Source organism: Coregonus clupeaformis, chromosome 13 (assembly GCF_020615455.1).
Source record: "Coregonus clupeaformis isolate EN_2021a chromosome 13, ASM2061545v1, whole genome shotgun sequence".
Classification (NCBI taxonomy): Eukaryota; Metazoa; Chordata; class Actinopteri; order Salmoniformes; family Salmonidae; genus Coregonus; species Coregonus clupeaformis.
The window spans coordinates 43,537,308-43,608,280 of record NC_059204.1 but is presented as its reverse complement, the minus strand read 5'-3'; the positions used below and the strand labels follow the sequence as shown (position 1 = coordinate 43,608,280).

Here is a 70,973-nt window from a genome sequence, read left to right as displayed (position 1 = left end):
AGACAGACACATCAACCACTCCTACCAACTACTATACCTGATGCCTAGGGCCAGGCGTTTTCCCCCAGTCACATGATCAGGAAAGGCTCCTGCATACTAAACGTTCCTTTGGGAGCTGGGTGAGTATTGAATAACATGTGAGCTGCTGACCTGTGTGGCCTGGCCCTGTTGCTGCAGCTGCTGTAACTGTTGCGCCGTGACAAAGCTGACTGGCTTATTCCCAGCTATCAGCTTGGTTCCTGCAGGCATGTTGGTGAGGATGATGTTCCTGCCCAGACTGCAGAGACCAGAGAGAGACACACCAGTCAGTCTAAACCAGGCTTCTTATTGCCATGGGGAAGACTGATACATATATTGTTACAGACAATTTAGGCTGAACTGAACATGAGGACTCACTTCGTACTGATGTTTCCTTTCATTATGGGTGTGGTCATTACACTCTTGCTTTTCAGTGGTTGGCTGAGGACAGACAGAGGCACTGTGATCCGAGCTGGTAACTTCCCCTGGGGAAATAAAGAGGGACAGAATCATTGGATGACCATTTCAAAGGTGGGGTGGTGGGGGCTATAGAGAATGTGGCTATAAAGAATGTCTTGAAAATAAAATATATCCCTTTATGTTAAGCCTCCCAACAAAGGCAGACTTATTACTACAGTGCTGTTATTACACAACCATCCTGAATCCCACAGTAAATATAAGAGGGGAGCTAATAATCATGTTGATAAAGCTGTGGGGCTTACTGGTTGTGTGGACACCACTGTGGCTGTGACAGGGACCTGGCAGACAGTAGCTGTGGCTGTTCCCAGAGTCAGACAGCCTGAGGCCACTCCACTGGTGGCTATGGTGACAGTCGCGGCCCCAGTGGAGACTGGTTTGCTGCCAGTGGTGGTTGTCATGGTGATGGTTTGACCCTGTTTCTGTGGGATGACCCCGAGGCCGGGCATGATCCGTATGGTGGTGCCACACTTCGAGTCAGACGAGGAGACGGTGGAGAAGGTTCTGGTCTTCTGCTCGGCCATAGTGACTGCCAGGGTGGGCATCAGACAGATAGTGTCCCCTGCAGCCTTCAACAGGGTGGTGGTGCCAGTGGAGGCCTTGCTGGTCAGAACTTCACCCGAGGAGGAGGTTGGGCTGGAGGAGTGGTGGGGTGGGGTCACACGAAGAGTAGCAGATATGCTCTTGGTAGTGGCAGTGCCTAACATGTCGGGGGTGAGTTTGACGGTGGTGACGGGGCACTTGGTGAGGGTGGCCATCATGTCAGGTGTGATCCGAAGCACCGTCTGTCCTTTAGAGTCTGTGGTGATGGAGGAAGGGGGCAGGCGGAGCACATCTTTGCCTTGGATGCGGAGATTCGTATCGGTTATTGGAATTCCTGCTCCACCTTGAGCCTTCATGCCCATCTGGCCTGTGATGGCCACCTTTAGAGACAGAAATTATGTGAGCATGAAACACAGACAATACTCTCAACAAATGAAAAAAGAAGGCTCTTTCATGAACACATTATAGTGAAACTATAAAGATCAAAATGTTCTCTCTGAAAGCTTATTTACATTTATAAACTTTGTGGTTCGAGCCCTGAATGCTGATTGGCTGACAGCCGTGGTATATCAGGGGTATGACAAAACATTTATTTTTTACTGCTCTAATTACGTTGGTAACCAGTTTATAATAGTAATAAGGCACAGTGGATTATAGTCATTGTTGTTAATTACCATGTTTTCTGCACTAAACTATGTAGAATATTAGCCTGTTTGAAACTACAGCTATGTACTACATCGCACAGTTCATGCTTGATCTGATTTATTTCTACAGAAACTGCTCATCGAGATCACAGGAAAATAACAAACAAAATGGAACTCAAATAATTTAACAGACGTCGGTCAGTTGTTAAAAAACTAAAAATAACCAATGTTTTGGTTAATCGCTCAAAACTACTGATTAATACAGTTAAATATTCTGCAAATTCCAGGTAAATATTTTAAAGCTCTTCTCAAAATCGATTTAACACTGAATAGACTCAGTTCTCCCGATAGTCAGCATAGGATTGTTTTGTTGGTAACAGAATGGTCAGTGACTCACCTGTGTGGCGCCCATGGTGACTGGCACTCTGATCTGATGAGGGGTCTGGTGCACCAGCGTGTCCTGCTGTCCTATTGCTGTCTGGGCTGAGACCACTCTTACCTGAGGCAGAGAGCCTGACTGGTGGCCCACTACCCTGGCTGAGTAATGGGAGGTAGCTGGCTGAGAGACCTGTGGGCCAGACTGGCTGCTGGACAACAGGGTCCCCAGCTGGGGCATGTGGGGAGGAGACACTAAGAGAACACTAAGGGTGAAGAGAGCAGGGTATTAGTACTTCCATAACATCAAGAAGATACAAATACTGTATGTGTTCGATAATTGAGCCTGATAAGACTTCATCTATGGAAGCTGTGTTAAACTGACCCAGGACTGGTCTTGACTGAATCTGGCATCCCAGCTTTAGTGGGGGTTGTGGCTACAGGGGCGAGGGGTGATTTGGGGGTTCCAGGGGTGGTGGGAGTTGGGGACATGGGACCTCCCATATCACCTGCTTCCAGGCCTCCAGAGGTCTTACCACTGCCCTCCTTACTGCCAGACTTCTATAACACAGGATGGATAGTCACCATCAACACACATACACTGAGTGTAAAAAAACATTAGAAACACCTTCCTAATACTGAGTTGGGGCATGGACTCTCGAAAGTGTTCCACGGGGATGCTGGTCCATGTTGACCAATGCTTCCCACAGTTGTGTCAAGTTGGCTGGATGTCCTTTGGGTGGTGGACCATTCTTGATACACACGGGAAACTGTTGAGCGTGAAAAACCCAGCAGTGTTGCAGTTCTTGACACAAACCGGAGCGCCTGGCACCTACTACCATACCCCATTCAAAGGCACTTAAATAGTTTGTCTTGCCCATTCACCCTCAATGGCACATACACAATCCATGTCTCAATTGTCTCAAGGCTTAAAAACCCTTCTTTAACCGGTCTCCTCCCTTTCATCTACACAGATTGAAGTGGATTTAACAGGTGACATCAATAAGGAATCATAGCTTTCACCTGGTCAGTCTACGTCATGGTTCCTAATGTTTTGTCCACTCAGTGTACGTTAGACAACAACGGAGCTCATTACATAGAAACAGTTTGATTAGGATTCTAGTGACAAGTGGTTCAGCAAGACTTTCCACATTCAAAGATTCTAAGTCTCCAGAGAGGGTATGTCAGTGTTTACAGTATAGAGGTTATGAAACGTCTATTTGTCAGCAGTACAGTAGTCACAGCAGAGTAGAGGCAGTGGGACTCACAGGCTTGGATGCAGGTTTAGGTTTCTGCTGCAGTGTCTTTCTGGCCTTGGCAGCAGCAGCTTGAGCCTGGTGAATTTTCTCTGGATGGGGAAAGAATAATGAGTTGTAGTTAAAGTGTGTTGTAACACTTCTGCCCAAATGCGCAAAATGTCTGGTGGACCAGCGCGTCAAATTTGGCCTTCGTTAGCCAATACAGAGAGCCGGGAGAAACTCCCAGCGCATAGGCATTGGCTTAATCTACCAACCAATCATCTCCCACAACACCAACAGCACAGAGCCACACCTCGCAGTCATGTGATTGGCTAAAATTAAATGATGACAAAATACTTTACTCAGTAGGACACTCCCACTAAGGCCAACTTTGAGTGGTTGATATCCCAGGCGTATATGCGCTGTGCACAATAGCCTGGGGACAAGGTTAGATTATTTGTAACAATTCCTATCCTATTCTTATCATTTTCCATTGGCAGAATGTGCTGCTCACCAAACTCCTCCTGACCGCGGTCGCGGTGCAGGTAGATCCACAGCTTGTGGCCGATGTCATACTTTACACAGGGGTCCTTCTCATAGTGCAGCCTGTCCAGAGCCCCACTCACAACCGTGTTCACCTGCAGGAAACAGCACATCAGGTGCCTTGCTCAGTCACAGCCAAACATACATCGCCAGAAAATCCTTTGACGCACATCTACAGTACCAGTCAAAAGTTTGGACACACCTACTCATTCAAGGGTTTTTCTTAATTTTTACTATTTTCTACATTGCAGAATAATACTGAAGACATCAACATTATGACATAACACATATGGAATCATGTAGTAACCAAAAAAGTATTAAACAAATCAAAACATATTTTATATTTGTGATTCTTCTTAAATATCTTCTTAACTGCAATTTTTTCATTAAATATAGACTTAAGAAGAAAGAAGCAAAGTTGCTATTCCTCAAAAAGGTTCTTGGAAATGTTATTGCGCTATTTCTTATGTTTCTCCTTAAGAAAAGAGTTAAGAAGAAATTAGATTCTTGAAAATAAAGTTATTGGAAATGTTCTTCATTTCAAGATTGCAAAACCCTTGTCTTAAACTCAGAGCAGAGAGAGAAAAAGCTCATGAAAGCAATTGAACATGTTTAATTCACTCACAAATTTCATCTGAAAGTTTCAGTATTGATTATTTTAAACCCAAGAACATGTTTTAGAACCGGAATCTCAGTAAGAAATATGCTAAAATGATTGCCATTGCTAGCTACTTAGCTAGCAACAAACATCTTAAGAAGATTTGTAAGAAGATATGAGAAGTTAGTAAGAAAATCATCAAATCTTAAGATATTGTTGAGGAATTGCACTTATGAACTTCTTATTTTTTTTCTTAAGAAGCTTCTTTACATTTTTGCTTAAGAAGTGTTTTGTGAATCTGGGCCCAGGAATGCATTTCAATTAACAGGTGTGCCTTCTTAAAAGTTAATTTGTGGAATTTCTTTCCTTCTTAATGCGTTTGAGACAATCAGTTGTGTTGTGACAAGGTAGGGGGGTATACAGAAGATAGCACTATTTGGTAAAAGACCAAGTCCATATTATGGCAAGAACAGCTCAATAAAGCAAAGAGAAATGACAGTCCATCATTACTTTAAGACATGAAAGTCAGTGAATACAGAACATTTCAAGAACTTTGAAAGTTTCTTCAAGTGCAGTTGCAAAAAACATCAAGCGCTATGATGAAACTGGCTCTCATGAGGACCGCCACAGGAATGGAAGACCCAGAGTTACCTCTGCTGCAGAGGATAAGTTCATTAGAGTTACCAGTCTCAGAAATTGCAGCCCACATAAATGCTTCACAGAGTTCAAGTAACAGACACATCTCAACATTAACTGTTCAGAGGACACTGTGTGAATCAGGCCTTCTCGAATTGCTGCAAAGAAACCACTACTAAAGGACACCAATAAGAAGAAGATACTTGCTTGGGCCAAGAAACACGAGCAAAGGACATTAGACCGAAATTTATCCTTTGGTCTGGAGTCCAAATTGGAGACTTTTGGTTCCAACCGCTGTGTCTTTGTGAGACACAGTGTGTGTGAACGGATGATCTCCGCATGTGTATTTCCCACCATAAAGCATGGAGGAGGTGTTATGGTGCTTTGCTGGTGACACTGTCTGTGATTTATTTAGAATTCAAGGCACACTTAACTAGCATGGCTACCACAGCATTCTGCAGCGATACGCCATCCCATCTGGTTTGAGCTTAGTGGGACTATCATTTGTTTTTCAACAGGACAATGACCCAAACACACCTCCAGGCTGTGTAAGGGCTATTTTACCAAGAAGGAGAGCGATGGAGTGCTGCACAATCCCCCGACCTCAACCAAATTGAGAGGGTTTGGGATGAGTCGGACCGCAGAGTGAAGGAAAAGCAGCCAACAAGTGCTCAGCATATGTGGGAACTCCTTCAAGACTGTTGGAAAAGCATTCCAGGTGAAGCTGGTTGAGTGTGCAAAGCTGTCATCAAGGCAAAGGGTGGCTATTTGAAGAATTTCAAATATAAAATATATTTTGATTTGTTTAACACTTTTTTGGTTACTACATGATTCCATATGTGTTATTTCATAGTTTTGATGTCTTCACTATTATTCTACAATGTAGAAAATAGTAAAAATAAAGAAAAACCATTGAATGAGTAGGTGTTCTAAAACTTCTCACCAGTAGTGTATGTCAAAACATTGTGTATACGAGTGACAACAATAATCCAGTAACAGTGAGTATCTAACCTGAGCACTGGTGACATCTGGTGCCAGGAATTGAGAGTCCTTGAGCAGCTCACAGATCTCAGCCCTGGTCCCCTCTCCGTTGGGCAGCCGGGCTGCTGCGTCCCGCACTGAGGGAGAGGAGGAGGAGCAGACCAGTCATATACCGCACATCTAACCGAAAGCTACTGCAACAACATCCCACACTGATGACAGGGTCAGTCTTACCCAGGGAGAGGATGGTGACATAGGCTGGGCGGTCTGAGCGCAGAAGAGTGTGCTCTCTGGCCTTGTTAAGAGACATCTCCTTGTCAAAGACCCCCTTAACAGGCCCCACCACAGACTCAAAGCCATGCATTCTGAAGGTGAAGGCTTTGTGTGGCTGGTCATACCTATGCTGCTCCTGATGATCAAAACAAGAACATGGACACATAATGATTGCAGAGAATATGTGTGGTCTTTATAAATAATACTCAATACAGAAGAGATCCTAGACTAAAAGGTAGAGACGTGACACTGACCTGCACTTGAAAAACATGCCTCTGGTCTCCAGTGCTGGCCCGCACCACATAGTTTGTCCAACTGCTTAGTTACAGAGAGAACAGCAAACAGTATTACAATAAAATCCCTGTATGGCAATGAACACATACACTACCTAACCTCATTCTGAGTAAGGTCATCTGTGACACGAGTAACATGGAAACTTACACTCTAGGGGTGGGAGAAGTCATCTCTGTTGGTTCTTCACATTCTGTCTGTAGAGGACATCGTTATTTTATTCAAGTGTATTACAGGGAACAGAAAACGACCAGAGAGGAGAGGAGTGAGAGGTGAAAATGTGTAATTGTAATACCTTGACCACAACCAAGTCCTTGGAGTCGACCCACAGCTGACACAGAGCACTCAAATCCTTCTCTCCATCCGGACTGGGACCTTCGAGACGTGAGATTGAGAAATCTTTAAATCTCAAACTTCTGAAATATTTTCATTTGCAATGTGCCAGAATTTGGACAAATCAACTGACTGACCAAAAAAAAAAGAGATCTTACTAATCCATTTCCATTGCTGTGAGCTTTCCCTGAACGCCACATAGGGGGTGAAGCCACTGGGAATAACCATCATATGAACTGAATGAAGGAGTGGAAGATAGTGAGCGAAGAACAGAGAGTGAGATAAGAAAGATGAGGATGATATGACATATTACTGCTTTAATGATCCAGAGAAGAGGGAGTCTGCCGTGCTCACCTTTACTCTCCCCAGCCAGGAAGTGCAGTGCCGGCAGCACCATCTCTGACCAGCAGGAGGCCGAGGAGAACCAGGGGTTCAGGGAACTAGCTGGAGATGTCTGCCACCGTTGGACCTTCTCCTCCAACTAACAACAGGACATACATGAATCATTATACAGTGGGGAAAACAAGTATTTAGTCAGCCACCAATTGTGCAAGTTCTCCCACTTAAAAAGATGAGAGAGGCCTGTAATTTTCATCATAGGTACACGTCAACTATGACAGACAAATTGAGATTTTTTTTCTCCAGAAAATCACATTGTAGGATTTTTTATGAATTGATTTGCAAATTATGGTGGAAAATAAGTATTTGGTCACCTACAAACAAGCAAGATTTTTGGCTCTCACAGACCTGTAACTTCTTCATTAAGAGGCTCCTCTGTCCTCCACTCGTTACCTGTATTAATGGCACCTGTTTGAACTTGTTATCAGAATAAAAAGACACCTGTCCACAACCTCAAACAGTCACACTCCAAACTCCAATATGGCCAAGACCAAAGAGCTGTCAAAGGACACCAGAAACAAAATTGTAGACCTGCACCAGGCTGGGAAGACTGAATCTGCAATAGGTAAGCAGCTTGGTTTGAAGAAATCAACTGTGGGAGCAATTATTAGGAAATGGAAGACATACAAGACCACTGATAATCTCCCTCGATCTGGGGCTCCACGCAAGATCTCAACCCGTGGGGTCAAAATGATCACAAGAACGGTGAGCAAAAATCCCAGAACCACACGGGGGGACCTAGTGAATGACCTGCAGAGAGCTGGGACCAAAGTAACAAAGCCTACCATCAGTAACACACTACGCCGCCAGGGACTCAAATCCTGCAGTGCCAGACGTGTCCCCCTGCTTAAGCCAGTACATGTCCAGGCCCGTCTGAAGTTTGCTAGAGTACATTTGGATGATCCAGAAGAGGATTGGGAGAATGTCATATGGTCAGATGAAACCAAAATAGAACTTTTTGGTAAAAACTCAACTCGTTGTGTTCGGAGGACAAAGAATGCCGAGTTGCATCCAAAGAACACCATACCTACTGTGAAGCATGGGGGTGGAAACATCATGCTTTGGGGCTGTTTTTCTGCAAAGGGACCAGGACGACTGATCAGTGTAAAGGAAAGAATGAATGGGGCCATGTATCGTGAGATTTTGAGTGAAAACCTCCTTCCATCAGCAAGGGCATTACATTTACATTTTTACATTTTAGTCATTTAGCAGACGCTCTTATCCAGAGCGACTTACAGTTAGTGAATACATATTTTTTTTATACTGGCCCCCCGTGGGAATCAAACCCACAACCCTGGCGTTGCAAATGCCATGCTCTATCAACTGAGCTACATCCCTGCCGGCCATTCCCTCCCCTACCCTGGACGACACTGGGCCAATTGTGCGCCGCCCATGAGTCTCCTGGTCGCGGCCGGCTGCGACAGAGCCTGGATTCGAACCAGGATCTCTAGTGGCACAGTTAGCACTGCGATGCAGTGCCTTAGACCACTGCGCCACTCAGGAGATGCATTGAAGATGAAACGTGGCTGGGTCTTTCAGCATGACAATGATCCCAAACACACCGCCCGGGCAACGAAGGAGTGGCTTCGTAAGAAGCATTTCAAGGTCCTGGAGTGGCCTAGCCAGTCTCCAGATCTCAACCCCATAGAAAATCTTTGGAGGGAGTTGAAAGTCCGTGTTGCCCAGCGACAGCCCCAAAACATCACTGCTCTAGAGGAGATCTGCATGGAGGAATGGGCCAAAATACCAGCAACAGTGTGTGAAAACCTTGTGAAGACTTACAGAAAACGTTTGACCTGTGTCATTGCCAACAAAGGGTATATAATAAAGTATTGAGAAACTTTTGTTATTGACCAAATACTTATTTTCCACCATAATTTGCAAATAAATTCATAAAAAATCCTACAATGTGATTTTCTGGATTTTTTTTCTCATTTTGTCTGTCATAGTTGACGTGTACCTATGATGAAAATTACAGGCCTCTCTCATCTTTTTAAGTGGGAGAACTTGCACAATTGGTGGCTGACTAAATACTTTTTTTCCCCCACTGTATCATTTTCAAGTCTTACAACAGTTCCAATTCAAAGTTCCAGTTCAGCTCATCACCTACCACCCAGTGGTTCTCAAACTGGCGGTCCCCTGGGGGTCGCGAGAAGGTTTTGGGGGTGGGGGGGTCGCGAATGTAATACTGACCCATTTAATCTGGTTAATAACATAGGCCTACAGTATTGCACCAAATTCTTGTCTCAAAAACATCTAATCTGTGCTTCAGAACCAAAAAGTTGCGCGTCTTGACTGTTGACCAATGACCAGTCGTCAGCATTGGTGGGCGCGCATATCTAGATTAGTGACCAGAAAGTACTTGCTTCATTTTCTCCCGATTTTGCCTGGCAAAAACTATTTCTCAATATAGCAGTACTTATGGGATGAAGATGTAACATATTCTGGCGAATGTATTAAGACATTTGTGAGGAAGTAAAAGACTACATTTCAGACTTTTCATCTGATCCTGCAACCTCTGCTGCATACAAGTAGGCTGTATCCTAGCTGTTTGCTCTGGACTCCAGAGAAATGGCATGATATCCCTAGTTGATTTTGGCTGCTAACATGAATGACTTTCAGCTAAAAATGCAGGTATAAAATGTAGTTTATTTCTGTATCTTGCATTATCAAAATGCATCACTGTTTATAGCTGTAATGACAGGATACATTTGCGCAGCGATTGTGCTTGTGCGCGGGCGGGGTCACGAGGTTTGAACCACTCCTTTTTGGGGGTCGAGTGTCAAAAGTTTCAGAACCAAAGACATACACAATCCTGCCACCATGTCCCTAAACTTTTGCGTGGCAATGTACTTGTGTAGGTAGGCATGAGTGAATACCATGGCTGCGCTGGCGAGCCCCTCTAGTCTCAGGATATTCTCCAGCAGGTTGAAGAAGCTCACAGCAATCTCCTCCACCATGACAGGCCTGTTCTGCACCTCCTCCATCGGCCTGTAGGTGGCGATAGAAGACGACAGCAGGTCTATGCAGATTGAAAAGTATGGAGCGCAGTGTTCAATTGAATTCATGATAGTATCTAAATGTCTGTCGCACAGGAATATCAGTAAAGCTGTAATTTTGCTTCATTCATTAAATGTATAACCACAGATGTTCTAACATAACAATAGCATGTCATATTTCATTAGAAACTCTTGTCAGGTAAAAAATGTCATCTTTGTGGGATGAGTACATAGACTCACTCTTCCTTGACACTGGGCAGTGGAGTGACTGATGTGTCAGAGCACCTGTGATGTTAAGGGATGGAGCTGGTGCTTCTGAAGGCATCAGAGCCTCGCAGGGATCCTCAGACTCCACTTTAATTGTCCTCATCTTCTTCTTTCTCCCCTCCTCCCTCATCTTCCTCTTGGGCAGAGCCAGGTCAAACAGTGCTAGATAATAGAAGGTATAAGTTAAGATTGTTTCTACATTAGTTGTGAATACATTATTCAGAGGATCTTATAGAATCTAGCTATGTATGATTCATTTCGCTTTATGATTATGACGGTGGTGTTTTGGTCATGTACTCACCCATCATGGCGCCTTTACGACCTATGTTCACTCTAGACATCATGTCGCCCAGGTGGATGTCTGAGGTCATCAAATCTGGATGATCCTGTGCAAATAAGAATGACTAGGATTAGGATGCAAGGGAATGTTGATGAAGATGATATTAGGTAGACAGTGTCCCTCATATCTATTCATAAATTGATTTTATGATTCAAATGGATGGCAGATTTCTGTGATGTTTTTGTTTATGGAGAAGCATAGAAGAAAGTAACCGGTTGCCGTCTCCCCTTCTCTCTATGTCTCCGTAGCATGGCTCTCATGTCCTTCTCTCCCAGCTCTGGCTTATCTGTGTGAGCAGACGTCACAAATCTTCAGTCAGTGTATCTGCAGCAGTGGCGGCTCCTGAAAAAATTCTCAGGGGGGGCAATTTTTCTGATGATTTAGGTGACCTACACACATTTTCAAAAAGATATGTCCAGCAACAACATGAAGACAGGGGCAGCATATAAGTCAATGCCAGAAGCATTTATTGACTGATCTCAAAAGTGTTGGCTTACAAAAGCAACATAAGTTATCACAGTAAAAATAATCAAGGGTGTTCTTTCACATTCCTCAACACTGCATAAACAATATGCATTTCCATAAACAAATGAAATATCAGCTGAAAATACAGCATCTTGGTATTTGTTCAGATTGCAGGATCAACAAGAGCTTTTACCACATTTTTTGCCTCATGGTTGAATTGGAAATATGTGCACCTGAGCATAATTCACAACAAGCAAGCAGGAGCTTTTGATAGAGGCTACTGAAAACATTGATGCAAGTTATTGGTAATAATAAATTTTTATAGACTTCCATATTCTGCCCTCTTGTATATATTTGTGAAAATGAACAGTGATAGACATTTTGCCTGAAAACAGAATTTGAAAATAATTTCTAGAAAAGGTAAACACAGCTATCTGTATGGCTTTGTAAAAATGAACAACCATATTCTGGCCAATTGTATAGATTTGTAAATATGAACAACCATATTCTGGCCAATTGTATAGATTTGTAAAAATGAACATGAACAGATTATTATTATTTTTTTAAAATGAAAAATAACTATTTTAAACAACATCAACTGTGAACTGATTTGGGCGTGTGTGTGTTAAAGAGACAGACAGGGAGGGACAAAGAGAGAGAGAGGCTACATTACTTGTACTGAAACTGTTCTCTTCTCTCTTTCAATGCAGCAAAGCGGTCAATGACTTTCTCATTGAAATCAGGCATGCTGAGGACTAGTTCCCTCTCCATGGAAAGCATGGCCAGTGCATTCAGACGTTCCTGGCCCATTGAATTTCGCAGGAATGTCTTAACTCGTGTCAAAGTTGAGAAACATCTCTCAGCTTCAGCTGTTGTCATTGGAGTAGTTATGAGGATGTTCAACAGAGTCACAGTCTCAGAGAACGTCTCCTGGAGGTTGTAGCTCATGAGAACCTGGTACAGTGCCAGTGCACCACAGTTTGACTTTCTCGTTATCGGCAAAAATACCGTTCAGTCTCTCCAAAAGCACACTGGCGATTGAGACTGAGGTTGATTCCGAGATGGGAAGGAACTCAAAAAAGCGCTCCTGCACTTTGTGGTTGTTATCTATGTACCTCAGCACAAGCACCAGCTGTGTCTGTGTAGAAACGTCCGTGGTCTCGTCAGCTTGGATAGCTACGAAGTTCGCCGACTTCACCTCCTCCACAATATGTTCCCTCATGACCGCTAGCATACACTCCAGTAGCTCGTTTTGAATGGTCTTTGATGTGAACTTCTTTCAAAGAGACAATCGAGTTGCACTGAACGTTAGCCATCTTGATAGTAGTACGTGAATTGATTGACGCTGCTACCCGCTCTTTTCTTAGTTACGTTCATGGTTATGTTACGTATGACGAAAGCGCGTAAGTGCAAGCCCTCAGAAACCCATAGAGATTGTATTGAAAGCTCTGATATTTGAAAAACATTTTTTTACATGAGAGTCTATGAGAGACTTCTGGGGCGATTTTCAACCTGACTGAAATCGCCCCCAAAAGAGGGGGGCATTTGAAGCACGACTTTAGCCTGATTGGACATTTAGTGGCAGATCAGACGTCTAGATTAGAACACTGATAACTACTGTTGCCGTGATATAATTGATTAGAAAAAAATCCCTTCCTTTTCCCGTTTGGCAGTGCGTCGCCCATATCGCCCTAATGAACACACCGCCCCTGATCTGCAGAGTCTATACATGCACTACAGTAGCTGTATAGACAGACTGTAACTGACCTGTGGTCTTCATGTCCTGGGTGGAGAGACTGGGCAGAACCCTGACAAAGACAGTAGGTGTGGGAGAGGAAGGAGACTGAGGTGTTGGCAGCGAAGTGGCTGTACCTGCAAACACAAAGGACAACATTTGATTGGTTCAGATTTGGATTGACCCAAAGCAAACATTGAAAGACATGGCACTTATTCAATGCTGCTAAATGCAATTCAATTTCAACAATCTAGGCTGATGAAAGAAGACTCACCATCATCGTCAGATGAGGCATATCGGTCTCCACAGTCCGTTTTAACTTCCCTTAGTATCCGGCACACTCTTCCTCTCACCCTCTGTTCCTGCATCTCACCAGGCATCTGGGTGGGGTACTTTCTCTTCACCGCGATGTTAGGGCCACTGTGGACTGCCAACTCCAGTAGTTCCTAAACATAATAATATGAACATACTGAGGAAGGCCATTCACCTTGTGCTTGAGAGTGAAGCTTGAAGATGTCTGCCATACCTTTCTAGAGACCAGGATCTGTTTGAGGAGTTTGTGGTAGTACTGCTGAAAGGAGTAGAGCTGACGTTTTTTCTGGGACTTGGCACACAGATGTCTGTACTTGACCACTTCTGGATTAAAATGGCCATCTGGGGAGAGCACAGCGTCATACATTGTCCAGAAACGTACTCAAAATCAAGCAGTTTGAGAGAGATGGGGATTTTTTTTAACCTCTGAACAGTTTCTGTGCAAGGTGCAAGGGGTTTCCGAAGCAGAAGTTCTGGTTGTTGAAGAGGTCGCTGATGGTGCGGTCCTGCTCACTAGTGTTGTCGTCGGGAAAGTGTGGTAACAGTTGACGGAGATGCTGCCTCTGTTCATCTGTCAGTACTTTAGACCATGTGCCTTCACTCAGCACAGAGAAGAAGATTTCAGGCTGTTTGCAAAACAACAACATATACACAGAATTGTTAATTCAACAATCACTATACAGTAAACATAATGGATACACAGCATATGATCAGGGACAATTCTACGGTAACAGAATGATGCAGAGACTGATTATTCACTTTAAAAGTATGCCAAACAAAAACCATTGATTGCAAAGTTAAACAAACCATACAACTCTATGCACAAGGAATCATTTGAATAGAACATTTCACAAAAACACATTTCCTCGAAGAACAGTGCAGATGTAAAGTTTGGAAACAGAATGACGGTAGAATCTCCCTCAGTAAGAAAAAGAAGATCTACTCTGAATTAAGATTCAAAGATGTCTGCAGAAAGAATGGGGTGTCAGCTATGATTATGACACCTTGAGTTTGGAAAAAATCTATTTAGGTTATTTTGAACTACAGTAAGTGAAGTGGATCAACACCCAGCAACAGAATGATGGTAACAGGATTACATCATGGGTCCCTGATCTGTACTCTACAGAAATGCCTAATTATGAATGTCATTCTCTTCATGAAAGGTACACAAAGGTAGAACATTTTAATATGCTCCTTTGTATGTTTGGATATTATTTAACACACTGGCTATTATTCTAATGAGCTTCACCACCAAAAAATACAAAATTTGGTTGGTCCGGACCAAATCTGTACCAAGGATAGACATATATATATACACACAAAGGTATGTGGACACCCCTTCAAATTAGTGGATTTGGCTATTTCAGCCACACATGCTGACAGGTGTATAAAATCGAGCACACAGCCATGCAGTCTCCATAGACAAACATTGGCAGTAGAATGGCCTTACTGAAGAGCTCATTGACTTTCAACATGGCACCGTCATAGGATGCCACCTTTCCAACAAGTCAGTTCGTCAAATTTCTGCCCAGCTAGAGCTGCCCCGGTCAACTGTAAGTGTTGTTATTGTGAGGTGTAAATGTCTAGGAGCAACAAGCCTCAGCCGCGAAGTGGTAGGTCACACAAACTCACAGAACGGGACCGCGGAGTGCTGAAATGCATAAAAATCGTCTGACCTCGGTTGCAACACTAACTACCGAGTTCCAAACTGCCTCTGGAAGCTACGTCAGTACAAGAACTGTTCGTCGGGAGCTTCATGAAATGGGTTTCCATGGCCGAGCAGCCACACACAAGCCTAAGTTCACCATGCGCAATGCCAAGCATCGGCTGGAGTGGTGTAAAGCTCAATGCCATTGGACTCTGGAGCAGTGGAAACGCCTTCCCTGGAGTGATAAATCACGCTTCACCATCTGGCAGTCCAACGCACAAATCTGGGTTTGGCGGATACCAGGAGAATGATACCTGCCCCAATGCATAGTGCCAACTGTAAAGTTTGGTGGAGGAGGAATAATGGTCTGGGGCTGTTTTTCATTGTTCGGGCTAGGCCCCTTAGTTCCAGTGAAGGGAAATCTTAATGCTACAGCACACAATGACATTCTAGATGATTCAGTGTTGGGGAAGGCCCTTTCCTGTTTCAGCAAGACAATGCCCCCATGCACAAAGCGAGTTAAGTGGTTAAGTGTGCCTTGAATTCTAAATAAATCACTGACAGTTTCACTAGCAAAGCACCCCCACACCATCACACCTCCTCCTCCATGCTACACGGTGGGAACCACACATGCAGAGATCATCCGTTCACCTACAATGCGTATCACAAAGACACGGCGGTTGGAACCAAAAATCTCAAATTTGGACTCATCAGACCAAAGGTCAGATTTACACCGGTCTAATGTCCATTGCTTGTGTTTCTTGGCCCAAGCAAGTCTCTTCTTCTTATTGGTGTCCTTTAGTAGTGGTTTCTTTGCAGCAATTTTGCAGCAAAGTTCTAGGCCCTCTCCTATTCTCGCTATACACCAAGTTACTTGGCTCTGTCATATCCTCACATGGCCTCTCCTATCATTGCTACGCAGACGACCTACAACTAATATTCTCCTTTCCCCTTCTGATAACCAGGTGGCGAATCACATCTCTGCATGTCTGGCAGACATATCAGTGTGGATGACGGATCACCACCTCAAGCAGAACCTCGGCAAGACGGAGCTGCTCTTCCTCCCGGGGAAGGACTGCCCGTTCCATGATCTCGCCATCACGGTTGACAACTCCGTTGTGTCCTCCTCCCAGAGTGCAAAGAGCCTTGGCGTGACCCTGGACAACACCCTGTCGTTATCTGCTAACATCAAGGCGGTGACCCGATCCTGTAGGTTCATGCTCTACAACATTCGGAGAGTATGACCCTGCCTTACACAGGAAGCGGCACAAGTCCAAATCCGGGCACTTGTCATCTCCCGTCTGGATTACTGCAACTCGCTGTTGGCTGGGCTCCCTGCCTGTGCCATTAAACCCCTACACCTCATCCAGAATGCCGCAGCCCGTCTGGTGTTCAACCTTCCCAAGTTCTCTCACGTCACCCCGCTCCTCCGCACACTCCACTGGCTTCCAGTTGAAGCTCGCATCTGCTACAAGACTATGGTGCTTGCCTACGGAGCTGTGAGGGGAACGGCACCTCCGTACCTTCAGGCTCTGATCAGTCCCTACACCCAAATGAGGGCATTGCGTTCATCCACCTCTGGCCTGCTGGCCCCCCTACCTCTGCGGAAGCACAGTTCCCGCTCAGCCCAGTCAAAACTGTTCGCTGCTCTGGCACCCCAATGGTGGAACAAGCTCCCTCACGACGCCAGGACAGCGGAGTTATTCACCAGCTTCCGGAGACACTTGAAACCCCACCTCTTTAAGGAATACCTGGGATAGGATAAAGTAATCCTTCTACCCCCCCTTAGCCTACCCCAAAGAAGAAAAAAAATCATATTGTAAAGTGGTTATCCCACTGGCTATAAGGCGAATGCACCAATTTGTAAGTCGCTCTGGATAAGAGCGTCTGCTAAATGACGTAAATGTAAATGTAAATTTGACCATGAAGGCCTAATTCACACAGTCTCCTCTGAACAGTTGATGTTGAGATGTGGCTGTTATTTGAACTCTGTGAAGCATTTATTTGGGCTGCAATTTCTGAGGCAGGTAACTCTAATGAACTTATCCTCTGCAGCAGAGGTAACTCTGGGTCTTCCATTCCTGTGGCGGTCCTCATGAGAGCCAGTTTCATCATAGCGCTTGATGGTTTTTGCGATTGCACTTGAAGAAACTTTCAAAGTTATTGAAATGTTCTGGATTGACTGACCTTCCTGTCTTAAAGTAATGATGGACTGTAATTTCTCTTAGCTTATTTGAGCTGCTCTTGCCATAATATGGACTTGGTCTTTTACCAAATAAGGCTATCTTCTGTATACCACCCCTACCTTGTCACAACACAACTGATTGGCTCAAATGCATAAAGAAGGAAATACATTTCACAAATTCACTTTTAACAAGGCACACCTGTTAATAGAAATGCATTCCAGGTGACTACCTCATGAAGCTGGTTGAGAGAATGCCAAGAGTGTGCAAAGCTGTCATCAAGGCAAAGGGTGGCTACTTTGAAGAATCTCAAATATAAAATAATATTTTGATTTGTTTAACACTTTTTGGGTTACTACATGATTCCATATGTGTTATTTCATAGTATTGATGTCTTCACTACTATTCTACAATGTAGAAAATAGTAAAAATAAAGAAAATCCCTGGAATGAGTAGGTGTGCACAAACTTTTGACTGGTACTGTGTACCAGTCAAAAGTTAGGACACACCTACTCATTCAAGGGTTTTTCTTTATTTTTACTATTTTCTACATTGTAGAATAAGTGTCTTCACTGACATTTTCAACCTATCCCTGACCCGGTCTGTAATACCAACTTGTTTCAAGCAGACCACCATAGTCCCAGTGCCCCATCCACATCGATGGGGTTGTAGTGGAGCGGGTCGAGAGCTTCGTTCCTCGGTGTCCACATCACATGGTCCACACACCCACACAGTTGTGAAGAGGGCACAACAGCGTCTCTTCCCCCTCAGGAGGCTGAAAATATTTGGCATGGGTCCTCAGATCCTCAAAAAGTTATACAGCTTCACCCACCACTGAGACTGGCACACATCTTGACTGGCTGCATCACCACTTGGCACGGCAACTGCAAGGCACCTGACTGCAAGGCGAAACAGAGGGTGGTGAGTACGGCCCAGTACATCACTGGGACCGAGCTCCCTGCCATCCAGGACTTCTATACCAGGCAGTGTCAGAGGAAGGCCCCAAAACATCTGGTATTGCGATACTGGTATCGTGACAACCCTACTACATATACAGTGGCTTGCAAAAGTATTCACCCCCCTTGGCATTTTTCCTATTTTGTTGCCTTACAACTTGGAATTAAAATTGATTTTTGGGGGGTTTGCATCATTACATTTACACAACATGCCTACCATATTTCTTGTGTGAAACAAACAAGAAAATAAAAAAATAAAAAAAACTTCAGCGTGCATAACTATTCACCCCCCCAAAGTCAATACTTTGTAGAGCCACCTTTTGCAGCAATTACAGCTGCAAGTCTCTTGGGGTATGTCTCTATAAGCTAGCCACTGGGATTTTTGCCCATTCTTCAAGGCAAAACTGCTCCAGCTCCTTTAAGTTGGATGGGTTCCACTGGTGTACAGCAATCTTTAAGTCATACCACAGATTCTCAATTGGATTAAGGTCTAGGCTTTGACTAGGCCATTCCAAGACATTTAAATATTTCCTCTTAAACCACACAAGTGTTGCTTTAGCAGTATGCTTAGGGTCATTGTCCTGCTGGAAGGTGAACCTCCGTCCAGGCCCCAAATCTCTGGAAGACTGAAACAGGTTTCCCTCAAGAATTTCCCTGTATTTAGTGCCATCCATCATTCCTTCAATTCTGACCAGTTTCCCAGTCCCTGCCAATGAAAAACATTCCCACAGCATGATGCTGCCACCACCATGCTTCACTGTGGGGATGGTGTTCTCAGGGTGATGAGAGGTGTTGGGTTTGCGCCAGACATAGTGTTTTCCTTGATGGCCAAAAAGCTCCGTTTTAGTCTCATCTAACCAGAGTACCTTCTTCCATATGTTTGGGGAGTCTCCCACATGCCTTTTGGCAAACACCAAACGTGTTTGCTGATATTTTTCTTTAAGCAATGGCTTTTCTGGCCACTCTTCCGTAAAGCCCAGCTCTGTGGAGTGTACGGCTTAAAGTGGTCCTATGGACAGATACTCCAATCTCCGTTGTGGAGCTTTGCAGCTCCTTCAGGGTCATCTTTGGTCTCTTTGTTGCCTCTCTGATTAATGCCCTCCTTGCCTGGTCTGTGAGTTTTGGTGGGCGGCCCTCTCTTGGCAGGGTTGTTGTGGTGCCATATTCTTTCCATTTTTTTATAATGGATTTAATGGTGCTCCGTGGGATGTTCAAAGTTTCTGATTTTTTTTTATAACCCAACCCTGATCTGTACTTCTCCACAACTTTGTCCCTGACCTGTTTGGAGAGCTCCTTGGTCTTCATGGTGCCGCTTGCTTGGTGGTGCCCCTTGCTTAGTGGTGTTGCAGACACTGGGGCCTTTCAGAACAGGTGTATATATATCATGTGACACTTAGATTGCACACAGGTGGACTTTATTTAACTAATTATGTGACTTCTGAAGGTAATTGGTTGCACAAAATCTTATTTAGGGGCTTCATAGCAAAGGTGGTGAACACATATGCACGCACCACTTTTCCGTTATTAATATTTTCAAATTTTTTGAAACAAGTTATCTTTTTCATTTCACCTCACCAATTTGGAGTATTTTGTGTATGTCCATTACATTAAATCCAAATAAAAATCAATTTAAATTACAGGTTGTAATGCAACAAACTAGGAAAAACGCCAAGGGGGATGAATACTTTTGCAAGGCACTGTATGTACATACAGTTGCTACCTCAATGTCCTCTTACCCCAGCACATCGACTCGGTACTGGTACTCCCTGTATATAGCCATGTTATTTTTTACTCGTTATTGTTATTTGTTATTCACTGTGTATTTATTACTCATGCCTCTATTTAAAAAATGTTTTATCTTTAAGTCAGCATTGTTGGAAAAGGACCCGCAAGTAAGCATTTCACTGTTAGTCTACACCTGTTGTTTACGAAACCTGTGACAAATAAAATTTGATTTGGTTAGCTAGCGCTAGTCGGCTGTACCTGCGCCAAAACTCTGGTATTGTTCATCCTATAGCTTGTTCTCCATCTTGTTTTTAAATAGTGAGCCAACATGTTTTCTGCACTTTTATTTCCATGACTGATCTAAACTAATTTTCTCATGCTCTCGTTTCTCTGCAGCAGACATATAGTGAGCAATGTGTTTGGAACATCAAATCGCAATATCGAATCGCAATACATATAGAGTTGTGAGAATCGCACTATATATCGTATCAGCACCTAGCTAAGTATTGTGATTATATCATATTGTGAGGTCCCTGGCAATTCCCAGCCCTACTTTTAAGACTTTTTCTGCTAGATGTTTGCCAAGACCCCTTTTCCAGATTTTTGACAAGAAATTTAAACCTTTGCTTATTTCAAATTTTTAAGACGGAAAATGGTTGAAAATGTAAATATGCTTTAATTTCTAAAAAAATATATATAGACTTAGCTTTCATTTGACACCAAATTGTATGTGATCATAAGAACACAGTGCTCATGGTGCTTTTTACATGGAAATGCTAGCTACTCACATCTTCTAGTAGGTCTTCTGGAAGGCTCACTCGACAGTCTCCCAACATGCACTCTTCAGTGATGCGCCCATCATTGGCCTTTTCTGAGTCCAGGGGGTCTGTCAGCATGTGATCAAGGACATCCATTCGGATCTTCCTATACATATGAAAAATTAAGAATGAATTGCATTGGTATCTAGCATTGGCATAGACAGTTAGTTAGCTAGCTAGGATAAGGTCAACTTAACTAGAACAGTTTTAGTATACGTTAGCTACATTTCTACAGAAAACATAATCTACCTTGCTAGCTAGCTGGCTAACTAGATATTATATTCTCATGTCATCGATGAAAAACAAGTCAATGCAAGCTAGCTAAATTATGAACGCTAACGTTAGCTAGCTAAAGCAAGATAACAGACACGAGCAAAATTACGATTTAATTGAGTATTCTGCACACTTTGGATAGCTATGATAATCTAGCTAGCTGGCTAGCATTATGTGCTTAAATAATATATAATTAGCTAGTTATACTAATAAAGTCAGAATTAACAAATTCACCTGAAAATAGAGCACACTGATATCGGCTAAGTAGTTGAAAAGTTGCTATTTAGCTAAAATGATAAAGTTGACCGTGATGAGATTCGAACTCGCAACCTTTGGGTTGCTAGACGTTCACGTTATACTTTCGATGTTGCCTTAAGTAACCATACCAAACGTAACATATCATACTCATTTGAGTGTCCCGGTGTCACGATCGTCGTAGTAATGAGTAGACCAAGGCGCAGCGTGAGAAACAAACATGACTTTAATTAGTTAAAGTTTCTAAATACAAAACAAAACACGACTCGTGAAGTCCACGGTGACAATGACCGAACACGGAACAAAAACCCACAAACCCAAAGTGAAACACAGACAGTTAAATATGGCTCCCAATCAGAGACAACCAGCAAACAGCTGACACTCGTTGCCTCTGATTGGGAGTCACTCAGTCAAACATAGAAAATGACGAACTAGAACACCCAACATAGAAACAGAACACATAGAATGAACACACCCTGGCTCAACATAATGAGTCCCAGAGCCAGGGTGTGACAGTACCCCCTAAAGGCGCGGACTGCGACCGCGCCTCAACTAAACAAAACAGGGGAGGGCTGGGCGGGCATACCTCCTCGGCGGCGGTTCTGGCTCCGGCCTTGACCACCACCCTCCAATACACCCCCCATAGTGCCCCTGGTCCAGTCTGTCGACTTGCACCCCTGGCTTGGTGCGTGGAGGAGGAACGGGCCTTACCAGGCTGACTTCTCGCACCCCTGGCTTAGTGCGAGTGGCAGGAACAGGCCGGGCTGGGCTGTCGACGCACACCGTAGGCTTGGTGCGGGTGGCAGGAACAGGCCGGGCTGGGCTGTCGACGCACACCGTAGGCTTGGTGCGTGGAGCAGGGACAGGCCGGACCGGGCTGGCGACGCACACCGTAGGCTTGGTGCGTGGAGCAGGGACAGGCCGGGCTGGGCTGTCGACGCACACCGTAGGCTTGGTGCGTGGAGCAGGGACAGGCCGGGCTGGGCTGTCGACGCACCCCGTAGGCTTGGTGCGTGGAGCAGGGACAGGCCGGACCGGGCTGGCGACGCACACCGTAGGCTTGGTGCGTGGAGCAGGGACAGGCCGGCCTGGGCTGGCGACGCACACCGTAGGCTTGGTGCGTGGAGCAGGGACAGGCCGAACCGGGCTGTGGAGACGGATAGGAGGCCTGGAGTGAATAGCGGCCACCACCCGTCCTGGCTGAATGCCTACCCTCACACACTCTGTGTGAGGCATCCGCACAGGACGTACAGGGCGGTGTACCCCTGGCCTGGTGGCCTTCTGGATCCGCCCCCTTTTCTCCTCCGTCAGCCCCGTCGTCCATGCCGTGTGCCCCCCCCTAAAAATTTTCTGGGGTTGCCTCACGACCGTCCGACGACGACCCTGATCACGCCGTAGCTCCTCTCTACGGCGCGCCTCCACCGTCTCACTCCATGGCCGGCGATCCATCCCGGCCAGGATTTCCTCCCAGGTCCAGGACCCCTGCCCGTCCAAGATCTGCTCCCACGTCCAGGCTGCCTGCTCCTGGACACGCTGCTTGGTCTTGGTATGGTGGGTTTTTCTGTCACGATCGTCGTAGTAATGAGTAGACCAAGGCGCAGCGTGAGAAACAAACATGACTTTAATTAGTTAAAGTTTCTCAAAACAAAACACGACTCGTGAAGTCCACGGTGACAATGACCGAACACGGAACAAAAACCCACAAACCCAAAGTGAAACACAGACAGTTAAATATGGCTCCCAATCAGAGACAACCAGCAAACAGCTGACACTCGTTGCCTCTGATTGGGAGTCACTCAGTCAAACATAGAAAATGACGAACTAGAACACCCAACATAGAAACAGAACACATAGAATGAACACACCCTGGCTCAACATAATGAGTCCCAGAGCCAGGGTGTGACACCCGGATTTACATTTACTATGTCAGTCTATGAGACCAGGCTGGTACACAAGCTGTCAGGGTTAGTGAGGTACAGCAGTCTGAAGTGCAATTAAAAAATAAACAGGCAATGAAAACATTTCCTTAAAAACCCCACCTTACATTGATAAAATACAATACACAAAGACAAAAGAGATTATAATAATTCACAAAACTTAATAGAACTACATTGTGTTAGCTCTGTATTTGGAAAAACAAACTATTCTTACTAGGGCTGTCAATCGATCAAAAAAAACAAACGTATTGAGTTAATTGTAGGATTTGCTGTGTGTGCTTTGTCTGAATTTGCTCAAAGTGAGCTGGAATTTATGATTTTTCATACAAAAAACAGAAGAATATTGACGTTGACTTTGTCTAAAGTAACATTTAGCAAAATTGAGAAAGCACACTTTCTTTAAAGATGGAATCCACGGTAGGAGGAAACAACACCACTCTTTGCCCCACTGCCATTGTTATTGTTTTGTTGACGGAGCAGAGGTAGGGAGCATTAAATAGTACCCACAAAACACCAGCCTCAATGTCAACAGTGAAGAGGCGACTACGGGATGCTGACCTTTTAGTCAGAGTTGCAAAAAAAAGCCATATCTCAGACTGGCCAATAAAAATAAAATATTAAGATGGGCAGTCTGAGATATGGCTTTTTCTTTGCAACTCTGCCTAGGTCAGCATCCCGGAGTCGCCTCTTCACTGTTGACGTTGAGACTGGTGTTTTGCTGGTACTATTTAATGAAGATGCCAGTTGAGGACCTGTGAGGCATCTGTTTCTCAAACTAGACACTAATGTATTTGTCCTCTTGCTCAGTTGTGCACCGGGGCCTCCCACTCCTCTTTCTATTCTGGTTAGAGCCAGTTTGCGCTGTTCTGTGAAGGGAGTAGTACACCGCGTTGTACGAGATCTTCAGTTTCTTGGCAATTTCTCGCATTGAATAGCGTTTATTTCTCAGAACAAGAATAGACTGACGAGTTTCAGAAGAAAGTTATTTGTTTCTGACCATTTTGCGCCTGTAATCGAACCCACAATTGCTGATGCTCCAGATACTCAACTAGTCTCAAGAAGGCCAGTTTTATTGCTTCTTTAATCAGCACAACAGTTTTCAGCTGTGCTAACATAATTGCAAAAGGGTTTTCTAATGATCAATTAGCCTTTTAAAATGATAAACTTGGATTAGCAAACACAATTTGCCATTGGAACACAAGACTGATTGTTGCTGATAATGGGCCTCTGTACGCCTATGTAGATATTCCATTAATAATCAGACGTTTCCAGCTACAATAGCCATTTACAACATTAACAATGTCTACACTGCATTTCTGATCAATTTTATGTTCTTTTAATGGACACATGTTATTTTTTTTTTCTCGAAAAATATGACATTTCTAAGTGACCCCAAACTTTTGAACGGTAGTGTATTTTGAATTATTTTAATGAAATAAACAAAAACAGTGATTTATTAGGCATACTGTGATTATTAAAAAAATACATTTAAAAGACTGCATGGGGGCTTTAAAAATAAACTGATTCTCACTCTATAAAGTCAACAGCAGCAGGAGGAGGCTCCACAAAATCAGCTAACTTCCTGCATTTCAACACATTTTCAGTTTTATAATGCTATTCTACAAATTTGTCATGAGGCTAAGAGAAAATGTTGCAGTTTCAAAGCTAATTTCCTGCAATTCTACACTTCTGCGTGGCCATTTGGTAATCTGGCCTTGCAGACACGCTTGGTCAGAGGTGGGTAATTGGAAGGAACATTTGGAGAAGTGAAGGTGCCTTTAAGTCCTTATAGTTTACTGCCACAATCTATGCAGAAAGAGAAACTGATAACGAGTATCACGACCATTGGGGACACAAAATTATATTTATTCCATAGTATATCCACAGTAGCCAGCTACACCTTGGCTCTAGGGGAAGCTCAGAGTAAGTGGCTCTGAAGCCAGGGAAGTTCTTCTCCTCGTTGGTTACCAGCATCAGTAGCATGACGTTTCCAGAGGAAATGAACGACAGAGGCTCATTGCGAGTATCATATCCACATTTCCTGCACAGAGATCAAAACATGATTTAACTGAGGAACTCATGAGTCATGAGCCAGGCATCTGAAGTAAATATCAGTGGGAAAATGTTGACTGTGTTTCTTGTCTCCACTACTCACTCGGCCATTGGCACCAGGGAGTCATACACATTGATGAAGTCGTTCTGACAGTCATCCTCCAAGTTGAAGGTGTCAAACTCCAGTTTAACCTTGTAGCTTCGATCAGCATGTCGCCTCCATTCCAAGTATGTGTTTGGAGGGTACGGAGAATCAGGAAAGCCAAGTGACTGACTGTAAGGTGCCTGTGCGACGCTTACGGGTGTGATAGGAATAGGTTTGGGGGGCTGAGAGACTGACGAAGAGACAGACAGACAGACAGAGTAGACAAGGTCAGTTAGCTGCACATAGCCAGAAAGATAATAGTTGAAATATAAACAGCAAATGTTGTTTCTCACCATTCATGGCCTTTGTCATACATGCATTCAGAGCTGTGAAATGTAGGCACATATGAGACAGAAGTATGGAGCAAAGCAAAAATCTGGTCTGATCTTTAACATACCTCTTTTTCCTTCTTGCAATAGATCATTTGAAGGAAATGACTACAAAAGCTCATAATAACATATGCCTTAATAGACAGGTATGCATATACTGTAGGAGTATAGGGAACATGTCACATCCCAAGGCAGAGTGATGTTAACCCTATACTGTACCTCCAGACATCACGTTGTTAATGAGCAGGGAGCTGGTCGGCCAGCGGCCCATGCCCTAACCTTCCCTACTGACTTCGCTCCATCGGATCCATGGAGCCAAGAGTTTCACTGCAGACTCCCGACCAATCGGTACTTGTCCTCACTTCATCCGTTGCCTTCACTACAGTGGACAGACACATAGTGCATTGTGATTTAGATTGATAAGTTAGAGATTAAGCAGCAAGAAACATAACAATCGTGGGTTGAATTTAAACAAATGTACTGTCTGCTACCCATTGTTGTAATGTCTTTATAATGTCATCAACTTCAAATAAGCAACAATAGCTATTTCTGAGAATTTCTAAGTCATCTTGGGAGTGGTTAAGTGGGGAACAAACACCTGAAGGCTTGTACTGTGGAGCCGACAAAATATTTATCCAGATCTTTCATTTTAGAGTAGATCACCTTCAGCTGAAAAGCAGCAAGATAAAACTGGTAATTGTAGCTGGCAGGACCTGAAATGAACATTACTGCTCAAAATAATGGAGAAGGTGATACAGTGAGTAGAAACACCAGAAAACAGTAGACACACACTCTAATTCTTTATCCAAAAGCCATTTAGCAACATGTGGTTTTAGTGTAGAGAACTCATAGCGATAAAGATCCACACCCTGTCTTACCTACTGTGACACCTACATGGCCAATTGTTTGAACTCTTTGCTGTTGGGGTTGTCGTAGGAATCTATTAATCTTTGGTTAGTGATACTCATAGAGCCAAAATACATCTTTGTCAATCTCACCTCTGCTCTATGCACTTTAAAATAAGAGAGCGACAGGATTTGGGACCAGAATAAGTGCATATGTATACTAATGGCTGGGTAGGGGTGGGGTGAGACTCAGATAAGAGACAGTGGATAATACTCATAGTGAAAAAGACAAACCGGTATTCTGTTGTGAGTGCAATGACTGCTGCAAATCTCACAAAGCCAATCCCACAAGGCCAATTCCACGAGGCCAATCCCACTAGGTCAATCCCACGAGGCCAATTCCACGAGGCCAATCCCACGAGGCCAATCCCACGAGGCCAATTCCACAAGGTCAATCCCACGAGGCCAATCCCACGAGGTCAATTCCACGAGGCCAATCCCACAAGGTCAATCCCACGAGGCCAATCCCACGAGGCCAATCCCACGAGGCCAATCCCACAAAAAGCTTTTTACTCCCTCTCTTTTTCTCAGTAGCGGTGCGTGGGTAAAATCCCTGGGGAAGCCAAGCCAGGAAGAAATTGCTGTATTACAACCTATGTGTTGTGATAATTGTGTTGTTTGCTCTTTAACCTGTTAGTTCATATGCCTTGCCACCGTGATATATAGGCCTAAGGCCGAGACAATAATAAATACCAGTGGCAGAATACATTTAATCACACCTTTGTTTCATCACAAAACCAGAGAGCAACATCTGTCCTGTGAAGTCCACAAAGCATATTGCATGTAACAAACAGTACATGACCTACAGCATGGAAAAAGCAAGTTAATGTTTCCGACATTTTCGGACAACTAAACAACTATTGATTTAGAACCACTTAGTTACTGCAAGTCGCAAAGAAAACAGGAGCTGCCTCCACTATTCCAGCACCATTTCAACTTTAACATTTCAACATCATCAAATCACCTATGCTTAGTCAAATACAGTGACAACTAAAATAACCCCCCAAAAATGTGTCCATCAACATAAGCTAAATATGATGTGGCTGTCCATGGCACAAATTGTGTGTGTGTGTGTGTGTGTGTGTGTGCGTGCAAGTAGAAAGAAAAAACATGTTGACTCACTCTACTAGTAGAGAAACGGCAATGCCATCCTCCTCCATTTCATGTTGCCGAAACATTCTATGACTCTGTCATACAGTACACGCTTTTAGTTTTTGTTGTCCTAGGCTACCTGGCTAAAATGCTTTCTCACTAGCCTATCTTCCTTTCATGGGCAACGATGAGCCAGCTAGTTAACATTAGCCTAATACATCTAGCTACATATTTAACTTCCATCCTCTCAGGCAAGGGGCACAATGTATGAATTTATGGTTTCCCTTGTTGGTCAGGGATACCTTAAAGAAAAGGTAGGGGCGTGGACCAGAAAACCCGTCATTATCTGGTGTGACCACCATTTGCCTCATGCAGCGCGACACAACTCCTTCGCATACAGTTGATCAGGCTATTGATTGTGGCCTGTGGAATGTTGTCCCAATCCTCTGCAATGGCTGTGTGAAGTTGCAGGATATTGGCTGGAACTGGAACACGTTGTCGTACACATAGATCCAGAGCATCCCAAACATGCTCAATGGGTGACATGTCTTGTGAGTATGCAGGCCATAGAAGACCTGGGACATTTTCAGCATCCAGGAATTGTGTACAGATCCTTGCGACATGGGTCTGTGCATTATCATGCTGAAACATGAGGTGATGGCGGCAGATGAATGGCACGACAATGGGCATCAGGATCTCGTCACAGTATCTCTGTGCATTCAAATTGTCATCCATAAAATGCAATTGTGTTCATTGTCCGTAGCTTATTCCTGCCCATACCATAACCCCACCGCCACCATGGGGCACTCTGTTCCCAACGTTGATATTAGCAAACCACTCGCCCACACGACGGCATACACGTGGTCTGCGGTTGTGAGGCCGGTTGGACGTACTGCCAAATTCTCTAAAACGACGTTGGCAACAGCTTTGGTGGACGTTCCTGCAGTCAGCATGACAATTGCACGTTCCCTCAAAACTTGAGACATCTGTGGCATTGTGTTGTGTGACAAAACTGCACATTTTAGATTGGCCTTTTATTGTCCCCAGCACAAGGTGCACCTGTGTAATGATCATGCTGTTTAATCAGCTTCTTGATATGCCACACCTGTCAGGTGGATGTATTATCTTGTTAAAGGAGAAATGCTCAGTAACAGGGATGTAAACTAATTTGTGCACAACATTTTAGAGAAATACGTTTTTTTGTGCATATGGAACATTTCTGGGATCTTTTATTTCAGCTCATAAAACATGGGATCAACACTTTACATGTTGCGTTTATATTTTTGTTCAGTGTATATGACTACAAGTTGGTATGCTCATGAGGCCACATACAGTGAGGGAAAAAAGTATTTGATCCCCTGATGATTTTGTACGTTTGCCCACTGACAAAGAAATGATCAGTCTATAATGTTAATGGTAGGTCTATTTGAACAGTGAGATACACAATAACAACAAAAAAATCCAGAAAAACGCATGTCAAAAATGTTATAAATTGATTTTCATTTTAATGAGGGAAATAAGTATTTGACCCCCTCTCAATCAGAACGATTTCTGGCTCCCAGGTGTCTTTTATACAGGTAACGAGCTGAGATTAGGAGCACACTCTTAAAGGGAGTGCTCCTAATCTCAGCTTGTTACCTGTATAAAAGACACCTGTCCACAGAAGCAATCAATCAATCAGATTCCAAACACTCCACCATGGCCAAGACCAAAGAGCTCTCCAAGGATGTCAGGGACAAGATTGTAGACCTACACAAGGCTGGAATGGGCTACAAGACCATCGCCAAGCAGCATGGTGAGAAGGTGACAGCAGTTGGTGCGATTATTCGTAAATGAAAGAAACAAAAAAGAACTGTCAATCTCCCTCGGTCTGGGGCTCCATGCAAGATCTCACCTCGTGGAGTTGCAATGATCATGAGAACGGTGAGGAATCAGCCCAGAACTACACGGGAGGATCTTGTCAATGATCTCAAGGCAGCTGGGACCATAGTCACCAAGAAAACAATTGGTAACACATTACGCCGTGAAGGACTGAAATCCTACAGCGCCCGCAAGGTCCCCCTGCTCAAGAAAGCACATATACAGGCCCGTCTGAAGTTTGCCAATGAACATCTGAATGATTCAGAGGAGAACTGGGTGAAAGTGTTGTGGCCAGATGAGACCAAAATCGAGCTCTTTGGCATCAACTCAACTCGCCGTGTTTGGAGGAGGAGGAATGCTGCCTATGACCCCAAGAACACCATCCCCACCTTCAAACATGGAGGTGGAAACATTATGCTTTGGGGGTGTTTTTCTGCTAAGGGGACAGGACAACTTCACCGCATCAAAGGGTTGATGGACGGGGCCATGTACCGTCAAATCTTGGGTGAGAACATCCTTCCCTCAGCCAGGGCATTGAAAATGGGTCGTGGATGGGTATTCCAGCATGACAATGACCCAAAACACACGGCCAAGGCAACAAAGGAGTGACTCAAGAAGAAGCACATTAAGGTCCTGGAGTAGCCTAGCCAGTCTCCAGACCTTAATCCCATTGAAAATCTGTGGAGGGTGCTGAAGGTTCGAGTTGCCAAACGTCAGGCTCGAAACCTTAATGACTTGGAGAAGATCTGAAAAGAGGAGTGAGACAAAATCCCTCCTGAGATGTGTGCAAACCTGGTGGCCAACTACAAGAAACGTCTGACCTCTGTGATTGCCAACAAGGGTTTTGCCACCAAGTACTAAGTCATGTTTTGCAGAGGGGTCAAATACTTATTTCCCTCATTAAAATGCAAATCAATTTATAACATTTTTGACATGCATTTTTCTGGATTTTTGTTGTCGTTATTCTGTCTCTCACTGTTCAAATAAACCTACCATTAAAATGATAGACTGATCAGGTCTTTGTCAGTGGGAAAACGTACAAAATCAGCAGGGGATCAAATACTTTTTTCCCTCACTGTATGGTATATTTGTCTCTCACTGGAGGGCCGGTAGTCTGTCTGACCAAGCAGCACTAGAGGGCGTAGAATAGGCTACATGTGAATGTGAGTGTACGTGCTTACCATTGTTGTGCAGTTAACAATAGCTCCTGCATCATCAGAGTGATGTGTTTTGTGCAGTTTGACAGCATCAGCAGTATCACAAAAACTACTGCCATATTTAGACCTGGGCAGAGTGGTGTACTGAAAGACGGCTGGATGAGTGGTTGGTTTGTATCTAATTAAATAGATTATTGAGTCACCTTAAACTGTGTGAACTTGGAGGCCTCATTCTTTTGAGGGGGTCGTTTATGGTGAGAGTTTTGCTCATTCTACTTCTGACTCACTTTGCTGGACTATGCTGCAGCTGTCCAGTCATAGAGGTTAATGTAAGTACAAGTAAATTGCATCAGGTACTAAACAAAAGCCCACATTTCTCACACATTTTGAGAAAAAGTATTTGGTAATAAAGAGTGCAGAGATAATTCTTCATCTAGGCTGGACAATGCTGGACTCTATCATAGGATATATTCCACAATGTTGTTCTGCACATGTAGTCAGAAACATTTCAAAAACAGCCCCACATTTCCAAGAACCTGCACCTGATGTGTTCTGTAAGGATATAGTACCCATTTTAACCCCAAAAGACACCTCTCTTTAAATAATACTCTGCAATTGTGATTTGGGCAGTGCCCATCGACTCCTCCCCCTGGGGTGAAATACTGTATAAATGCAGCATCAGCCCTGGCAATTGCATTTGCCTGAGAACTTAGTGGTGCCAAAACATGAAGGGATTGGGCCTGGTTGTCCTTGTACTTCTCCTGATGCTCTCAGCTGTTGAGGGTAAGCAGTGGATACAGTACCTTGGCTTTGTTATGCAATGGTGCAGGTCTGCATCATACCTGTAAAATGGGATTATATTAATGGACTTGCTGATGTGTATTGGGGAGAAATGAAACGGAATTCCTAACAGTTGATATACTTTTGGAGTTGTTATTTTAACATTAAAGACATTATTGCAAATGTCTGATTATACAGATCATACAGTAAATGTATGATCTTCAATGTTAGTGTTTTAGCCTGACATTGGTTATACTGTTAACATTGATTGAGCAACATTAAAGCTAATAGAATAACAGTTCCTAAATTGGTCAGATGAACATTTGATGTGAAAGTGTTCTAGTCATTAGAAAATGAAGAAAATTGTATAGTTGAAATGTTCTTCTACTAATTATTCCGTGATGGTTTTACTATTCTAACAGCTGATGATGCAGAGATGCAATATTGGACGTGTGGTTATAGAGGACTCTGCAGACGGTTCTGTTATGCCCAAGAATATATTGTTGGACACCATGGTTGTCCTCGCAGATACAGGTACATGAATGATCTATTTGAAATGTATAGTACACATGTAACTGTGGTGAGGTTGTATATCATGTCTGAGAGACCTTGATGGAGTCTGATCAGCTTTGTCAGACATCCACAATAACAGTAGTATGTTGGATTGTTGCTGTTCTGATCTAACACTTTTGTGTTATTTCTTGATCCTTCAAATTCTGTTGAGTTCTGTCAGCTAAGAATGATCCGAGAGGCCTTTTTGCATAAGCCCTCACTGTGTTTGTTCATTATTTGCAGGTGCTGTGCTGTGCGGTTTTAGCAGTGACTGACAGTCTGATACCTGCAGCAGTACATCACAGGCTGAGGACTGGTCTGCCTCTTTGACATGGATTGGATTGAAAGGGGTACACTGCTCTTGCATAGAAATAGATTATCATGGTGGCACCTATGGAACTAATCTTGGAGACTCCTTTGGATAAAGCCTACTTTGATCAAATTGCAAGCCTCTTGGTAAACGACAATAACAATGTTTTGGGAAATTTCAGATGATGTCGAGATCAATTTACAGTATTTCATGTGTATCTGAAAGTATGTAGTTGTGACTACTGTGACTGCTTTCATTACAGTACATGGAACATGATACATGGTAATGCAACTAAAATAGAGTTAATTTGAAAAGCAGTACTCAAAGTATTAAAATAATCTCTAAAATACTGTAGGATCAATCTTATAGTCCACAGTGAAATTATTTATGTTGCTATTATTAATGCATTTTCAAACAGTTGATATGCGCTTTGGAAATGAGTGGTTGACTGACAATAAATAAATAATAATACTTTCTTTGTTGTTTAGTTTTTTCTTCAAAATATCAGGTATTTTAATTATATCATGTTAGATGATAGATTCCACTCTGTCGACCAGAAATGATGATAATTCAATAATAAAGGGTTGTATCAGGTGCTTTTATTTTATATCCTTTGACTGATGCAATGCTGTTAGTCAATAACATTGTCATGTTGCTTTGGAAGGAAAGATATAAGATATATAGACTGATGCATGTACTCTGAACAGTGGTTGAATCAATGTACAAAATAAATAAGTGTGCTTTATTTTTTAGTAACTTTCTACAAATAACAGCATGCAAAGTACTGGCATGCTTTGTACAGTGAGGGGACAATGACAGTCAAGTGACTGACCCAAATAGCAGCAGCCCGCCAGCCAGCCAGCCAGCAGCTGTGGTGGAATGGTGCTTTTGTGAATGAAGTGTAATAGTTCATGCTCATGTTGATGTCATCTCACCAGTCGTTCTATGTATGGATATGTTTGTTTGACATATTCTATGGCATAACTCTGTCATAGGCCATTATACTATGTTATAGGACTATAGCTCAGCATTCAACACCATAGTACCCTCCAAGCTCATCATTAAGATCAAGGCCCTGGGGCTGAACCCCGCCATGTGCAACTGGGTCCTGGACTTCCTGACTGCCGCCCCCACAACACTGGGGCCCCACAAGGGTGCGTGCTCAGCCCACTCCTGTACTCCCTGTTCACCCATGACTGCGTGGCCAAGCACGCCTCCAATTCAATCATGAAGTTTGCAGACGACACAACAGCAGTAGGCCTACATGGAGGAGGTGAGGGCTCTGGGAGTGTGGTGCCAGGAAAATAACCACTCACTCAACGTCAACAAAACAAAGGAGATGATCGTGGACTTCAGGAAACAGCAGAGGGTGCACCCCCCTATCCACATCGACGGGACCGCAGTGGAGAAGGTGGAAATCTTCAAGTTCCTTGGAGTACACATCAATGACAAACTGAAATGGTCCACCCACACAGACAGTGTGGTGAAGAAGGCACAACAGAGCCTCTTCAACCTCAGGAGGCTGAAGAAATTTGGCTTGGCAACTAAAACCCTCACAAACTTTTACAGATGCACAATTGAGAGCATCCTGTCGGGCTGTATCACCGCCTGGTACGGCAACTGCACTGCCCGCAACCGCAGGGCTCTCCAGAGGGTGGTGCGTCTGCCCAACGCATTACTGGGGGCAAACTACCCGCCCTCCAGGACAGCTACAGCACCCGATGTCACAGGAAGGCCAAAAAGATCATCAACGACAACAACCACCCGAGCCACTGCCTGTTCACCCCGCTATCATCCAGAAGGTGAGGTCAGTACAGGTGCATTGAAGCTGGGACAGAGAGACTGAAAAACAGCTTCTATCTCAAGGCCATCAGACTGTTAAATAGCCATCACTAGCACATTAGAGTCTGCTGCCTATAGACATAGACTAGAAATCACTGGCCACTTTAAGAAATGGAACACTAGTCACTTTAATAATGTTTACATTTCTTGCATTACTCATCTATACTATTCTACTGTATCTTTATTTTTTGTCTTCGGAGGACAAATATATTATTGTGTTTTTTTTTACAGCTTTTCTGCTACATATACATTGTACATACATATTTTGCATACACATTTTACATACATGGTACTTTTATATAAAGCAGTCACATAACAATAATACATTACCAAACATAAACTCTTTAATCCCACCCCTCAGCCACTCTCAGCCCATCCCACCTATCACCATAGACCACCCTCGTTTGGTTTCCATGTGCCATATATTTTTCAATTCTACATACATTTTGAACCTATCTAATCGTAAAGTATCCACAGATTGTGAGCTAAAGATGAAAACCTTTCCTACGAGTATTATTATATTATTTATTGACTGACTATGGCTTTCCAAATCTCCCAACTTAATTGTAAGTGAATGTTGTGATATTTTAACCAGTCCTGAACCTGTGACCAGAAACAAGCTACATAGGGGCAATACCACAATAAATCATCTAGTGATTTTGTCTCTTGGCAGCAAAATCTACAGAGCTGAGATTGTTGTATGCCCCATATACAATGGGGAAAACAAGTATTTGATACACTGCCGATTTTGCAGGTTTTCCTACTTACAAAGCATGTAGAGGTCTGTAATTTTTATCATAGGTACACTTCAACTGTGAGAGTCGGAGTCTAAAACAAAAATCCAGAAAATCACATTGTATTAATTTGCATTTTATTGCATGACATAAGTATTTGATACATCAGAAAAGCAGAACTTAATATTTGGTACAGAAACCTTTATTTGCAATTACAGAGATCATACATTTCCTGTAGGTCTTGACCAGGTTTGCACACACTGCAGCAGGGATTTTGGCCCACTCCTCCATACAGACCTCCAGATCCTTCAGGTTTCGGGGCTGTCGCTGGGCAATACGGACTTTCAGCTCCCTCCAAAGATTTTCTATTGGGTTCAGGTCTGGAGACTGGCTAGGCCACTCCAGGACCTTGTGATGCTTCTTACGGAGCCACTCCTTAGTTTCCCTGGCTGTGTGTTTTGGGTCGTTGTCATGCTGGAAGACCCAGCCACGACCCATCTTCAATGCTCTTACTGAGGGAAGGAGGTTGTTGGCCAAGATCTCGCGATACATGGCCCCATCCATCCTCCCCTCAATACGGTGCAGTTGTCCTGTACCCTTTGCAGAAAAGCATCCCCAAAGAATGATGTTTCCACCTCCATGCTTCACGGTTGGGATGGTGTTCTTGGGGTTGTACTCATCCTTCTTCTTCCTCCAAACACGGCGAGTGGAGTTTAGACCAAAAAGCTCTATTTTTGTCTCATCAGACCACATGACCTTCTCCCATTCCTCCTCTGGATCATCCAGATGGTCATTGGCAAACTTTAGACGGTCCTGGACATGCGCTGGCTTGAGCAGGGGGACCTTGCGTGCGCTGCAGGATTTTAATCCATGACGGCGTAGTGTGTTACTAATGGTTTTCTTTGAGACTGTGGTCCCAGCTCTCTTCAGGTCATTGACCAGGTCCTGCCGTGTAGTTCTGGGCTGATCCCTCACCTTCCTCATGATCATTGATGCCCCACAAGGTGAGATCTTTCATGGAGCCCCAGACCGAGGCTGATTGACCGTCATCTTGAACTTCTTCCATTTTCTAATAATTGCGCCAACAGTTGTTGCCTTCTCACCAAGCTGCTTGCCTATTGTCCTGTAGCCCATCCCAGCCTTGTGCAGGTCTACAATTGTATCCCTGATGTCCTTACACAGCTCTCTGGTCTTGGCCATTGTGGAGAGGTTGGAGTCTGTTTGATTGAGTGTGTGGACAGGTGTCTTTTATACAGGTAATGAGTTCAAACAGGTGCAGTTAATACAGATAATGAGTGGAGAACAGGAGGGCTTCTTAAAGAAAAACTAACAGGTCTGTGAGAGCCGGAATTCTTACTGGTTGGTAGGTGATCAAATACTTATGTCATGCAATAAAATGCAAATTAATTACTTAAAAATCATACAATGTGATTTTCTGGATTTTTATTGGGTATATGGTGTGAAATTGTTAGATATTGGCCCAGCTGTAGCTCAGTTGGTAGAGCATGGTGCTTGCAACGCAAGGGTTGTGGGTTCGTTTCCCACGGGGGGCCAGTATGAAAAATGTATGCACTCACTAATTGTAAGTCGCTCTGGATAAGAGCATCTGCTAAATGACAAAAATGTAAATATTACTTGTTAGATATTACTGCACTGTCGGAGCTAGAAGCACAAGCATTTCGCTACACCCGCAATAACATCTGCTAAACATGTGTATGTGACCAATAAAATTTGATTTGACTTATGACAATTTATTACAATGCCAAAGCATTGCCCTTTTAGTGGGATGGCTAATATCAGACACTGCAGATGTACAGTAGCCTCTAGACTTGTTTACCTGCTGCCATCTTGGACCATGTCATCCTTCGGTATAGTATAAATATATTGAGACCAATTCACAAATAGTAATAACATCCCCAAATTGCATAAAACTTCCCACAAAAATATAATTGATGCATAAGAGAAAAAATAAATAAAACAAACTTCATAAAATGCATTGGCTACTCAGTGCTTTAACTAGTAACAACCTGTTATGGACTAGTAGGACTCAGTCAATGTCTGAAGATATGGCTTGTGACTGGCCTGGTGCAGTAGAGGTTAAAGGCATGGATGTTATCTGTAAACATGTGCCACTGCATTGTGCACTGCTTTGTCTTCTTCGTCTATCTGTGTATCTCTGCTATTCAGTCAGCACAGCGTGACACTACCACAATGGAGTAACCCCCACAAATCTGTTTACATGAGGCTTTCTGTCTTCACAGTTATATCACGGCAAACCACACAGGCCTCACACCAGCTGGTTTAGCCCAGCAATTTAGGGGGAGTGAACAGGGTGGGTTTCTGATGTTATTTACTAGTACTTTATGTTGATAAACTAAAACTTTTTATTTTGAAAAGAGACTTTAACAAATAGCCTACTCTATTTGAAACCAAGAATAATTGTGCAGAGTTGAACGTTGTTTAACAGAATCATGAAGGCTCTTTCTGGAACAGCACTGTGTAACTTTGGATATTTTTCTCTTTAGTACAGTACTGTTTGATGTGTGTTAAAATAATTAACATTAAAGAGTAAGATTAAATGATGGGCAGCCAATTAAATGGATGCTTTGCTTTGAAAGTGAGTCTAAAATACGTATCTTATTCATTTCATGTTGTGAACAGGTTGGCAGAACAAACCTACCTCCATTTCATGACTGTTCATGGCCTTATCGCTGCAGATAGCTAATCTGTATGCTTCTGCTCTAAACCAAGTGTAACGTTTCACCATTACACATCAGACAGTCAACTTCTTGACTTGTCATCAAGTGGGACAAGCGCCTAATCAACCCATACTCTTGACTATGGTTTACAGTGACAGTCTGCAAGATTTCCAGTAATTTCTACTAATGAACAATCCAACCTGTTAAACCATTCTTATGTTTTTGTCGTCATATGAAATATTATAGACAAATAATGTATGATGTTTAAAAAAAGGTACTTTTCTCTAATACAATTGTATTACTTGAGCACTACAGAGATATTATAGAAATCAAGTGCTATTTGCATGTGAAAATGTAATGGGATGGATGTATTTGGTTCATTGTTTATGTTTTGGTTGGTGGAGATGGCCAACTCTTTGATCGTATGCACATTACTGAGTGGCTCTGACTCTGGTAGACTGTTACCTACACTCCGATCCACTAGGTGGCAACACGGCTGCTTATCTGCTACTAACCAAATACTGGCAGAGGTACAGAAGTTGTTTAGCAGTGGCCGAGATGGGTGAAACCTCCTCGGATGAGAATGAATTTGATGACTGGTTTATTGAGTCTTTGAAAATGTAAGTACGAATTATTTTGTGAAATAATGAAAGTGAGTTGAGACTTCTATGATATCTTTTAGTTGCTTAAATCATGCTTCACGTGTCTCGGTGGGAAAACAATAGGGCTACATTCACAGCACTGGAGGTTGGTGGCACCTTAATTGGTTAGAACGGGCTCGTGGTAATGACTCGAGCGACAATAGTGGAATGGTATCAAACACATGGTTTCCAGGCGTTTGACGCCATTACATTTGCGCCGTTCCGGCCATTATTATAACCCGTTTCCCCCCCAGCAGCCTCCTGTGATTCACAGGCGCAATGTTTTAGGACGTTGCAGATAACAGTATATACTTGCTGATTTCTTATTAATTGTGCTGCACCTGCTCTAAACCGAGTTCACCTTACAGACGTACTTCTCTTTCAGATACAATAATATTCATGAGTATCAACTTGAACATCCTACAAGAGTAATTGAATGGACATCAGAAAAAAGTAGGCCTATTCATAATTCTACAAGGCTACAGTACGTTTTGATTATAACCAACCAACCACATTGATTGTGTTTAATTGCCTTTTTGTCTTTACTCCACAGCTATATGTGTTGCAGGTTACAGTTCAGATAAAAATGAAATTTTAGAGCTGCTTTTGCCACTGAAACTTTTCGCTGATGATAATCAGGTAATGGATTGAAATGATTAAAGCATGAAACAAAACGTTTCAAGATATCAATTATGGATTGGAATGTCACTGACTACCAATGTGTCTATTCAATGTGTGCAGGGTCTTTGTGCAGAGCGAGATTTCAAAGTGGTCCATGGAGGTTTCTCAGACGGCTCCGTTCATTGCCTCAAACACATTCCAGGAACAAGGTATATCATAGTAACAATTCATTATGTAACTTCCTTTTGTTGTCATGAGCTTTCATCTTCTTAAATGGCTACTTTCAAACTCGTGTTTCTTGTTAAGGTGTGTTGTTACCAATGATGGCTTCAGCTCCAATGTCCAGGTGTGGGACTTAGGAGGAGACGATTGTGGTGAGTAGACCTACTGTTTCCTTGGCTCCTTTTCTGTGTATTACAGTATAATAAGACTGCAGTTCCTATCTACTCTCCACTATACTGTACGTTCAAATGATGATTTACAACCTGATTAGGCCCCAGTCATCGTTGGTCTTACCCACATTGAAACCATAGTTCTCTTGCGTGATTTGTCTTCAAATGATAGATGTCATAAAGAGGACAGGAGTTTTACAACTGAAGAGTGCATCATCAGATAAAGGTGTCAAAATAGCCCCTGGATTAACTGGAGGCCCATGTGTTCTTCATGGCTCTCGGATCAGCGATATTCAACTGACTGAGCTGGCGTCAGGGAAGCCATTCTACTCTCTGGGTAATAACCTGTTTTATACATCATGACACTGAAGCATTCTAGGGAACTCTAATTTGCTAGAGTATAATATTGGTGTACAAACACGTGTATAACAGTCATGGATATCTTTTTTCCTTCCATCACAGGGACAGACATTCCAGATTTACTAAGCTCCCTGCAATTTGTGAGTGCCAGTGTATTTCTCGCTTGTGCCTGCAATGGTGACCTGTATGTGGGGGACACACGAAAGCCTTCCGCTCTTCAGAATACCCCAGCTGAAGGGAGAGAGGGCGTCCACTGGTGTATGGGTGTTAAGACAGACCTGTCCTCATCAGACCCATCCTCCTGTAGTGTAGCAAGGCTCTCCTCCTCCTGCCAAGTGGTTGTGTCTGACCTTAGGGATCTGAGAGCCCCTGTGTGTCAAGCCCAGCTTGATGTCCAGAGGAAAACTACCAATGATGACTTCATGAATGTGACATGGGCGCCTGCTTTAGACAACTGTCTTGCTGTGTCAGGTGAGCAAAATGTCACTCCTTCATCCTGCTTTATGTGATTAATTAATGTCTTATGGATAGTACAAAGTAGTTTCTTGCTTTCTAAATATATTTTCCAATTGAAGGCTCTTGTAATATAGCACTTTTTCTTAATTTTCCATTGAATTTGTCTTCTCTTCTAGGTTTTGATGGAATGGTGCAAATATACAACACTGCCTCTTGGAGACCAGAGTTGATGGAATTCCAGCCTCTTTTTGTCCACCGAGGTCACATGATGTCTGATGATCAGTTTGACACTTCATCAGCTGTGGTCACCACTCATGTTTGGCATCCAAGTCGACCTAGGACTGTCCTCTCTGCTGCTGTAGACGGGTCTGTGCATGTATGGGACTGGGTCCACAAAGCCACTGCCAGCTGTTGACGTTCAAACACACTTACAGCTCAATGTTAACAATTATGCAACTTTGGCCCATGCCTGAAGTCTACATATTCTTTTCATTATGTAAGGAAAAAACCTGCTCTGTAAAGCACTATTGTGATGGGATAAGATGGCGTAAAAATGACACTTGTTAGTCTTCCCATTCTTATGAGTAGTTGTTATTCCCATACTGTACACACATTTGCATGGAAGACGTATTCGGAGGTTGTACTATTATATTTGATAAAAGACAGAATGTTCACTTTTGTTACACATTTGATAATGCAATTTTCAGAAGTAAACTGATCTCTTCATGTACCTGCTAAATAAGACAAACCCTGGACAATGAACGTAAAGGTGGACGGCAGTATCATTCCGTCACATTTTCTTTCCCTCACAATATTATGTCAATCAAACAGATCAACAACACAGCTTATTAGATTTTTACATTTTATTTTCAAAAGACAGTTCTGCATGCCATTCACATAAATTATTAACAATACATTTTATGCATCTTCTGCATAGCCAAGGATGCAGGCAGGTATAGTAATGTGGAGGTCGTTCAGGCATGACTACTATTGTAGCATAATTTAGAGACAATAATTTTGGCACATTGGAGTTATCAGCAAATTAAGCTGATCTGTCCATTAGCAGGCACTACAGAGTGGCTCACTGTCAGTGCATTACATAGGGTCTGAACAACAGCATCAATTATGATTATTTATTTGTTTACAAATTAAGTACCGGTAGTCATACATTCACAGTGCTATGAGGATTGTTTGTGAACTGTCCAAACACAATAGAAAGTGCTTAAAGACAGGAATGGAGTGTGTGGGATCAGGAATCCAATGCAGTTTGAACAGATGAGTCACAGTAGATGAGCAACCACTTGATGATACAGGGATCTCTGTTCATTCAATAGGGAGCATGACTTAAATTAACGCCTGAGGAGCAGAGGTGTGGCCTGATCATGGCCTGTAGGTGGTTGTAGTCTTCAAAGTGTGCTTGGCAAACATGAGGAACTTGAACTTGTCACGAAAATTTACATCTCTAATTAATCAAACTTAATGCTCTGAATAATTCCCAGAGGGTGTAAGGCTCTGGTTTAATCATGAATTAAACAAAGGTTCACAGCCGGCAAGAATGATCTGTATGTTTAATCATGGAGAGCTCTGCAGCCAAAAAACACATATACAGCTTTTATACCACTTCACACAAAGGCACTTTGCTCCGCCAACCTTTAGGAGGCCTTTAACCAGTTTCTCAGTCCCCTTCATCCTGGAATGTTTGTCTCAGCAGTTTCTAACTCACCCCCTCTGTTAGTGGGTTTATAATGATAACCCTAACACAGTTCACACAGTCATCATCAGTATTGGGGTTAACAATTTTAGTCATAATCGTAATTCCTGTATCAGAACTGAAATCTGATACGAGCAGAAACCATGACTCAATGTAGAGGTGAGTTACATTGTAGAACTGCAAGTAACAAAGGTATGCCATTTAAATAGACCACTGCTTAGAGATTAGCATCCCACGACAGCATGCACTGCAGTCCATATAGTCAGACTTCATAAAATGATCACACCTACAGATTATATTACATTTGATTTAACTATGATTGTATTTCAAGAAGTTGTAGTGTCAGTTGCCTTTTTTTTACACAAAACAACTGATATATATTTCATTATTTTCAGACTGCTTTTTATATCAATAGAGGATAAAGATGATATTGTGCATCTACTGACCACTGAATCTGATTGGAATTGGAGTGAAGTACTGAAATAAAAACCCAACAACAAACTAGAAGGTATTTTCTTTCACGTCAATGGTCTGCATGACATCACTTAGGGGAAAAGACACAAAGGCAATCTGTTCAAGCTCACTATTCTCCCCACATTCCATCAGGCAAGCAAAGTGCTCAGTGTCCTCACTGTAGGCCAGGTCTGAGTAGCCACTGGGTCCACTGTGGACGATCCAGGGCCGGTCCCAACATGATGTGTGCAGTGGGGAACGGTTCAAATACACCCCCAAGTCTTTCCTCTTCCTCTTATTGGTCGGGTGGGTGAAGAGTAGCCAGGTTTGCGTGTCTGAGGCCAGTGGTGATGATGTGGTACCACCCACGCCCTCTTCACCTTGCTCAGGGGCAGGGAAGCCAATCACACTGCCTTGGCAACCACCATTGCACGGCTCCACTAACCTTGGAGCCAAGCGGGGCTTGTCAAAGTAAACCCCACTGCTCTCACTCAAAGCTTCCACTCTGTGGCCTCTATGGCGGGCGTTGCAGTAGAGGTGACTGCTGCCCTCATGGTCTATGATCTCTGCCATCTCACATTCACAGGACTTTCCTTGAAGCATCCTGCCCATTTGCCATGTCTGACCGAAGTCGTCACTGTATATTGAGAGAGCGTGAGGCTGTACCGTGAAGGGGAAAGGGAAGGAGAAGCATTTGAATTGGATATAATAGGCATAGGCAGGAATGATCAATCTTCCACTCTCCATTTGAATGCCATGGCCTGGTCCCACAGCAAATGTAGCCCACTTCCTGACTGTTTTGCCAATCACACTCTCTGTCAAATCAATTGTCTGGCTCCAGCTCTGGCCCTCATCATTACTGGTGATGTAACACAGGTGGGCCTTATTCTTGCCTGTACAGATCTGATGGTGCTCTGTAGTGTTCCCCAAAATGCAGATGAAAAAGAGGAATATAGTCTTGGTATTCTTTTCATAAACCGGGCAGGGGTTCATGGTGCGATGGTGTGGTAAACATGCTGATAACAGCTCCAGGGATTCTGACCACTGGGGAACAATGTAAAAGTATTGAAACAATCATCAATAAGTAAATACTGTAAGAAGAATGTAACTCAACTAAATTAAACATGAAAACCTGTGGGGATCTATTCTCTTACAACTAGATGTGATGCCTAGCTTAAAAAAGACATAATAGGTTTGTGCTGTGCTGACATAGATTGTGTAACATAACCAGTTGTGACTAATGTAAGGGACCGGCTGAGTTAGACTCGTGACACACACTCTGCCAGGTAGTGAAACCGCTCAAGGACATGTGTACGTGAGGAACTGTTAGAGTAGAAAAGTAATGAAACCTGAAGAAACTATGTCTGTGGTTGCTGACTCTCTAGACAAGTTGCAAAACAACTAATGCCCGAAAGTGTGATGCGCCAAGGGGCTGGGACCAGCCTGTGCACCAACGATAGGCTGAGTAAGTTTAAACCACGCTCAGCCTCTACTCTGATAGGCCTGCCTGGAGCAGGAACTATCTCTGTCAGAGTATCAAAAGAAGAACTTTGGGTTGGGACAATTAGTTCTCTGTTTGCCCTGTGAGGTGATACAGTGAGCGCGTATTTACGAAGATTGCATTTACCATTGACTAATTATACTAATAAAAGGCTGAAAATATATTCAGTGACTTAGTGTTAAACTCTATTCTGATACCAGATTCGAATGACGCAATTTAACATTCAGAACTAAATTAAACATGAAAACCAACTGTGTATTATGACTATGATGTGTTTAGATTTCGAGGGGACATTTACCTGAGTGGATCCATTTTGTTGAGTTCCTCTTCTCATAACAATACTTTTTGCATCACTGTCACTGGGGGAAGAGCGCTTTTCTGCAAAGGCGAGGAATGTCTGACTCTCTTTTAGGTAGATGAGAGCTGGGATTCTGTATGTCGTCCCAGTTTGCTCCTGTTTGAACAGAGTCGTTTTTGCAGGTTGCATTTTGATTCCTGGGAAATAACTCCTTGATGATGTATTCCCCATAGCTAAATGTCCTGCTTCCTGCAAACAGAGAGATTACTTACACACATGACAAATCACCTTAGACACTATTTTCACAATATTCCCTGCTGGGATATGAAAACACTGTTTCTCGATTTAATCGGATACTCTCTTGTCGCACGACACAGCTGACGTTCAAGAAAATAATAAACAACATGCAAAAAGATAGTCTAGTACGACGTCGTAATAAGTCAAAACACATACTTACAGGAGCAGGCTTTTTAGGCTACAAATCACACCGTTGTGTCGTGAGACCCAGTTAAAACTGTCATAGTTTAGCTATCTCTAAAACAATTTGTTGCGAGAATTTGTCCTTTCGCAAATTTGGAAGCGTATCTTGAAATTGAAGTGTAGGTGGGTCGTCGGTTGTGCTGTGTGAAGCTAGTGGCGGCAAAAGAGACCAAAAATATTCTATACCGCCAACAGCTGGCGGGAATGCGGTACCCAGATCGCAAATGTTTTCGTGTTGCAAGGACACATACAAGTTCGCACATCGTGAAAAGGGTATTTAATTTTTTGATATCTGGCTGGTTACAGTTATGGGAGAGAAAGTAAAATCGGACAGTAAGTTGTGTAAATATTTAACCAGTATAGCGCCCAACAAACATAGGTAGCCTACTTGCTGTGGATGTAACAGAAGACATGATCGCTGCAGCCGGATACTGACTACGAATTACATGTTGAGTAGACATTTACCCCGCCAATTGTTTTCCCATCCGTTCATTCTTTCATCAACGGAAATAAGGTATGAATTCACCACTCTCTGCCAACAATATTATTCCCTGTTCACTGTAGTCTTGTGATCAGTTCACTGATAGGCCTATTGGATGGCATTTGATCTACCCAAGACTGTCTGGTATAAATTAATTCTACATTATTGTTTTCTTGAGGTGGAACATCAATACAAGAATGTGCAAACAGAGGGACACAGTTTTGCCTAAAAATCAATTGTGTCTAATTGCACATTGGTTGGAGAGTCTGGGACATCAGATATTCCTGGCTATACAATGGATGCAAAGAATACATTTGGTTTACAATGTCATTTGAGAGAAACCCCTGAACCCATGCCAAGGAGTTGATGATAAAGTAAACAATGAACAATGTATCTATTAAATAATATATTTCATCTCATTAGAAATAATTCATGAAAAAACTAATTTGAGTTTTGCCTTGTAGTTGTCATTGCATTGTGTGGACAAGCCCTTTGATCTGTGCTCTGTTGACATCAGTGAGCAGAGATTGAACTTGTTAAGATTAGCTCTTTGAGAGATGAATTTAATGATAAAAACACATAATTATATGATATGATACCTTTGGTAAGACAGTTGTCAGATGTGGTGAAATAAGCAATATTCTCAAAATCCAGTAAAATATACTATTTTGACCTGTCGAAGAAAGGATGAATTCAAACAGACTATGCATTCCAATGGGAGAAGTTTATAGGTAGACACATACATTACCAGTCAAAAGTTTGGACACACCTACTCATTCAAGGGTTTCTTTGTATTTTTACTATTTTTTACATTTTAGAATAATAGTGAAGACATCAGAACTATGAAATAACACATATGGAATCATGTAATAACCAAAAAAGTGTTAAACAAATCAAAATATTTTTTATATTTGAGATTCTTCAAATAGCCACCCTTTGCCTTGATGACAGCTTTGCACACGCTTGGCATTCTCTCAACCAGCTTCATGAGGTAGTCACCTGGAATGTATTTCAATTAACAGGTGTGTGTTACAGGAGGGGGTCGCAGTTCCGGAGCAACCCACTAGGTGTCATCCTCCGACAACCTTAGGCACCTCCTCACTCACAGTTGGGACTAATCATCATCCTATTGGTGTCACCTGTGTCTATCGGTTCACCTGTGTATTTATGCCCTCACTTCCCTGTCTTCCCTTGCTTCCCGACGGAGCAGGGCCCTTTCCTGGGCTACCGCGGAGTGGGAGAGCCAAACTCCGGCATGCTCCGACTCCTACCAATTCACCCAGGAGCTACGTAAGGTGTTCGACACCTCTCGGGGGGTGTCGGGGCAAGAGGCCGGGAGGATGTACGTACCCAAGGCTGGGGGCGCCAGGACATTGGAGTTCCTGCATAGGAGGTTCTGGTGGCCATCTGCTGAGGGGGATACGCGCGCCTTCATGGCTGCTTTCCTGGTGTGCGCGCGGCACAAAGAGCTCATGTCAGCCCGCGGCAGGGCTGCTCCGACCCCTGCCTATCCCCAAGCGCCCCTGGTCCCACATCTCACTGGATTTCATTTCCGCCCTACCCCCTTCTGATGGATACACAGTCATCCTGGTCATTGTGGACCAGTCCTCGAAGGCTGCCCACTTCATTCCCCTTCCCAAACTCCCGTCGGCCCGGGAGACGGCTAAGTTGGTGGTGCAGCACGTTTTCTTGGTCTATGGCCTTCCCCAAGATATGGTGTCGGATCCAGGTTCTGGAGGCGCCTCCAGGTTCTCGGCGCCTCCGTCAGCTTGTCTTCTGGCTTCCATCCCCAGTCGAACGGTCAGACGGAGCGCGTCAACCAGGATCTGGAGGGGGTGCTGAGGTGCTACGCCTCCAGCAACCCAGCTACGTGGAGTCAGCGACTGGCGTGGGCGGGCCTCAGTCAGGTCTCAACATCAGGCCCACCGCAGGCGTTGCCCGGCCACGATCTCTCGACCAGGACAGTGGGTGTGGCTCTCCACACCAGACTTCCTCTCCGCGTGGAGTCCAGGAAGCTGTACCCCCGGTTCGTCGGGCCATTTAGAGTGGTCCGGCGAGTCAACCCAGTGGCCTACCGGCTGCAACTTCCCCCCACCATGCGGGTGCATCCCACATTCCATGTGTCCCTCCTCAAGCCCGTCGCCACCTGTCCCCTGGGTCCCCCTCGTCGTCCTGTTCCCCCACTGCGCCTCGTCGGAGGGCAGCCGGCTTTTACATTTACATTTTTTTTACATTTTAGTCATTTAGCAGACGCTCTTATCCAGAGCGATTTACAGGAGCAATTAGGGTTAAGTGCCTTGCTTAAGGGCACATCGACAGATTTTTCACCTAGTTGGCTCGGGGATTAGAACCAGCGACCTTTCGGTTACTGGCACAACGCTCTTACCCACTAAGCTACCTGCCGCCCCTTTTACTGTGGACCGGATCCTGGACTGCCGGCCGGTGGGGAGGGGTCTCCAATTTCTGGTGGACTGGAAGGGTTATGGGCCAGAGGAGCGGTCCTGGGTGCCCAGGAGGGACATTCTGGACCCAGGGCTGATAACAACATTCCGTCACCTCCTCACTCACAGTCGGGACTAATCATCATCCTATTGGTGTCACCTGTGTCTATCGGTTCACCTGTGTATTTATGCCCTCACTTCCCTGTGTTCCCTTGCTCAGTTTTCTCTGCTAGTTTCTCTATGTCCAGCAGTACTACTCAGTTTCTGATCGGAGATCTATGTACAGGTACTTGAGAAGTGTTCTCCCTGTTTCGTTATTTGTTTCAGTCTTAGGTAGTATTTCGTATTTTGGCTGTCAGCCGGTTTTTGGAAACTTATTTGCTCCGCCTTTCTTTTGTCGTGTAAAGTCCGTTATTTTGTATTTTGGCTTCGGACCACCAGTAAAGATCCTTGTTTCACCATCTCTGCCTACTGCCTACTGTATATCCTGCACCGCACCTGGGTCACACCTCACCTCAACCCTTACAGGTGTGCCTTCTTAAAAGTTAATTTGTCGAATTTATGTCCTTCTTAATGAGTTTGAGCCAATCAGTTGTGTTGTGACAAGGTAGGGGGGTATACAGAAGATAGCCCTATTTGGTAAAAGACCAAGTCCGTATTATGGCAAGAACAGCTCAAATAAGCAAAGAGAAACAACAGTCCATCATTACTTTAAGACATGACGGTTAGTCAGTACGGAAAATTTCAAGAGCTTTGTTTCTTCAAGTGCAGTCGCAAAAACCATCAAATGCTATGATGAAACTGGCTCTCATGAGGACCGCCACAGGAATGGAAGACCCAGAGTTACCTCTGCTGCAGAGGATAAGTTCATTAGAGTTACCAGCCTCAGAAATAGCAGCCCAAATAAATGCTTCACAGAGTTCAAGTAACAGACACATCTCAACATCAACTGTTCAGAGGGGACTGTGTAAATCAGGCCTTCATAGTCAAATTGCTACAAAGAAACCACTACTAAAGGACACCAATAAGAAGAAGAGACCTGCTTGGGCCAAGAAACACGAGCAATGGACATCAGACCGGTGGAAATGTGTCCTTTGGTCTGGAGTCCAAATTTTAGATTTTTGGTTCCAACCGCTGTGTCTTTGTGAGACGTGGTGTGGGTGAAAGGATGATCTCCCCATGTGTATTTCCCACCGTAAAGCATGGAGGAGGAGGTGCTATGGTGTGGGGGTGCTTTGCTGGTGACACTGTCTGTGATTTATTTAGAATTCAAGGCACACTTAACCAGCATGGCTACCACAACATTCTACAGCGATACGCCATCCCATCTGGTTTGGGCTTAGTGGGACTATCATTTGTTTTTCAACAGGACAATGACCCAACACACCTCCAGGCTGTGTAAGGGCTATTTTACCAATAAGGAGAGTGATGGAGTGCTGCATCAGATGACCTGGCCTCCACAATTGTCACGCCCTGGCTCTGGGGACACTGTTATGTTGAGCCAGGGTGTGTAGATCTATGTGTTGTATTTCTATGTCGGGGTTCTAGGTATTGTATTTCTGTGTTTGCCAGAGTGGTTCCCAATCAGAGGCAACGAGTGTCAGCTGTGGCTGGTTGTCTCTGATTGGGAGCCATACTTATAGAGGCTGTTTTCCCACATTAGTGGTGGGATCTTGTTCTAGTTGGTTTGTGTTAGACCGTTGACTGTCACGTTATCGTTTTTGTTGTTTTATCGTTTATCACTAATAAAGAGTATGTTCGTCTGCAACGCTGCGCCTTGGTCCTCATCTCTTACCGACGATCGTGACAGAAGATCCCACCAAAACTGGACCAAGCAGCGTGTCCAGGAGCCATCGCCAGGGGAGTCGCTAGCAGATCTCCGTGGCAACCTCGAATGGGTCAAGCCTAATGAAGAGCAGAGAGGGTGGACTTGGGAACAGTGGAGGAAGAGTCTCGACTGGGTCAAGCCAAATGAGGAGCAGAATGGCTGGAGTTGGAAGCAGAAGAGCGAGAGTTGGGCGAGAACTATAGAGGCCTGGCCCACGGGGAAGAGAGACCCCCAGACATTTTTTAGGGGGGGCTCACGACGTGGACGTCGGGGCAGCAGGAGGCCGCGATAGAGCGGTCCAGCGGGTTGGCAGAGGAGGCCGCCAGGTTACGGGGGCCACTGGTCAAAGAAGGGAAGGAAGGTGTAGAGGCACGGCGAGAGGTACTGGGGTGTGTTACCAGTCCGGTCCGGCCCGTTCCAGATCCCGGTGTAGGGCCAGTGGTGTTTGTCCCCAGTACGGTCCGGTCTGTTCCTGCCCCTCGCACCAAGCCTACGGTGCGCGTCGCCAGCCCAGCCCGGCCTGTTCCTGCTCCCCGCACCAGGCCTACGGTGCGCGTCGCCAGCCCAGCCCGGCCTGTTCCTGCTCCCCGCACCAAGCCTATGGTGCGCGTCGCCAGCCCGGTCCTGCCTGTTCCTGCCACTCGCACCAAGCCAGGGGTGCGAGTCGTCAGCCCGGTCCAGCCCGTTCCTGCTCCACGCACCAAACCAGGGGTGCGCATCGTCAGCCCGGTCCGGTCCGTTCCTGCTCCACGCACTAAGCCAGGGGTGCGTATCGTCAGCCCGGTCCGGCCCGTTGCTGCTCCACGCACTAAGCCAGGGGTGCGCATCGTCAGCCCGGTCCGGTCCGTTCCTGCTCCACGCACCAAGCCAGGGGTGCGCATCGTCAGCCCGGTCCGGCCCGCTCCTGCTCCCCACACCAAGCCAGTGGTGTGCGTCGTCAGTCCAGCACGGCCCGTGCCTGTTCCCCACATCAAGCCAGTGGTGTGCGTCGTCAGTCCGGCACGGCCCGTGCCTGTTCCACTGGTGCCTGGTTCAGCACCGGTCAGATGCTTTACGCCGGAGCTAGAGCAATCCGCTCCACCAGTGTGCAGTCCAGCTCCGGCCAGCGGGGCCAGACCGGACCAGGGGTACTTTGGGGGGTTGGAGAGGGAGGGGGGATCAGGTCCGGATCAGGTGCCCACCCGGTCCCTCCCCTGTGGAATTTAGTTGGCGCGGTCGGAGTCCGCGCCTTTAGGGGGGGGTACTGTCACGCCCTGGCTCTGGGGACACTGTTATGTTGAGCCAGGGTGTGTAGATCTATGTGTTGTGTTTCTATGTCGGGGTTCTAGGTATTGTATTTCTGTGTTTGCCAGAGTGGTTCCCAATCAGAGGCAACGAGTGTCAGCTGTGGCTGGTTGTCTCTGATTGGGAGCCATACTTATAGAGGCTGTTTTCCCACATTAGTGGTGGGATCTTGTTCTAGTTGGTTTGTGTTAGACCGTTGACTGTCACGTTATCGTTTTTGTTGTTTTGTCGTTTATCACTAATAAAGAGTATGTTCGTCTGCAATGCTGCGCCTTGGTCCTCATCTCTTACCGACGATCGTGACAACAATCCCCCGACCTCAACACAATTGAGTTGGTTTGGGATGAGTCGGACTGCAGAGTGAAGGAAAAGCAGCCAACAAGTGCTCAGCATATGTGGGAACTCCTTCAAGACTGTTGGAAAAACATTCCAGGTGAAGCCGGTTGAGAGAATGCCAAGAGTGTTTAAAGTTGTCGTAAAGGCAAAGGGTGGCTATTTGAAGAATCTAAAATCTAAAATATATATTTTGATTTGTTTAACACTTTTTTGGTTACTACATGATTCCATATGTGTTATTTCATAGTTTTGATATCTTCAGTATTATTCTAGAAAATAGTAAAAATAAAGAAAAACCCTTGAATGAGTAGGTGTGTCCAAACTTTTGACTGGTACTGTAGCTTCATAAAGTTACATTCATGTTGCATGTTTCAGGTTTTTCTCTCTTTCTTCGGCAGGTCAAGACAGAAGATTAACTGGATTTTGAAAATGTTGCTTATGTCACCGCATCTGACAACTCTCTTACCATAGGTATCCTATCATATAATTATGTGTTTTTATTAGTAAACATCCTAGACAAACTTTTTAATTTGAACAGAATAGAAATGTAACAAAAAACATATTTCAGAGCCTTTTGGTAAATTCCCCTCCCTGAGGGAACTTGAGCTTTCATTGAATGGCCTCTGCAACGTGACACTCAATGCTGAGGACTTCCCTCACCTGGAGGTAAAATGACTCTGTGGTTTTACAATACCCTGTACTCACATAATCAACATGTCATCAATGGTCTATTGGAAAGGCAGATAAATTCATTGTTTACGCCAGATGTTCTTAGATGTTCTAATTAAATCGCTACAATGACTTGGATTGAGATGGAATTACCTTCAATTTAATATATGTTAATCCAGAAGTAAAATCTTGCGTAATTTGGTCATCAGAATCTGCCCATGGGAGATCACCTTCAACTCTGCCAACTTTTTACATTTTACATTTTTGTCATTTAGCAGATGCTCTTATCCAGAGCGATTTACAATTATAACTAAATTATGTTAATCTGTATTGCATTTGAAACAAGTTATTGTACATTTTATACTGTAGGTAAGTGCAGTTTTCTTGTTTAGTTCACTCAGTCATTGATGAAACATTCCTGCTCAACAGGGTTTAACCACTGGAATGAAATGAGTGGCTTCCTGGTGTGCAAGTGTTCAGAAATGTGGCACTTATGATTTGTTATCTTGTAAAAGTTTATGGTGTAGTACCTTACATTCCATTGGGTGGCAGTATAGGATGACAAAGAAGAGAGATTTACCAAGCTCTCTCATCAAGCTGTCACCCAGGCTTGTGGAATACTTTTGTAATTCAGCTGTGTATCAATGTGTTAATAAATGAGTTTATAAAACGGTCCATCTTTCAACGGGCCAATGTGATATGGGATATCTCATCAACTTTGTGTGTCATGGTGATTCTGTACAAATGCTATACAACAGACACCGAACGCTTGATGCTCTTGAACATATCCCAGGCTAACGCGTGAAAAAAAGTAAATAAAGCGCCGTCAGTGATGTCAGTGTCTTCTCTTCCCGCCTGAAACAGAAACGGAGGTAGAAGAGCTATCGACTAGTTAGCTACATAAATTGAACAATGGATGACCTTTACTTGGATAATATTGATGAATTTGTCAACGACCAGAATAAAATCGTAAGTCATCTAGTTAATTAATATATCTCGATCTATCCAACTAGCTAGCTGCTTTGGTCAATACTAGAAGCTAGCTAACCTAGTTGGCTATCTGACTCAGTGACTGCTCAGGCTACTAACAGTAGTAGCTAGCTAACGTTAACGAATTTAGCCATCACTCGCCCAGTGTTTTTAGACTGCATCACCAGGCCCCACATTTGGAGACTAGCTAACTACGGTTGAATTTGGGAAGATTGGAGCTGCAATTCTAAAAGATAGGAATACACCAGAGCTTGAAAAGTTGTCAAAAGGGTTAAATACCTAGTGATCTACGTTAGTTAGGTAGCTATGCATCCCAAATCTCTCGTGGACAAACAACATTAGTTGCGTAAACATATGACCAATTACGCAAGACTTTAGTTCTGGGTTAACCAACTTTAATGCACCCCACATATCTATGTTGACAACAAACTGTTGTGTTGTCTTGTGTGTTCAAACAGGTGACCTACAAATGGCTGAGTCTCACACTTGGGGTCCATGTCAACCTAGCCAAACAGTGAGTAAAGTTATCCAGAACCACCCACATTACCTGCCTTTGAACGTTTTGTTGTGTTTAAACCACCACCTGTAAATGACATTCTATGGGTCCATCATGATGTCTGTTTCAGAATGCTCTACCATTACTTGGATCAGAAGAGGAAAGAAAGCTCTGCTCCGCTCCATGCCACCTACCTTGTGTCTGGCAAGTTTGTCGAGAATGGCACCATGGTAAGAGAACAAGCCAAAATGGCAATTTTCATGTACAATGCACACAACTGCTCACCATGCCCCTTCAGAACATGACATACAGCTGTAAGCCTATTTGGACATAGGATTCTTGCTTTGTTTTAGTTTGTGTTTTACACAGCTTAGGTCTTTTCAATGCTTTCTTTTCAGAGTCACAGGGTGTCAGTAGTGCGAGAGGATCAGCTGGAGGGTAAGTTGTAGGGATCTAACAATTCATCGATATGCACCGATCCCCGTTTCAAATGTTTAAGATATGAGTGAATCGGTCTGCGGGAGCCAAATCCAAATGAAGTATGCATTGGTCAGAAAATTGATTCAAACGCTATGAATCCTATTTAATTTCTGCCTTATTCTGAAAATACCTCGAATCTGTTGTGACTGAATTGATGCGTCCTCTCCTTCAGTAGCCTATCGAACCTCTATGCATGTAACTGCGTATAACATTGATCTACAATTGCATTTGGTCATTTTTTACATGAATAGGGTAAAGTTGTCATTTCATAACAAGGACAGCAATCATTTTGTGAGCCACACTGATCAGAACGGGAGAAGAGCAGCTCTCCTTTGTGAAGTTCCAAATGATCAATACATTAACTTTTGGGACTGGGTGAAATCCAAAGCTGTGTTAGAATTTTGTAATTTTTGTATTAGAATTTTGTAATTTTTGTATTTAACCTTTTATTTTAACAGGGAAGACCTATTGAGTCCTAGGTATCTTTTTCAAATGCGCCCTGTATGATACAACATAAATATACACATTATACACCCCCCAAAAAATTATATACAGTGGGGGAAAAAAAGTATTTAGTCAGCCACCAATTGTGCAAGTTCTCCCACTTAAAAAGATGAGAGAGGCCTGTAATTTTCATCATAGGTACACGTCAACTATGACAGACAAAATGAGAAGAAAAAAAATCCAGAAAATCACATTGTAGGATTTTTAATGAATTTATTTGCAAATTATGGTGGAAAATAAGTATTTGGTCAATAACAAAAGTTTCTCAATACTTTGTTATATACCCTTTGTTGGCAATGACACAGGTCAAACGTTTTCTGTAAGTCTTCACAAGGTTTTCACACACTGTTGCTGGTATTTTGGCCCATTCCTCCATGCAGATCTCCTCTAGAGCAGTGATGTTTTGGGGCTGTCGCTGGGCAACACGGACTTTCAACTCCTCCAAAGATTTTCTATGGGGTTGAGATCTGGAGACTGGCTAGGCCACTCCAGGACCTTGAAATGCTTCTTACGAAGCCACTCCTTCGTTGCCCGGGCGGTGTGTTTGGGATCATTGTCATGCTGAAAGACCCAGCCACGTTTCATCTTCAATGCCCTTGCTGATGGAAGGAGGTTTTCACTCAAAATCTCACGATACATGGCCCCATTCATTCTTTCCTTTACACGGATCAGTCGTCCTGGTCCCTTTGCAGAAAAACAGCCCCAAAGCATGATGTTTCCACCCCCATGCTTCACAGTAGGTATGGTGTTCTTTGGATGCAACTCAGCATTCTTTGTCCTCCGAACACAACGAGTTGAGTTTTTACCAAAAAGTTATATTTTGGTTTCATCTGACCATATGACATTCTCCCAATCCTCTTCTGGATCATCCAAATGTACTCTAGCAAACTTCAGACGGGCCTGGACATGTACTGGCTTAAGCAGGGGGACACGTCTGGCACTGCAGGATTTGAGTCCCTGGCGGCGTAGTGTGTTACTGATGGTAGGCTTTGTTACTTTGGTCCCAGCTCTCTGCAGGTCATTCACTAGGTCCCCCCCGTGTGGTTCTGGGATTTTTGCTCACCGTTCTTGTGATCATTTTGACCCCACGGGTTGAGATCTTGCGTGGAGCCCCAGATCGAGGGAGATTATCAGTGGTCTTGTATGTCTTCCATTTCCTAATAATTGCTCCCACAGTTGATTTCTTCAAACCAAGCTGCTTACCTATTGCAGATTCAGTCTTCCCAGCCTGGTGCAGGTCTACAATTTTGTTTCTGGTGTCCTTTGACAGCTCTTTGGTCTTGGCCATAGTGGAGTTAGGAGTGTGACTGTTTGAGGTTGTGGACAGGTGTCTTTTATTCTGATAACAAGTTCAAACAGGTGCCATTGGAGGAGGACAGAGGAGCCTCTTAAAGAAGAAGTTACAGGTCTGTGAGAGCCAGAAATCTTGCTTGTTTGTAGGTGACCAAATACTTATTTTCCCCCATAATTTGCAAATAAATTCATTAAAAATCCTACAATGTGATTTTCTGGATTTCTTTTTCTCAATTTGTCTGTCATAGTTGACGTGTACCTATGATGAAAATTACAGGCCTCATCTTTTTAAGTGGGAGAACTTGCACAATTGGTGGCTGTCTAAATACTTTTTTTCCCCCACTGTATACACCACACACACACACACACACACACACACACACACAAAAAAAACAGTAATGGAAAGCACAAATAAAACATCACAAATCAACCAGAAAAATTGTTACATTCCTCCCCAAATAAGTCCCCAATCAATGCTTTAAATTGGCACCAGAACATCAACATGAAATGTATTTAGAATTTTGTTCCAGCAATACAGTGCATTAAAACTAAAAGCAGATTTACCTAATCGGTGGAGACCCTAGGAACCTCGAGGTAACCAATCATGTGAACGGGTTAGGCAACTCGGATACAGCAAACTTCAACAGCAAAGTTAGATAAGACGGAGGTTTGTGAAGTAGGGCCTTGTAAACAAAAAGGGAGTAATGTAGAGATCTACGGGTCTTTAGCAAAGTCCAGCCAACCGTTTGATACAGGAAGCAGTGGTGAGTATAAAAAAAAAAAGGGCATCCAAAGGTTTAAGAGTAGTAGCAGCTGCACTTTGATAAATAATATCCCCATAATCAAGAACAGATAAATAAGATTGACTGAATAATCTGCTTCCTACTACTTAGAGAGGCATGATCTGTTTAGGTAGAAAAAGCCAACTTTTTGAATCTTGGCTTCTTATATATATATTTTTAAGGTCAAATCCATATCATTCCAAATCAAAGGAGGTTGATGGCACCTTAATTGGGGAGGATGGGGTCGTGGTAATGGCTGGAGCTGAATAGGTGGAATGGTATCAAATACAAACACATGGTTTCCATCTAGTGAGTGAACATGTAGTTCATCTGAAACATTCTTACGAGAGTTTAAAAACATGTATTTCGTTTTTCCCGTATTAAGCACAAGTTTTACATCGGCAAGGAATTCCTGCATGGCTATAAAATCTGACTAGTTTTGACACAGCCAGATCAACCGTTGGGGCAATGGCATACATAGTAGTATCATCAGCATATACAGTGCATTCGGAAAGTATTCAGACCCCTTGACTTTTTCCACATTTTGTTACGTTACAGCCTTATTCTAAAATGGATTAAATGTTTTTCCTCATCAATCTACATACAATACCCCATAATGACAAAGCAAAATAAATGTTTGTTATTTTTAATAAATGACACTGAAATATCACATTTACGTAAGTATTCAGACCCTTTACTCAGTACTTTGTTGAAACACCTTTGGCAGCGATTACAGCCTCGAATCTTCTTGGGTATGACGCTACAAGCTTGGCAGATCCTCTCAAGCTCTGTCCTCTCAAGGACATTCAGAGACTTGTCCTGTGTGCTTAGGGTCGTTGTCCTGTTGGAAGGTGAACCTTTGCCTCAGTCTAAGCTCCTGAGGGCTCTGGAGCAGGTTTTCATCAAGGATCTCTTTGTACTTTGCTCTGTTCATCTTTCCCTCGTTCCTGACTAGTCTCCCAGTCCCTGCTGCTGAAAAACATCCCCACAGCATGATGCTACCACCACCATGCTTCACCGTAGGGATGGTGCCAGGTTTCCTCCAGATCTGACACTTGGCATTCAGGCCAAAGAGTTCAAGCTTGGTTTCCTCAGACCAGAGAATCTTGTTTCTCATGGTCTGAGAGTCCTTTTAGGTGCCTTTTGGCAAACTCCAAGCAGGCTGTCATGTACCTTTTACTGAGGAGTGGCTTCCGTCTGGCCACTCTACCAAAAAGGCCTGATTGGTGGGGTGCTGCAGAGATGGTTGTCCTTCTGGAAGGTTCTCCCATCTCCACAGAGAAACTCTGGAGCTCTGTTAGTGACCATCGGGTTCTTGGTCACCTCCCTGACCAAGGACCTTCTCCCCCGATTGCTCAGTTTAGCCGGGGGCGGCCAGCTCTAGGAAGAGTCTTGGAGGTTCCAAACTTGTTCCATTTAAGAATGATGGAGGCCACTGTGTTCTTGGGGAGCTTCAATGCTGCAGAAATGTTTTGGTATCCTTCCCCAGATCTGTCTCTGAGCTTTAAGGACAATTCCTTCGACCTCATTGCTTGGTTTTTGCTCTGACATGCACTGTCAACTGTGGGTCCTTTTTATATAGACAGGTGTGTGCCTTTTTCAAATCATGTCCAATCAATTGAATTTACCACAGGTGGACCCCAAGTTGTAGAAACCTCTCAAGGATGATCAATGGAAACAGGATGCACCTGAGCTCAATTTCGAGTCTCTTAGCAAAGGGTCTGAATACTTACAAAAATAAGGTATTTAAAAAACAATTATGTAATAAATGTTCCAAAATTTCAAACAACTTGTTTTCGCTTTGTCATGTACTATAGATTAAGTGCAGCTTGACCAATGGTGTTTATATAAATAGTGAGGAGAATAACGGTCCCAAAATCAACCCCTGTGGTACACCTTTATGTACATGAAGATATTCAGACTTAACCCCATCAATCATGATGGCCTGAGTTCTGTCACTTAGATAATCATTAAACCATGAACAGGTGTCTGAGCTCATGCCTATTGAGGACAACTTGTTCAATAAAATGGCATGATCAACAGTATCAAAAGCTTTTGCCCAGGCCTAAACCCTGATTTGATTTACATAAAAAAGAGCGAAGTTGTACATTGACTAAGGATTCAAGAATCTTAGCCAGACAAGGAAGCCTTGAAATGGGCCGATATTTATTAAGATCACTACTATCCCCACCCTTATGGAGTGGCAGCACGGTCTGATTTCCATATTTAAATGTAAATGTTATGTGCAGATAACAATGTTAAATGTGGATTATTAAGCCATTTAATGATGGGCCCTGCACACTTAAGCAGACCGGGATCCAATTGGTCGGCCCCTGTGGATTTCTTGTCTATTGCTAGCAAAGCATCCAGCACTTTTTTTCTTCTGTAAATAGCCTAAAAGAAAAGCTTTGACTATCATTTCTCTGATCATTCAGCAGGTTTCGCATATCAGCATCCAGCCCAATATCATTGTGAATTGACTTAACGTTTTTTCAAAGAGAACAAGCTGAAATAAAATGGTGATTAAATGCATTAATGATGTGCTATGACAAAGCCAATATAAACATAAATATTGACATATTACTAGCTCAAACCATTTTTGTAAAATTACAAGTTAATCAGTGGGGGGACAAAAAGCTAAATGAAACCAGATCGTTTTCAAACTAAAATGATCATTCCTGTATCGTATCAGTGCCTTCAGAAAGTATTCACACCCATTTGACTTTTTCCACATTTTGTGTTACAGCCTGACATTTAAAATGTATTAAATTGTGAGTTTTTTGGGGGGGGGTCACAGTTCTACACACAATAACCCATAGTGTCAAAGTGCAATTATGTTTTTTGTAATTTTAACCCCTTTTGTTATAGCAGGAGTAAAAATTTGCTTAATTCGTTGCATGGACTCACTCTTTGTGCAATATTATTATTATTGAACAATGAATGACTACCTCATCTCTGTACCCCACACATACAATTAGGTCCCTCAGTCGAGCAGTGAATTTCAAACACAGATCCAACCACAAAGACCAGGGAGGTTGTTCAATGCCTCACAAAGAAGGGCACCTATTGGTAGATGGGTAGAAGTAAAAAAGCAGACATTGAATATCTCTTTGAGCATGGTGAAGTTATTAATTACACTTTGGATGGCGTATCAATACACCCAGTCACTGCAAAGATACAGGCGTCCTACCAAACTCGGTGGCCGGAGAGGAAGGAAAAGCTTGGGAATTTCACTGTGATTAAAACAGAGTGTAATGGCTGTGCTAGGAGAACTGAGAATGGATCAACAATATTGTAGTTACTCCACAATACTAACCTAATTGACAGAGTGAAAATAAGGAAGCCTGTACAGAATAAAAAAAAGTGATGTGGCAAAGAATGTGGCAAAGCAATGCACTTTTATTTTCCTGAATACAAAGTGTTATGTTTGGGGCAAATAACACTTTACACAGTACCATTCCATATTTTCAAGCATAGTGGTGGCTGCATCGTGTTATGGGTATGCTTGTAATCATTAAGGACTGGGGAGTTTTTCCAGGATAAAACTTAATGGAGCTAAGCACAGGGAAAATCCTAGGGGAAAACCTGGTTGTCTGCTTTCCACCAGACACTGGGAGATGAATTCACCTTTCAGCAGGACAATAACCTAAAACACATGGCCAAATCTACACTAGAGTTGCTTACCAAGAAGACAGTGAATGTTTCTGAGTGACTTACCCAGAGGAGGTGCTTCTACAGTCTCAACTCAGGGGTGTGAGTACTTATGTAAATTTGATTTCTGCGTTTAATACATTTGCAAAAACTTCTACAAACGTTTTCACTTTGTCATTATGGGGTAGTGTGTGTAGATGGGTGAGGAAAAAATATATTTAATCCATTTTGAATTCAGGCTGTAACACAACAAAATGTGGAATAAGTCAACGTAGGAATAATTTCTGAAGGCATATCTAGATGTGTATCGAATTGCGCTTGAAAGGAAAGATTCACATCCCTAGTAAGTTCTGTTTATCTGCCTCATTTCCTGACTTCATTTGTTGTGGTGTTGCCTTCTCATCAAGATGAATATGAAGTGTTCTGAATGTGTCACCAAAACATCATCGGTCGTCTTTTGTAGATGTGAAGGCGAAGATGAGCCTGACGGTCAGTGTACACGTGTACAGTGTTCAGAAGGCTGTACTGAAAGACAGTGGTCCTCTGTACAGTGCTGATTATGATGCTGTGAAAGAGAATCTAAGAAACTGCAGCAGGTACATCTATCTTTACTTTAAGCTATTTTGCGTGAAATATTCAAAGGTTTAGTGACCTAGGCTATTTATCAGAACATAAAATCTATTTGCAGGTACAGTGCAATTCGTTGTGCCGATGCAGTGCCTATATCCTTGGCAGAGGTGCAGCAGGCCTGTGAGACGACACCGGCCCCACCACCAGAGAGGGAGCAATCCAAAGCAAACCTTTCTAATCTGGCCTCTAAACCCACCTCCAAGCAGCCGAAAGGCATTATGGGAATGTTTGCAAACAAGAATGTCTCCAAGAATCAAGATTCAAGCAAAGAGATTAAATTGGAGCAGAAAGAGGTTGCACCTGTGGTATGTGTTTGTGTTTCTCTTAGTGTGTACACTGCAAATGGCATGTGGTGTTCATTTTGATCCAGTGCTCAAAATTGCAACCCGTAATGTTAACTTGCGATGTCACATTTGTTTGATATTGTAGGTTGAGACCTCCAAAACTAAACCAGCTGCCAAGACAACTCCTATGAGTAACTTCTTTGGGAAACAAGCAGCCAGTAAGTATTTCAACAATCCCATATCATACATCTCTTTCTATAGTTTCACATGTAAATACTACTATTGTCCTTTTAAATCTGTAAGATAAATCCTGTATATCCACCACAGAAAAACCTGACAAATCCATCAAGGAAGAGGTAGAAATAGCCCAGACATCCTCCTCAGTGGATGAGAAGCCCTCAAGCCCACCCCCTAAAGCAGAGACTCCTGCAAAGGATGCAGTGGTTGAGAAATATATTAGAAGGTGTGTACTATTAAACCTGGTAGGAGTCCTTTTTATAAATATACAACTTTTGTCATAACAAAAGTAACATGGGTACTGAAGTGATTATAAGAGGAAGTATTTTTTGGACACTAAAGTTGTATAGTATCTCAAAACAAAACCCTTTTTGTCTTCGTGGTGAACATTGACGTTTTGAATGGCATTTCCAGAGTATGCTTTAACAGGATATTTTCATCTCAGTAGTAAGACCAAGCGTCTTGAACATTCTGATGGTGAAGAGGAGAAGAATGCGAGTCAGAAGAAGAAGAAGAGACGGAGGATAAAGAAACCCCAGCCAGACAGTAGTGATGATGACGGTAATATGAGCTGTAAAGAGAGGGTATGCATATTGCTCAGGCTGCCCTAAACATTCATACTGGACTTCATTATTCAACTGTTTCATGATTGAAAACAACTGTTCTATGTTACAGTTATTCCAGATTCTCCTCCACAGTTACAAGAACAGAGGGACCCATCACCAAGTCCTGAGATTCAAGTAAAGAAAGAACCAGTTGCTGTTTCACGTTCAGATGTAAGCGTTCACATTTTTACTCCTACTTTATTTGGGTACTAAATTGTTGACGTTGCAGGATATATAATTAGCATGTTTAATTTGGTTTTAATCACCAATTTGTGATTGTCTACCTATCAATCCATGCAGCAGCTTTCAGATTGTAAGCGAAGGAAGAGGAGACGTGTCTTGAAATCTCGCACGTTTGTGGATGACGAAGGATGCATTGGTAAATTATTGAGTTATGTTGGGAGTTTTGTTTCTATTCAACTTTTACGTGTAAACATTTTGCCTAGGCCTAACTCCTCTGACATAAACATGGAGGTTATTTATATTCCCCAAAGTTACTAAATCATTCTTTATATGCAAAATAAAATATCTTATAGGCTGACTTGATGTCTGATCTGAAAATCATTTAAATATTGTCTACCTCCCAGTGACCGAGAAAGCCTATGAGAGTGAATCCTACTCTGAGACTGAGGACGACTTTAAGGTCAGTAAACCAACTCCGAAGAATCCAACCCCACCAAAACCATCAACTGGCAAGAAAGAGGAGGAGAAAAGTAAGAAAGCTGCTGCAGCCTGTAATAAATCAACTAAGCAGGCTTCTATTATGGGATTCTTCCAAAAGAAATGATAGACATACTCATACTGTTGTACTGAACACTGATAAGGAGCTTGAGGCCCAAGTGGAGAGAATCTAGACAGACACATTTTCAAATGTGGCGGAGGATGGATGGATGGATGGATGGATGCAGATACATCACTTGGCAACATTTGGTGGAATGCTGTACTACTTTTTTTTTTTTTTTTTATCACACTTTTGAATCAATTTCCACATTACTGTATATGATAAAATGCATTGTAAAATACCATCATAGCTAATTTATCATTGCAGCATTTATTTTGGAGTTTTAAATTTGGTTACAATTCTGCAAGAGTTGAAGAGTTCATACTGTGGTGAACCAGTACAGATTCTGAACTGCAGCAGTGTGGCACGCTCTTACCTGCCTCATGAAACAGTGATTTCCCTTGTTTTCTTTTTTTATTGTCTCATGCTATTATTGCTGGTAGAAAATGTACTTCAATGTTCATTAAATATATTTTCATATATTGTGTTCTCTACAGTATGTTAAAGCCAAGTTGAAAAGTGTTCAATATTCAAAATATATGAATAATCATGGAACTGGTCTGTGTAGAAAATACAGTGGTGGCATTTTAGATGTATCCTGTCTTGTCTTTGAGTAATAGGTTTGCTTCCTGTGGTTTTGACACAACATCACCCAGGCTCTTAGGTTACGATTGATAGAAAATGGTCTGCCTTTGGCAAGGCTTAACTCTGGAAGCACACTTTGGAATCAAATGAAGTGTCTGATCCAGTGCCACAGCTGTGTTATTGATTGCTGCATGGCTTGCAACACCCGTTGATGCAGGATAACACCCTTTGACAGGCTGTATTCTGATAACTTATAAACCTACTGGCTCTAAGCAATTTAAACTGTCTCTCAGAAATTCCCAGGACAAGATTAAACTACATTAATGTGCTTTGGGAATGATGTATGTTTGGATTAATTGAATCAATTAAATGTAAACAATGTTTGCGCTCTACAGTAGTTCCGCTTTGACCACCAGCACAATCTGAACTGACCCCAATCTTACTTTAGGTGCTCTGGCTATGTTTACATAGGCAGCCCAATTCTGATCTTTTGCCAAATTATTGGCAAAAGATCTGATCTAATTGGTCACATTGTGTGTGCCGTAGAGTTATTTTCATGAGTAAAAGGCAACTGTTAAGCAAACTCATGCAATGGAAAAACAGGCCATGGATGGTCTAAACTGAGGTAGGGTTCCATCTCCGAGACTTTGCAATGAGGGAACATGATAAACGGTTTCCAGGTTTCTTCAAAGGTACATTCGTGTGAGGGAGGGCCTGGGTGATACATTTACTATCAAATGCAGGCAGCTGGGTATAAATCTATTGGTGGGGATGGGGCATGCAGGTATGTATTTTGAACTAATGCATTGTAGTTTGGTACATAAAACAATACTGTCAAAATGTCTGCATTTAGACTGACTAAAACCTATCCTCAAAGAAACAGAAACAATTAAAACTAAACAATGTCAAAACAAATGAAACCAGGCAAATAAAGGTTACAACGCTTTGAATGACTTCTTTTGCAGAGCCCAACAACAGCACAACATCAAATATACTCTGCGGATAGTTACCTGAGTCTAGAACAGGGGTGTCAAATATACAGCCCGTGAGGTGGTCCAATCAGGCCTGCGGGTGGTTTGAGTAAAAAAAACATTCCTTAAAACTCAATTCAAGGAAAGAAAGAAATTAAGAGAAAGTGTCAGCTGTGTATTAGCGAAAAGGAGACAACTTCTCAATTTTATTTAATTCAGAATTGTTCACATTTTGTTGCATTACAAAGTGGGATTGAGATAGATTTCATTGTGATTTCTTTTGTAATTGATCTAAACAAAATACTCAATGTCGAAGTGAAAAGAAAATTCTAAATATAGTGGTTTATAAATATTCACCCTCTTTGTTTAGGCAAGCATAAATTAGTTCAGGGGTAAAAGTTGGCTTAACAAATCACATAATAAATTACATGGACTCCATGTGAAATAATTTGGGTTTACATGATTTTTGAATGCCCATACAACATCTGTAAGGTCCCTCAGTCAAGTACTGAATTTCAAGCACAGATTCAACTACAAAGACGTGAGCTTTTCGAAAGCCTCATAAAGAAGGGCAGTGATTGGTAGATGGGTAACAATAACAAATCAGACATTAAATATCTCTTTAAGCATGGTCAAGTTAATAATTATGCTGTGGATGTATTAAACCACCTAGACACATAAAATATACAGTAGTCCTTCTGAACTGAGCTGCAGGACAGGAAGGAAACTGCTCTGGGATGTCATAACCATTGGTGATTTCAAAATAGCTACAGAGTTCAATGGCTGTGATGGGAGAAAACTGAGAATCGATCAACATTGTGGTGACTCCACAATAATGACCCAAATGACAGAGTGAAAAGAAGAATACAAATATACAGAGTAAAAATATTCCAAAACATGCATCCTGTATGCAACAAGGCACTAAAGTAATACTGCAACAACAACAAAAAACATGGCAAAATAATACACTTTTTGACCTAAATGCAAAGCCTTATGTTTGGGGCAAATCCAAAACACAACACATCCCTGAGTAAGTCTCCTAATTTTCAAGCATGGCGGTGGCTGCATCATGGTATTGCTATGCTTGACAAGAGCAAAGATGGGAGTTTTTTAAGATTAAAAGAAACGGGATGGAGCTAAGCACAGTCAAAATCCTAGAGGAAAACCTGCTTCAGTCTGCATTACACCAGACACTGGAGTTGCTTACCAAAAAGACAGTGAATGTTCCTGAGTGGCCAAGTTAGTTTTGACTTAAATCTGCTTTAAAAAATGTATGGCTACAGCTGTAAAAAGGTGTTTCTAACATGTATTGACTCAAGGGGTGAATACTTATCTAATCAAGGTATATTAGTCTTTTATTTTTCATTAATCTTTAAAAAAAAAAATCAGAATGTTCTTCCACTTTGACATCACAGATCGTTGGCAAAAATATGACAATTAAATCCATTTTAATCCCACTTTGTAATGCAATAAAATGTGAAGAAATCCAAGGGAGGTGAATACTTATGTTAAAGATCTCTCTACTGTGTAACATACAGTCAATTACAAAGTACACCAACATTGTGGATACTGAATGTGCACCCAAATTTATCCATGTAATTTCAAACCCCCAACTATTCAGTTATTTCCACAATTTGGTTTCTCTGTCCATCCCTTGTTCTTTCCCTCTCCTTGATTTCATGGTCTTGCCCACCGTACGATTTCAATTATATTCCAGCTAGGCAGATGTGGAATGCACTTTTATGCCCAGGTGGAATAAATCAATAGGCATAAAAAGATATATATCAAGTGATTCCACATTATTATATTCAAACAGGCCTTGGGCACTTGATTTCGTCCTAGTCTCTGAATAAATTAAATATGATGTTGTCCGTGGTAAACCAATGGACCCTGCACATTCCTTCTCCAGTCTTCATTACAAGTATCTCTGTCAATGCTCACATACAAAAACGGAACATACATTAATACTCTAACAAGCAGGAATGCATGATGAAATCCGAAGAAAAGATGGCATGGTTATTTACCTGCAAATGTTAGAGTAAAAAAGTGTTAAAAGTGTGGACGTCATTCTTACAGGAGCAAGATGATTAAAGATCACTTGCCTGTAGAAAAACATCTATGATTGATGTCATGCATACAAAGAATAAATACAGATCACTGCCAAAATAATGGAAACACTTACAAAGTATATTGAAAGCAGGTGCTTCCACACAGGTATGGTTCATGAGTTAATTAAGGACTCAACATCCCATCATGCTTAGGGTCATGCACAAAAATGCTGGGCAGGCCATTATTTTGGCTACCATGGCTATGCCCCCATAGGATGACAATGCCCCCGTCCTATGATTTACAGAGCACATCTTGAGGTTATTAGACGGTTCATTGCCGTCCTGTTTGTTTTGGTGTATAAAAGACTGTTTCAGATTATATTTATGTTTATTTTAAGGACTGGCAGAAAACCATAAGTATTAAGTTATCCCAAGGTAAGGCATGCTGTAATATACAAGTATGTCTACATTATGAAAGCATGCTACACTATACAAATACAGCACACATTTGACTACTAGCACAGTCACTGCTCAACTTCTTGATACAAGCGATTCAATTGCAAAGGCACCTATTGCCAGTAACACATTATTTATTTAACAGATTGCTCTCTCTGATTCTAGATGTTAGAGAAACATGAAGCTGTGAATTGCTTACAACCAAGCACTTGAGAAAACCGTTTTTTTTTCTATTTTAAGTTCTTTAAATGCAAATAAACACTCACTTGTATTTTACTTTTATAATCCCATTATTTCTCTTTAGACAAACTCTTCAAAAGTAAATAATTAATTGAAACCAGGTTTTTTTTACACATGCTCTTAGGACTTGGTGATATAATAGAATCTGGCAAGAGAGAACCTCTCTGCTCCAAAAGACACATTGTTGGGGAAGGCATTGAGGGTTCTGAGGATCTTCAGGAATTTACATCCTCAGGTCCATTTCAGTGTATCTGTGTGTGCCAGTATCTCCACATCTGGCATAATCGTTGTAATCAAGCCTGAGAGATGTTTGGATACAACTTTTTGGGGGGGCTCATACATTGAGACCTAACAGTTGTTGGAGAATACTACTGTGTGTGGAAGCTGCATTTGGCTCTGAGGCCAGGCAGCTGATTGCCTCACTAACACTCATTAATCAATGTGCCAAATGAGTTCATTCAAGATTGTCCCCATTCATCAGTCTTTTTGATGCACAAGTATACAGTACTTGGAAACTGTACTTCACTTAGTATGTAATCATAGGGAGAGTTATTGAGTGATCTGACCATGTTTTAAATAGATGCCTCCATAACTGTAAAGTTGTTGTCCATTTTTCTTAATCCCTTGAACAATAATCATTTCAATGATGAAAAAAAATATTCTTCTGAAACGTGGTCTTGGTCTATGAATCATGCCTCCATTACAAGCATGTGTTTAATAATGTGAACCTCTAACAGTGGGGTTCAGGAAAGAGGGTGTAATGACTGAAGTGTTTATGACATGAATCCCAGTATTGTCCATATTTTCTTGGCACGGCCCTGATCATCAGCTGAAATGATCTGGGCCAACTTAATTAAGGAGAGGGAAAGGGTATAAAAAACAGTGCCCTTAATAGATTTCGGAAGTATTTTGATGAAGCATAAACTCAGGGGTTCTCTTGAACACCTAACCAGCTATGAAAGCAAACACATCTATCAGACTTAATTAACTTAATACAATTTGGCTAGCTTTGAATCAAAAGACTGCCTGCCTGCTTCAGTTCCTCACGAACCCTATCTGTGAGGCACCATATGGTGTAGCAGCCTAGGGGCAGATATTTCTGATATTTATTTTGTTTGCTGACCTCACCTGCCTCAATCTACTGCTACTAACGGCCTATTATCCACAGTAAATGGCTACATTTAGGATAGTAAGACATGGACACATACAGTAGGTCTACAGTGGCTTGCGAAAGTATTCACCACCCTTAGCATTTTTCCTATTTTGTTTCCTTACAATCTGGAATTTAAATGGATTTTTGGGGGGTTTGTATCATTTGATTTACACAACATGCCTACCACTTTGAAGATGGAAAATATTTTTTATTGTGAAACAAACAAGAAATGAGACAATAAAACAGAAAACTTGAGCGTGCATAACTATTCACTCCCCCAAAGTCAATACTTTGTAGAGCCACCTTTTGCAGCAATTACAGCTGCAAGTCTCTTGGGGTATGTCTCTATAAGGTTGGCACATCTAGCCACTGGGATTTTTGCCCATTCTTCAAGGCAAAACTGCTCCAGCTCCTTCAAGTTGGATGGGTTCCGCTGGTGTACAGCAATCTTTAAGTCATACCACAGATTCTCAATTGGATTGAGGTCTAGGCTTTGACTAGGCCATTCCAAGACATTTAAATGTTTCCCCTTAAACCCCTCGAGTGTTGCTTTAGCAGTATGCTTAGGGTCATTGTCCTGCTGGAAGGTGAACCTCCGTCCCAGTCTCAAATCTCTGGAAGACTGAAACAGGTTTCCCTCAAGAATTTCCCTGTATTTAGCGCCATCCATTATTCCTTCAATTCTGACTAGTTTCCCAGTCCCTGCTGATGAAAAACATCCCCACAGCATGATGCTGCCACCACCATGCTTCACTATGGGTATGATGTTCTCGGGGTGATGAGAGGTGTTGGGTTTGCGCCAGACATAGCGTTTTCCTTGATGGCCAAAAAGCTCATTTTAGTCTCATCTGACCAGAGTACCTTCTTCCATATGTTTGGGGAGTCTCCAATATGCCTTTTGGCGAACACCAAACGTGTTTGCTTATTTTTTTCTTTAAGCAATGGCTTTTTTCTGGCCACCCTTCCGTAAAGCCCAGCTCTGTGGAGTGTACGGCTTAAAGTGGTCCTATGGACAGATACTCCATTCTCCGCTGTGGAGCTTTGCAGCTCCTTCAGGGTTATCTTTGGTCTCTTTGTTGCCTCTCTGATTAATGCCCTCCTTGCCTGGTCTGTGAGTTTTGGTGGGCGGCCCTCTCTTGGCAGGGTTGTTGTGGTGCCATATTCTTTCCATTTTTTTATAATGAATTTAATGGTGCTCAGTGGGATGTTCAAAGTTTGCGATATTTTTTTATAACCCAACCCTGATCTGTACTTCTCCACAACTTTGTCCCTGACCTGTTTGGAGAGCTCCTTGGTCTTCATGGTGCCACTTGCTTGGTGGTGCCCCTTGCTTAGTGGTGTTGCAGACTCTGGGGCCTTTCAGAACAGGTGTATATATACTGAGATCATGTGACAGATCATGTGACACTTAGATTGCACACAGGTGGACTTTATTTAACTAATTATGTGACTTCTGAAGGTAATTGGTTGCATCAGATCTTATTTAGGGGCTTTATAGCAAAGGGGGTGAACACATATGCACGCACCACTTTTCCGTTATTTATTTTTTATAATTTTTTGAAACAAGTTAATTTTTTCATTTTGACTTCACCAATTTTGACAATTTTGTGTATGTCCATTACATGAAATCCAAATAAAAATCCATTTAAATTACAGGTCGTAATGCAACAAAATAGGAAAAACGCCAAGGGGGATGAATACTTGAGATATCTAGCATACAATAATATATTGTTGCTACTCACATGTTGAGACACTTTTCAATAAAACACCAGAGAAGAGAATATTTCAAAATGCAGATATAATTACAGTATTGTAGTGAGCACAGTAAATAATCTTACTTCCGATTCTAACCCTTAATCTACTTTACATCTAGTGAGGTTTTCTTCAGCTCTGGGAGAATTTTCTGGTCTGACATATTCTTTAACAATGGGCAGCAGCAGGGTTGAGTAGACATGCTCCTACAGAGAGCTGACCCCACTAGCTGATTTATACCGACTAACTGCCCCCAGCTGTTACTATTTCCTGAGCCAAGACTAAGCATGCATAGCTGAATTGGCCAAATGCTACTTAGAGGGAATTTGAAACGTCCACTCAAAAAATGAACAGACCATATAAATGCTAAAAGTTTCAAGATTTTCCACCAGCAATAAAATATATAATCTTGAGGTGAAAACGTGCTAAAATTGTCAGCTCCTCCACCGCTGTCCACTAACTGCCACAATGAGAGATGCTGTACTTTGCATTATTATCCGGGATTAAGTTACTTTCTCAAAATATAACATTACAATCTGGAATATAGCAAATACTAATAACATTTCAAGTTGGGAGAGAAATAAGCTGTGTTTTTAATGGAGAAGTGTTTATAATGGAGAAGTGTTTATAATGGAGAAGTGTTTTTAATGGAGAAGTGATTATAATGGAGAAGGGTTTATAATGGAGAAGTGTTTTTAATGGAGAAGTGTTTTTAATGGAGAAGTGATTATAATGGAGAAGGGTTTATAATGGAGAAGTGTTTATAATGGAGAAGGGTTTTTAATGGATACAGGTTTTTTATGAAGTGCTTTTAATGTAGAAGTGGAAAGGGACACATCTACCTTCTTCATTGAAGAGGACCACCTTGAACCTCTCAGAAAAATATATTGCCAGAAACTGTCAAGTCCAACAGCCAGCAGAAATAAATCACAGTTTCATTGTGAAACTATTAAGGTCTACAACTGAGGGACTTCTGTTTTAAAATATTTTGTCAGGCCTTTAGTGAAAGATGTGCAGCACTGTCTGGCGCAATGTGTGAGGCCAACACAATGAGTCATTGTGGCTGTGACGGGAGAGAGCGGACTGTTGAAGTTCACAGAGGAGGGATATTAGTCACAAGTCGGTGCACTGCTCCCATATCGACAGGACTCTGTGTATGGCTCTAGTCTACTGCAATGAATATGGCACAGGGACAATGGGGCTTATTTTTACACCTGTTGACCTAAACAAGCTTGTTGACAAGCTGTTCACAAGCCAGCTATCTCAATGTGTGTAGAACAGTAATGACATGCTTTCTCAGTAACTTGTCATAATAGTTGTCATAATAGTTATTTGATGTGGTAGAAAAACACTCCAATAATATC

General features: G+C 42.8%; 4 protein-coding genes across 11 annotated transcripts in view; 2 read left to right on the top strand and 2 right to left on the bottom strand.

The window, feature by feature from the left end:
* Positions 1-20,893, bottom strand: part of LOC121578921 (nuclear factor related to kappa-B-binding protein-like) — a 21,302-nt gene extending 409 nt beyond the window's left edge. Inside the window, exons 1-23 of the mRNA XM_041893223.2 lie at positions 20,768-20,893; positions 13,892-14,093; positions 13,682-13,809; positions 13,430-13,601; positions 13,188-13,292; positions 11,168-11,241; positions 10,917-11,001; positions 10,585-10,777; positions 10,229-10,340; positions 7,305-7,431; positions 7,109-7,186; positions 6,913-6,992; positions 6,768-6,814; positions 6,581-6,641; positions 6,288-6,462; positions 6,084-6,190; positions 3,810-3,933; positions 3,326-3,405; positions 2,443-2,618; positions 2,080-2,323; positions 741-1,418; positions 397-503; positions 151-277 (exon numbers count right to left, since the gene is read on the bottom strand). Of these exons, the coding sequence (XP_041749157.1) occupies positions 151-277; positions 397-503; positions 741-1,418; positions 2,080-2,323; positions 2,443-2,618; positions 3,326-3,405; positions 3,810-3,933; positions 6,084-6,190; positions 6,288-6,462; positions 6,581-6,641; positions 6,768-6,814; positions 6,913-6,992; positions 7,109-7,186; positions 7,305-7,431; positions 10,229-10,340; positions 10,585-10,777; positions 10,917-11,001; positions 11,168-11,241; positions 13,188-13,292; positions 13,430-13,601; positions 13,682-13,809; positions 13,892-14,093; positions 20,768-20,893 (3,408 nt within the window). The remainder of the gene's footprint in view (positions 1-150; positions 278-396; positions 504-740; positions 1,419-2,079; positions 2,324-2,442; positions 2,619-3,325; positions 3,406-3,809; positions 3,934-6,083; positions 6,191-6,287; positions 6,463-6,580; positions 6,642-6,767; positions 6,815-6,912; positions 6,993-7,108; positions 7,187-7,304; positions 7,432-10,228; positions 10,341-10,584; positions 10,778-10,916; positions 11,002-11,167; positions 11,242-13,187; positions 13,293-13,429; positions 13,602-13,681; positions 13,810-13,891; positions 14,094-20,767) is intronic.
* A 17,348-nt stretch (positions 20,894-38,241) lies between these two features.
* Positions 38,242-40,951, top strand: LOC121579534 (WD repeat-containing protein 73). The gene is made up of 8 exons (XM_041894203.1): positions 38,242-38,339; positions 38,746-38,813; positions 38,914-38,999; positions 39,102-39,190; positions 39,288-39,355; positions 39,546-39,710; positions 39,836-40,204; positions 40,366-40,951. Exons 1-8 carry the CDS (start codon positions 38,278-38,280, stop codon positions 40,602-40,604), a joined length of 1,146 nt encoding a protein of 381 aa, XP_041750137.1. The 5' UTR covers positions 38,242-38,277; the 3' UTR covers positions 40,605-40,951.
* Positions 40,952-41,789: 838 nt separating this feature from the next.
* On the bottom strand, positions 41,790-44,776 carry LOC121579532 (sialidase-3-like). Of its 2 annotated transcripts, none has more exons than XM_041894201.1 (3): positions 44,610-44,776; positions 44,153-44,401; positions 41,790-43,397 (listed from the first exon to the last, which is right to left on the bottom strand). In XM_041894201.1, the coding sequence occupies exons 2-3, from the start codon at positions 44,381-44,383 to the stop codon at positions 42,402-42,404; spliced, it is 1,227 nt and encodes a 408-aa protein (XP_041750135.1). In that variant the 5' UTR covers positions 44,384-44,401; positions 44,610-44,776; the 3' UTR covers positions 41,790-42,401. The 2 variants fall into 2 exon arrangements, with proteins under 2 accessions (XP_041750135.1, XP_041750136.1); XM_041894202.1 differs by having other exon boundaries at positions 41,790-43,013.
* An 87-nt stretch (positions 44,777-44,863) lies between these two features.
* Positions 44,864-62,884, top strand: LOC121579531 (DNA polymerase delta subunit 3-like). Of its 7 annotated transcripts, none has more exons than XM_041894199.2 (12): positions 44,864-45,146; positions 53,120-53,175; positions 53,288-53,387; positions 53,532-53,595; positions 60,331-60,463; positions 60,556-60,802; positions 60,927-60,999; positions 61,109-61,244; positions 61,464-61,579; positions 61,694-61,794; positions 61,924-62,002; positions 62,211-62,884. In XM_041894199.2, exons 3-12 carry the CDS (start codon positions 53,289-53,291, stop codon positions 62,408-62,410), a joined length of 1,248 nt encoding a protein of 415 aa, XP_041750133.1. In that variant the 5' UTR covers positions 44,864-45,146; positions 53,120-53,175; position 53,288; the 3' UTR covers positions 62,411-62,884. The 7 variants fall into 7 exon arrangements, with proteins under 7 accessions (XP_041750133.1, XP_041750130.1, XP_041750134.1 ...); XM_041894196.2 differs by lacking the exon at positions 44,864-45,146 and adding an exon at positions 52,341-52,640 and having other exon boundaries at positions 61,927-62,002; XM_041894200.2 differs by lacking the exon at positions 44,864-45,146 and adding an exon at positions 52,345-52,640 and having other exon boundaries at positions 53,556-53,595; positions 61,927-62,002.
* The last annotated feature ends 8,089 nt before the right edge of the window (positions 62,885-70,973 follow it).

What these genes read in the sequence shown, in the direction of transcription:
- LOC121579534 (XM_041894203.1), top strand. Translation starts at nt 38,278, where the DNA reads ATGGGTGAAACCTCCTCGGATGAGAATGAATTTGATGACTGGTTTATT. An exon ending in TTTATTGAGTCTTTGAAAAT is followed by an intron (nt 38,340 to 38,745) that starts GTAAGTACGAAT and finishes CTTCTCTTTCAG; the next exon opens with ATACAATAATATTCATGAGT. An exon ending in AAACACATTCCAGGAACAAG is followed by an intron (nt 39,191 to 39,287) that starts GTATATCATAGT and finishes TTTCTTGTTAAG; the next exon opens with GTGTGTTGTTACCAATGATG.
- LOC121579532 (XM_041894201.1), bottom strand. Translation starts at nt 44,383, where the DNA reads ATGGGGAATACATCATCAAGGAGTTATTTCCCAGGAATCAAAATGCAA. An exon ending in AACAAAATGGATCCACTCAG is followed by an intron (nt 43,398 to 44,152) that starts GTAAATGTCCCC and finishes ATTGTTCCCCAG; the next exon opens with TGGTCAGAATCCCTGGAGCT.
- LOC121579531 (XM_041894194.2), top strand. Translation starts at nt 52,584, where the DNA reads ATGGATGACCTTTACTTGGATAATATTGATGAATTTGTCAACGACCAG. An exon ending in GCGAGAGGATCAGCTGGAGG is followed by an intron (nt 53,596 to 60,330) that starts GTAAGTTGTAGG and finishes CGTCTTTTGTAG; the next exon opens with ATGTGAAGGCGAAGATGAGC. An exon ending in AATCTAAGAAACTGCAGCAG is followed by an intron (nt 60,464 to 60,555) that starts GTACATCTATCT and finishes ATCTATTTGCAG; the next exon opens with GTACAGTGCAATTCGTTGTG.